The sequence below is a fragment of the Anomaloglossus baeobatrachus genome, chromosome 6 (assembly GCF_048569485.1).
Source record: "Anomaloglossus baeobatrachus isolate aAnoBae1 chromosome 6, aAnoBae1.hap1, whole genome shotgun sequence".
NCBI classification, from domain to species: Eukaryota; Metazoa; Chordata; class Amphibia; order Anura; family Aromobatidae; genus Anomaloglossus; species Anomaloglossus baeobatrachus.
The window spans coordinates 153,321,490-153,393,578 of NC_134358.1; the positions used below are offsets into that span (position 1 = coordinate 153,321,490).

At 46.7% G+C, this 72,089-nt stretch overlaps 1 protein-coding gene across 2 annotated transcripts; it reads left to right on the forward strand.

Annotated features, from left to right (window-relative positions):
* The first annotated feature begins 6,889 nt into the window (after window positions 1–6,889).
* Window positions 6,890–57,681, forward strand: LOC142317222 (desmocollin-2-like). 2 transcript variants are annotated; one of them, XM_075353327.1, is made up of 16 exons: window positions 6,890–7,377; window positions 20,686–20,770; window positions 23,741–23,946; window positions 25,829–25,945; window positions 29,710–29,865; window positions 30,186–30,330; window positions 31,922–32,088; window positions 32,928–33,062; window positions 33,220–33,405; window positions 35,253–35,512; window positions 35,816–35,958; window positions 38,270–38,500; window positions 39,077–39,310; window positions 39,565–39,686; window positions 47,231–47,494; window positions 54,302–57,681. In XM_075353327.1, exons 1-16 carry the CDS (start codon window positions 7,327–7,329, stop codon window positions 54,500–54,502), a joined length of 2,703 nt encoding a protein of 900 aa, XP_075209442.1. In that variant the 5' UTR covers window positions 6,890–7,326; the 3' UTR covers window positions 54,503–57,681. The 2 variants fall into 2 exon arrangements, with proteins under 2 accessions (XP_075209442.1, XP_075209443.1); XM_075353328.1 differs by lacking the exon at window positions 6,890–7,377 and adding an exon at window positions 20,499–20,587.
* Window positions 57,682–72,089: the final 14,408 nt, after the last annotated feature.

A 72,089-nucleotide genomic window follows, 5' to 3' on the forward strand; every position in this document is an offset into this window, starting at 1 on the left:
TCTGAAAGCCAGGGAAGGAGTCTTGCGAGGATAATTTGCATATTCCCATTACATTCTGGGATAAGTGAAGAGTCACCGCGAGCTCAAGGAGAACCGGGTTTTGGCTGTTACAGCCGGAAGGAAGACTTCTGAAAGCCAGAGAAGGAGTCTTGCGAGGATAATTTGCATATTCCCAGTACCTTCTGGGATACGTGAAGAGTCACCGCGAGCTCAAGGAGAACCGGGTTTTGGCCATTACAGCCGGAAGGAAGACTTCTGAAAGCCAGGGAAGGAGTCTTGCAAGGATGATTTGCATATTCCCAGTGCCTTCTGGGATAAGTGAAGAGTCACCGCGAGCTCAAGGAGAACCGGGTTTTGGCCGTTACAGCCGGAAGGAAGACTTCTGAAAGCCAGGGAAGGAGTCTTGCGAGGATAATTTGCATATTCCCAGTACCTTCTGGGATAAGTGAAGAGTCACCGCGAGCTCAAGGAGAACCGGGTTTTTGCCGTTACAGCCGGAAGGAAGACTTCTGAAAGCCAGGGAAGGAGTCTTGCGAGGATAATTTGCATATTCCCAGTACCTTCTGGGATAAGTGAAGAGTCACCGCGAGCTCAAGGAGAACCGGGTTTTGGCCGTTACAGCCGGAAGGAAGACTTCTGAAAGCCAGGGAAGGAGTCTTGCGAGGATAATTTGCATATTCCCAGTGCCTTCTGGGATAAGTGAAGAGTCACCGCGAGCTCAAGGAGAACCGGGTTTTGGCCGTTACAGCCAGAAGGAAGACTTCTGAAAGCCAGGGAAGGAGTCTTGCGAGGATAATTTGCATATTCCCAGTGCCTTCTGGGATAAGTGAAGAGTCACCGCGAGCTCAAGGAGAACCGGGTTTTGGCCGTTACAGCCGGAAGGAAGACTTCTGAAAGCCAGGGAAGGAGTCTTGCGAGGATAATTTGCATATTCCCAGTGCCTTCTGAGATAAGTGAAGAGTCACCGCGAGCTCAAGGAGAACCGGGTTTTTGCCGTTACAGCCGGAAGGAAGACTTCTGAAAGCCAGGGAAGGAGTCTTGCGAGGATAATTTGCATATTCCCAGTGCCTTCTGGGATAAGTGAAGAGTCACCGCAAGCTCAAGGAGAACCGGGTTTTGGCCGTTACAGCCGGAAGGAAGACTTCTGAAACCCAGGGAAGGAGTCTTGCGAGGATAATTTGCATATTCCCAGTGCCTTCTGGGATAAGTGAAGAGTCACCGCGAGCTCAAGGAGAACCGGGTTTTGGCCGTTACAGCCGGAATTTTAGCCTGTCTTCTTCATTGTGAGCGTGAGTGAGCAAAGTGTGAGCAAAAGTAAGTGTGAGTAGAATTGTTTGTATTTAGTTGTTTAATTACTTAACATTTGTTTAGTGCTATCCCCATTAGAAAATGTGCTCCACTATTGCTAATGCGATCCAGTGTACATCTTGTCTCATGTATGCAGTCCTTGAAAAGCCGTTCGAGGGTGCATACTGTTGTTCGAGATGTGAGCAAGTTGCACATTTGGAAGCCCAGATACTGGATCTAAATGAGCAGCTGGCAACTCTGAGATGCATTAGCAATATGGAAAGGAGTCTGCTGCTCACTGAGCAGCAGCTTGCTGGGTCAGATGTGGGGGAGGATCGTAGTAGGGAGCGGCAGGACGGTGAGGTAGGTAGCTGGGTGACAGTTAGAAAGGGGGGTAAAGGGAAAAGTGCTAGGAAGGCTAGTCCTGAACTGACACACCCCAATAGGTTTGCAAACTTGGCAGATGAGGGGGATGTCATTACAGGGGTAGCATTGCTGCAGCAAGGCATGACCTCTGAACGCCAGAGGAGTGTCTGCTCCAGTAAGGGGGGGAATAGGAGTGCAGGGCAGGCAAGACAGGTACTGGTAGTGGGGGACTCAATTATTAGGGGGACAGATAGGGCAATCTGTCACAAAGACAGGGATCGCCGAACAGTGTGTTGAGTTCCTGGCGCTCGAGTTCGGCACATCGCTGATCGGGTTGACATTACTGGGAGGGGCTGGGGAGGACCCAGCGGTCATTGTACACATTGGCACAAATGACAAAGTTAGAGGTAGGTGGAAGGTCCTTAAAGAAGATTTCAGGGAATTAGGTTGTAAGCTTAAAGCATGGACCTCAAAGGTGGTATTTTCGGAAATACTACCTGTGCCACGAGCCACACCAGAGAGGCAAAGAGAGATCAGGGAGGTTAACAGGTGGCTCAGGAATTGGTGTAGGAAAGCGGGTTTTGGGTTCCTGGAGAATTGGGCCGACTTTTCAGTTGGCTACAGATTCTATGCTAGGGATGGGCTGCATCTTAATGGGGAAGGTGCAGCTCTGCTGGGGCAGAAAATGGCTAGAAGGTTGGAGGAGTGTTTAAACTAGGAATGGGGGGCGAAGGTATTCACTTTATAGAAGGGGAATGTAGTGCAGATAGTGACCAGGGCACAAGTAATGAAATTGGGGGTGGTACGGGGGGAAGGGTTAGGACAGTTAATACAGTAAGCAGGAATACAGGTACAGAGTCATACGTAACGTGCATGTACACTAATGCCCGAAGCCTCACAAATAAGGTGGAGAAATTAGAATTAATATTGTTGGAAGAAAATTATGATATAGTGTGGATATCAGAGACATGGCTGGATGAGAGCTATGACTGGGCTGTTAATTTACAGGGTTATAGCCTATTCAGGAATGACCGTACAAATAAGCGAGGGGGAGGTGTGTGTCTATATGTAAAATCATCCTTAAAACCCATCCTGCGTGACAACATATGTGAGGGTACTGAGAATGTAGAGTCCCTATGGGTGGAGATAAGGGGGGGGAGAATGAATAATAAAATACTGATAGGGGTGTGTTATAAGACGCCGAATATTATGGAAGAGGTAGAGAATCTCCTCATAAAGCAAATTGATAAAGCAGCGAGTCTCGGAGAGGTAATTATTATGGGGGACTTTAACTATCCTGATATAAATTGGGGAACAGAAACTTGCAGTTCCAGCAAAGGAAATAGATTTTTGATAACAATGAAAGATAATTACCTTTCACAAATGGTACAGGACCCCACAAGAGGGGGAGCACTACTAGACCTTGTACTAACCAATAGGCCAGACCGCATATCAAATATACAAGTTGGGGGTTACTTGGGGAATAGTGATCACAAAATAATAAGTTTTCATGTATTCTTTAGTAAGATGTCTAGTAGAGGGGCTACAAGGACACTAAACTTCAGGAAAGCAAATTTTAAACGGTTGAGAGATGATCTTAGTGCAATAAACTGGGATGATGTACTAAGTAATAAAAGTACACAAAGCAAATGGGAGACTTTTATGAGCATCCTGAATAGGGCTTGTGCAGAAAATATACCCTATGGGAACAAACATGCTAGAAATAGGAGGAAACCCCTATGGCTAAATAGAGCTGTAAGGGAAGCAATAAAAGAAAAACAGAAAGCCTTAAAAGAATTAAAGAGGGTAGGTAGTGATGAGGCATTATATAATTATAGAAAATTAAATAAAATATGTAAAAAGCAAATTAAGTTAGCTAAGTTTGAGACAGAGAGACTCATTGCGAGAGAAAGTAAAAATAATCCTAAAATATTCTTTAACTACATAAACAGTAAAAACTGAAAAGCGATAGTGTTGGCCCCCTTAAAAATAGTCTTGGTGAAATGGTGGAAGGGGATGAGGGTAAAGCCAACCTGCTGAATGACTTTTTTTCTACGGTTTTTATACAAGAAAATGCCATGGCAGATGACATGACCAGTGATACCATAAATTCACCCTTGAATATTACCTGCTTAACCCAGCAGGAAGTACGCCGCTGCCTCGAAATCACTAAGGTTGACAAATCTCCGGGCCCGGATGGCATACACCCCAGAGTACTACAGGAATTGAGTTCTGTGATAGATAGACCACTATTTTTAATCTTTTCAGATTCCTTAATAACAGGGTCGGTACCGCAGGACTGGCGCATAGCAAATGTGGTGCCAATATTCAAAAAGGGGACAAAAACTGAGCCGGGAAATTATAGGCCGGTAAGTTTAACCTCTACGGTTGGTAAAATCCTTGAGGGTTTCTTGAGAGATGCTATACTGGAGTATCTCAAGAAAAATAACCTTATGACAGAGTATCAACATGGGTTTATGAGGGATCGATCCTGTCAAACTAATTTGATCAGCTTCTATGAAGAGGTAAGTTCAAGTCTGGACCAGGGAAATGCAGTGGATGTTGTGTATATGGACTTTTCAAAAGCTTTTGATACGGTGCCACACAAAAGGTTGGTACATAAAATGAGAATAATGGGGATAGGGGAAAATATGTGTAACTGGGTTAAAAACTGGCTCAGTGATAGGAAATAAGGGGGGTTATTAATGGTACGTACTCGGACTGGGTCTCAGTTCATAGTGGGGTACCACAGGGGTCAGTATTGGGCCCGCTTCTTTTCAACATATTTATAAATGACCTTGTTGGGGGCATGCGGAGTAGAATTTCAATATTTGCAGATGATACTAAACTCTGCAGGGTAATCAATACAGAGGAGGATCATTTTATATTACAGGGAGATTTATGTAAATTGGAGGATTGGGCTGAGAAGTGGCAATTGAAGTTTAATGTAGATAAATGTAAGGTCATGCACTTGGGTAGAGGAAATAACATTTATGATTATGTACTTAATTGTAGAACACTGGGTAAAACAGACACAGAAAAAGACTTGGGTGTATGGGTGGATGGTAAACTTCACTTTAGTGGACAGTGTCAGGCAGCTGCTGCCAGGGCTAATAAAATAATGGGATGTATTAAAAGAGGTATAAGTGTTCATGAAAAAAATATAGTTCTACCTCTGTACAAGTCACTAGTGCGACCGCACTTAGAATACTGTGTACAATTCTGGTCACCGATATATAAGAAGGACATAGCTGAACTGGAGAGGGTGCAGAGAAGAGCGACCAAGATTATTAGAGGAATGGGTGGGCTGCAATACCAAGACAGGTTATTAAACCTGGGGTTATTTAGTTTGGAAAAACGAAGGCTTAGGGGGGATCTAATCACAATGTATAAATATATGAGGGTACAGTACAGAGACCTTTCCAAAGATCTTTTTACACCTAGGCCTGCGACTGGAACACGGGGGCATCCGCTACGTCTTGAGGAAAGAAGGTTTAATCATAATCACAGACGAGGATTCTTTACTGTACGAGCAGTGAGACTATGGAACTCTCTGCCGCATGATGTTGTAATGAGTGATTCACTACTAACATTTAAGCAGAGCCTGGATGCCTTTCTTGAAAAATTTAATATTACCAGTTATGTATATTAGATTTTATGACAGGGTATTGATCCAGGGAACTAGTCTGATTGCCGGATGTGGAGTCAGGAAGGAAATTTTTTCCCCATTGGAACTTGTTTGCCACATTGGGGTTTTTTTGCCTTCCTCTGGATCAACATGTTAGGCTACGGGTTGACCTAGATGGACTTAAGAGTCTCCCTTCAACCTTAAAAACTATGATACTATGAGTACTGTACAGTCACATGTGGGGTATTGTCACATTCAGGATAAATTGTGTAACATATTATGGGGTCTTTTTTTTAGCTATTTCCCTAGTGAAACTTGAAATCTGGGCTAAAACATTTTAGTGGTAAAAATGTAATTTAATTTTTGTGTTCACCGTCCAATAGTATAACATTTTGTGACACACCTAAAGTGTCAATATGCTCACTGCACACCTGGATAAATTCATTGAGGGGTCCAGTTTGTAAAATGGGGTCACTTGTGGGGCAGCTTCACTGTTTAGGCACCTCAGGGGCTCTGTCAATGTGACATAGCACCCGCAAACCATTCCAACTAAATCTGCACTCTAATATGGTGCTCCTTTCCTTTGTACTGCCCCTCAAAAGTAGTTTTGGACCACATATGGGGTACTGGCGTACTCAGGAAAAATTGCACGACAAATTGTATGGAAAAACTTGGGGTTAAAGCAACATTTTTGTGGTAAAAAAATGTAATTTTTCATTTTCACAGCTCAACATTATAATATTCTGTGAAGCCCTGGGGGGGGGGGGGTTTCAATATTCTCATCAAACACAGAACCACCTGGAGGGCTCTAGTTTCCAAAATGGACTCACTTGTTAGGGGATGGGTGGGGGGGGTTCCTCTCTTTAGGCACACCAGGGGGTCTCCAAATGCGACATGGCATCCGCTAACGATTTCAACCAATTTTGTGTTAAAAAAAAAAATCAAATGGCGCTCCTTCCCTTCCGAGCCCTGCTCTGCACCCAAACAGTAGGTTTCCACCCCTTATGTGGTCAGTGTACTTAGGAGGGATAGCACAATACACTTGTAAAATTGCAAAATTTGGGCTAAAGTAACATTTTTGTGGACAAAAGTAAAAATTGGCATTTTTTCCTTCCACATTGCTTTAGTAGTTCCATTGAAGCACCTAAAGAGTTAATAAACTTCTTGAATGCTTTGAAGCACTTTGAGGGGTGCAGTGTTTAAAATGGGGGTCACTTTTGTGTATTTTCGGTCACCTAAACCTCTCAAAGTGGGGTTCGGGGGTGACAACTGGTCACAAGCCTGACCCTGGAGATACCTATGTTCAGTCTTCTGGGCGTTAGGAGAAGACTCTGTAGAAAGGCTCCAGAGCACAGACCCGGGGAGGCGGGCAGGCACAAAACGTAAACAAAACCCTGTAACCGGCCATGTATAATGCAGAGCCCGGACCGGCTGAGGAGCGGACAGGGAGGCTCTAGGGCACATTCCCCGGCGCCTCCTCACTGCAGGCTCCGTCCCCGGGAGGAATAATGGCCGCTCCGTGCACAGGACGACGCCCGCTCCGCCCTCACTGCCGCTCCCTGCACACCCGGCCGGCACTGATGCAGCTGGACGGCGCCGTGACTCACACGCCGGTGACACAAGGAGAGGACTTTGTCCTCCCAGATCCAGAATATGACTCTCCTCACAGTCACAGGTGGGAGGCAATAAAAGTTTATTTATGAAACTGGCGAGGCCCCGCCCGGCGGGGAGGTCACACCTCTATGGCCTCCACCAGGGAGGGGACAGGTGCGCAGTGTGAGCAGGGAAGAGCAGGCGGCAGCCGGAGACAGCAGGGCAGGAGCCGACTGAGGAGGACGCACAGCCAGGACTGACAGCACGGACAGAGGAAGACGCACAGCCAGGACTGACAGCACGGACAGAGGAAGACGCACAGCCAGGACTGACAGCACGGACAGAGGAAGACGCACAGCCCGGACTGACAGCACGGACAGAGGACGCCGAGTGTGACCCTGCACCACCACAGGAGCGGCTAACCCTTCACCTGCCGCGGGGACGCGCTCACCATGGGCTGCAGACGGCTGTGTCTTCTGGGCTGCTTCCTGGCGCTGCTCCTGGTGAGACCAGACACCGCGATATTGCTGATCCCAGTATTAGTGTTAACCCCTTGTATCCTGTGTGCCTCGGTGTTACCTGTGCGCGGCGCCTGCCGGCCGTGTGTGCGGAGCCTGCCGGCTTTATCCGTGACTCCTGCCGGCTATGCCCGTAGTGGGATGCCGACTTTATCCGTGACTTCTGTCTGCTGTGTCCTCGGGGTATGTGTGCTGTATATGCGGTACCTGCTGGCTGTGTCCGCGGTGTCTGGCCGGTCCCTATTGGTGATCTGTGGATATTCTGAGGAGCGGACATTATGGATGATGCTTTGGTTATATCAGTGCTATGAGCCGATCTAATCGTACAGATGTAGCAGAGCGGAGTATGCTGTCAGCGCAGCGGATCCTCTCCTGGTGGATTTTCCCACTGCTCCAGGCACAGGCTCCGCTCCGTGTGTGTCTGGCGCAGGCTCCGCTCCGCTCCGTGTGTGTCTGGCGCAGGCTCCGCTCCGCTCCGTGTGTGTCTGGCGCAGGCTCCGCTCCGCTCCGTGTGTGTCTGGCGCAGGCTCCGCTCCGCTCCGTGTGTGTCTGGCGCAGGCTCCGCTCCGCTCCGTGTGTGTCTGGCGCAGGCTCCGCTCCGCTCCGTGTGTGTCTGGCGCAGGCTCCGCTCCGCTCCGTGTGTGTCTGGCGCAGGCTCCGCTCCGTGTGTGTCTGGCGCAGGCTCCGCTCCGTGTGTGTCTGGCGCAGGCTCCGCTCCGTGTGTGTCTGGCGCACTGTGTCCCCTCCTTCCTGTGCTGGTGACAGAATATTCGGGTGCAGTTTCATTGTCTCCCAATATTGCAGCCTCTGCGGAAGTGAATGGTGGCTGCTCCTCTGGAGGGATCAGATGGGGCAGATTCTCTCTTCCCCAATTGTCAGTGCTATTTGCTGTGACTCTCTTGTATAGTGTCAGTGGGGTTTTCAGGGTGCTCCTGTGGTGTCAGCTCTCGGGGGCAGCTGGACATTTCCAGGCCTGGTGTCTTTTACCCCAAACTCCCCCAGTTTCAAGGTGACCTGTTGTCGTTGTCGTCTCCCCTCCCTATTACCATTCCTGGCATCCTGTACCCCATATTTCCAGGCCTGGCGACCTGTCGCTGTGTCCTACCCCCCCCCTCCCCATTACCAGGTCTGGCATCCTGTACCCCTCCGTACTCCCACATTTCCAGGTGCCTGGCGTCCTGTCCTCACCTGGGGGCTAGTCTTTATGGGCACCACTGTGTGTCTATTCTCTGCTGTGTATTTAGGGGATAGATCGGCCCACACAGGGACGAGTACGAGCCCCGATCACTCCCCAGTGTAATCTATGGGCAGTGACAATACTCGCACCACACTCGGATGCCATCACTGCGCTCTGGTTTGTACTGACTGATGGTTGAAGTTTGAGAAACTTTGTTTTATTTTGGGGGGGGGGGATCAGGGAAAAATTGTTAAACTGATCATAAAAACCAACCCCAACCAAACTAAAGAAAATCTCTTCCTAAACACTGAGGACGCTATTTTTGACGTCTGAGTGTCATCATACGGAGCGGATTTTGTGCAATAGAATAAATCACTATTTTAAGGTCACCGGGAATCTAAACGCCTGAAGTGACACCATCTGTGCCGGGTTTAGTCTTTGCAGACATAGTGACAGGAGGTGACATGTATTTCCTTTTAGTATACTCACTAGTTACATAGTATACTTTGGTTAATGTGTGCCCGGACTTAACCATTTGTTTGCTCGCTCTCAGCCGTGTGGAGGAGGTCAGGGTCTCTGTTGTTGTTTGCCATCAATGCTGGACGTGCAGCTTCAATATCAATATTCATATCTACTAATGGGTGCAGAGACATTGGTTGCCTCATCATTGGGTTGGCACATTTGTGGGCACTGATTGTGACACACCGGGATGATGGCAGTGGTGACGGCTTGTGATTCAGGTCTGGCTTGTTGGACGCCATTTTTTGGGCACAAATCATAAGTGGTATAATGATCTGATACACAATAGCACAACTTGTGGAGAGGGCGTCACATTGAGTAATGTGGAGACACCGCGGCCACTTATTATAAACACGTCCGCCCCATTCTACAGAATAGAAAAAGTACAGGGCATCGAGGGGGGCTCAGGGTGAAAACTGAGACAATTGAGACCCCAGGCCCTTGTGTTTTTCTGGAAGTTATAGATCCTGGTTTCCTGGTCACCTTTGTATTGATAGCTCGGATGGGTTTTCTAGGCATATTGCAAGTGATGAAGGTTATATGGACATGCTCACGCAGATTTAGTTGTCTGTGGATTTGGTTGAAAAAAAACCCCAAACTATTTTTTTTATTTTAATATTTGCCGTGGCTCACTTTTTGAATGTAACTGGCCATCTATGCACAGAGAGGGTTAAGTCTCTGCTCTTCCTAATAGACATTCATTGCACAATAAAATAATCTGTTTCATTGAACAGTGTGCTTGTGGTGGATCCAGTCTTTCATTGAGCAGTGTCCCTGTGGTGGATCCAGTCTTTCATTGAGCAGTGTCCCTGTGGTGGATCCAGTCTTTCATTGAGCAGTGTCCCTGTGGTGGATCCAGTCTTTCATTGAGCAGTGTCCCTGTGGTGGATCCAGTCTTTCATTGAGCAGTGTCCCTGTGGTGGATCCAGTTTTTCATTGAGCAGTGTCCCTGTGGTGGATCCAGTTTTTCATTGAGCAGCGTCCCTGTGGTGGATCCAGTCTTTCATTGAGCAGCGTCCCTGTGGTGGATCCAGTCTTTCATTGAGCAGTGTCCCTGTGGTGGATCCAGTCTTTCATTGAGCAGTGTCCCTGTGGTGGATCCAGTCTTTCATTGAGCAGCGTCCCTGTGGTGGATCCAGTCTTTCATTGAGCAGTGTCCCTGTGGTGGATCCAGTCTTTCATTGAGCAGTGTCCCTGTGGTGGATCCAGTCTTTCATTGAGCAGTGTCCCTGTGGTGGATCCAGTCTTTCATTGAGCAGTGTCCCTGTGGTGGATCCAGTCTTTCATTGAGCAGTGTGCTTGTGGTGGATCCAGTCTTTCATTGAGCAGCGTCCCTGTGGTGGATCCTGTGGTTCTCATAGATCTAGTACGGGAGGTTTCTCACCCAGCACAATTTCCTCCTATGTAACTAAGATGTGGAAGCTTCTTCCTTGTACATAGCCATCCTGCGTGTTAATGCTGTAATGACAGCCCGGCTTTCATAGTTATGTTCTTTAAGTTGGATCAAACAGGCAGTCTCATATACAGCAATTTCCTAATATTACCTGTGTTGCAAGAGGCCAGGCTGGTGTTGTATTTCTTTTTTTTGTTAACTCGGCCTGTAAAAGAGGGAATATTCACTGTTTTTATGTTTAAGTTGTATTTTTGCATTAGTGCATCTTAAGTTTTTGCATTTTATTTTTTTTTTTTGCTGATTTTTTTTTTCTTTGTTTTTAAAAGTTATAATAAATCCAGTACAGGCGCTTGTGCATCATAGTGGGACCAAAACCGTTCAATGCACCCTCCCATCTACTTGTTCATAAAGTTAGAGAATGGTGGATATAAAGCCAGAGATGTCAATCAAAGAAGATGAAGGGTGGAGATAGAGAAAACTATTAGATGGGAAGGAGCACTTATCTTTTTGGCCACACCTAGGGTGCACCGAGCTCCTGTACTGGGTTGAAAGGTGGCTTTACACACTGCAACATTGCGAACGACTTTTTGTGACGTAATAGTGACCTCCCCAGCGACATTGCAGTGTGTGAAACACATCAGCGACCTGGCCCCTGCTGTGAAGTTGCTGATCGCTACAAATCGTTCAGGACCATTCTTTGGTCCTTTGTTTCCCGCTGTGCAGCATGATCGCTAGAATGTTTGTGTGTAAAGGAGACTTTACAGCGACTTCGTTAGCGACTTCCCTTTCAAAAAGCTGCTTTACAACGTCCCCAATGACTAGCTAGGTCGTTCTGCAGGTCCGGATCGCTGTTGCATCGTTGGCCAGGTCTGCCTGTTTGACAGCTTACCAGCAACTCACCAGAGACTTTGTAGCGATCCCGGCCAGGTTGGGATCGCTGGTGGGATCGCTAGAAAGTCTGTGTGTAAAGGGGCCTGAACAGTCATCCTTTGCGGACAGACCCCCTTTAACCTTCGTCAGGCTGCATAATTTTACAACATTAACAGCGACCCCTTATCTCGGAAGGGGGTGGAGATATTTTATTGAAATTTATCCAATATATTCTGGACCAAAACTGCTGAGATGTCACAAAGTTTCAGCCATCTACGGCTTTTGGAAAAAAAAAATGTATTGCAATTTTAAAACAGAATACTTACAATTGTACCTATTCAGCCGGACAAAGGTTAAACAATGAAGATAACATCTATTGAGTACTATGAGAGAGGACCATTACCATCCAGGAGACCTAGAGCAAGTGTCAAAAAAAAAAAGAAAAGTGCAGCAATCAATATAATGAAAATTTAGTTTGAAAAATCTGAACTCCGATTAACAGAATTTCCCATTGGTTTTGGAGTGAAAACTTACCAATAAAAGCATTTTTCTTTTTCGCTCCTAATTGGGAGACCCAGACAATTGGGTGTATAGCTATTGCCTCCGGAGGCCACACAAAGTATTACACTTAAAAGTGTAAGGCCCCTCCCCTTCTGGCTATACACCCCCAGTGGGATCACTGGCTCACCAGTTTTGTGCTTTGTGCGAAGGAGGCAACACATCCACGCATAGCTCCACTGTTTAGTCAGCAGCAGCTGCTGACTATGTCGGATGGAAGAAAAGAGGGCCCATACAGGGCTCCCAGCATGCTCCCTTCTCACCCCACTTCATGTCGGAGGTGTTTGTTAAGGTTGAGGTACCCATTGCGGGTACGGAGGCTGGAGCCCACATGCTGCTTCCTTCCCCATCCCTTTTTACAGGGCTCTGGGTGAAGTGGGATTCTATCGGTCTCCAGGCACTGAGACCGTGCTCCATCCACAGCCCCTGGTATCTGCTGGACATGGAGCGGAGTATCTTCAGGGACATGGCCCTGCTACATGGAGGTACTCTGTGTCCCTGTGGGGACCGCGCAGACACACGGCAGCACTGCTGGGTGTGTTAGTGCGCCAGGGACAGCGGCGCTGTCCGCACTAGTGCCATCGCACACCACAGCGTTGCTGGGTGTGTTAGTGTATTGGGTGACTACTGCGCTAACCGCCGCTGCCACTTTTATTTAAGGCGCCGCTGGGATTTGTGGTGCGCCGGGGACTTCCGCGCCGGCCAGCACTGATATGCCGGCCGCGCTTATTAACTCGAGTCCCCGGCTTCTGGGCCTAGTCTCCCTTCGTTACCGCCCACAGGCCTGACAGTCAGGGTAGGGGCGTGACGCTGCATAGCACAGCAGCGCTGAGAGCTGGAGTATGTTTTGCATACTCCACCCCTCTCACTGTGTGCACTGTGAAACCGGATTCCCGCACTTTCTCAGGCACGCCCACGGCTTCCTTCTCTACAAGGACGCCGGCAGCCATTAGTGTCAGTTTCTGTACGATACAGAGACAAGTGTGGAAGACCCTGGCATTCTGATAGTCACACAATCGCTGCAACAGGCGTTAAGCAGCACCTGTGGTGCTAACCCCACTAGTGCAGAAGTGCACTTATAGATATGCTTGTACTATATACATTGCACTGTTTGGTCGCACGTTGTATATACCCTCCTGGATTGTGCGGAGGAGTTATCAGCATATTCTCTGTGTAAAACAAAGGTGCAGAACCACATGTTTTTCTATGCAGCCGGTACAGCATGTACGGCTATACGGCCGGCAGGTTACATAGACCCCCATTATGTCTAACTCAGCCGGAGTCTCTGCTAATGGCCAGAGGATGAGGACGGTGTCTGCAGTATTTACTGACAGATTTTCTGAGACTATGGCTATGATACTAGAAGCCTAGCAGTCCGGACATGTCTCTCACAACATGGGCACTGTTGAATCATTGATCCATGGCCCCCCTCAGTGTGAACAACTAACAGCTCCGGGAATGTCACACGCATCCCAGAGTCACGGCTCTGCACAGACGTCAGTCCCAGACAGCCTAAGCGGGCTCACTATGAGCGGCCCTCGGTTTCATCAGGGTCCTAGCAGAAGGACTCTCTGTGTAATGAGGCGGAAGTAGCGGCTCAGGATTCTGATCCTGAGACCGCTCTCAATCTGGATACACCTAATGGTGACGCCATAGTGAATAATCTTATAGCGTCCATCAATAGAATGTTGGTTATTTCTCACCCAGCTCCTCCAGTGGAGGAGTCAGCTTCACGTATTTTTCTGGACCACTCTGCCTTCAGAGAGGCAGTCCAGGAACACCACACTTATCCAGATATGCGCTTCTCCAAACGGCTTAGGATACACGTTATCCCTGCCCCCTGACGTGGTCAAGGACTGGACCCAGTGTCCCAAGCGGCATCCTCCAATCTCCAGGCTTGCAGCTAGATCCATAGTTGCAGTGGGAGATGGAGCTGCACTTAAAGATGCCACTGACAGACAGATGGATCTCTGGTCTAAATCCATCTATGAGACTGTCGGCGCACCGTTGGCCCCAGCATTCTCACCCTTGGGGCACTCCAAGCTATTTCAGCTTGTCTTACACAGATTGACACGGTTACACGTACATCTGTGCCGCAGGTGGCATCCTTAACCTCTCAAATGTCTGCATTTGTTTCTTACGCGATTCAGGTTGCCCTAGACTCTGCGAACCGTACGGCAGTAGCCTACGCTGCTCCGTGTTTTTAAGCAGAGCCTGGTCTGCTCGTTAAGTGAATGGAAGGCAGATTCTGCTTCCAAAAAAGGTTGCTTAACCAGTTGCCTTTTTCTGCTGACCGACTGTTTGGTGAGCGTTTGGATGTAACCATTAAACAGTCCAGGGGTAAGGATTCATCCTTTCCTCAGCCCGGACACAACAAACCCCAACAGAGCAGGAGGCAGTCGTGGTTTCGGTCTTTTCGAGGCTCGGGCAGGTCCCATTTTTCCTCGTCCAATGTGGACTCAAAAGGATCAGAGGAGCTCAGATTCTTGGCGGGCTCAGTCACGCCCAAAAAAGAGACAGTCTGAAAACCCGCTTCCAAGGCGGCTTCCTCATGACTTGCGGCCTCCTCTCTCCGCATCCTCGGTCGGTAGCAGGCTCACCCGCCTTGGCGATATTTAGCTGCCATAGGTCAATGACCGTTGGGTGTGAGACATTCTGTCTCACGGGTACAGGATAGAGCTCACTTCTCGTCCTCCAACTCGATTCTTCAGAACTTCTCCACCTCCCGGCCGAGCCGCTGCTCTTCTGCAAACAGGGTGCACTCTATAGGCAGAAAGAGTGATGACCCCCGTTCCTCTTCAGGAACAAGGTCACGGTTTTTACCCCAAATTATTTGCGGTGCCTATAAGAACGGGCCGTTCCGTCCCGTTCTGGATCTAAAACTGCTCAGCAAGCTCGTGGACACCAGGCGGTTCCGGATGGAATCCCTCCGCCATGTCATCGCCTCAATGTCCCAAGGAGATTTCCTAGCATCATTAGGCATCAAGGATGCTTATCCACACGTGCCGATTGATCCAGAGCACTAGCGTTTCTACGCTTCGTTATAGCAGACGTACACCTTCTGTTCGTAGCTCTACCTTCCGGCTAGCGACAGTCCCACTGGTCTTCGCCAAGGTCAGGGCAGCAGTAGTCACAGTCCTGCACTCTCAGGGTCACTCTGTGATCCCATATTTAGACGATCTACTTGTCAAGGCACTCTCTTAGGAAACATGCCGACACTGCCCGAACGTTGCGCTGGAGACTCTCTAGAGTTTTGGGTGGATCATCAACTTTTTGAAGTCAGATCCGACCCCGACCCTATCGCTAACATATCTAGGAACCAGTCGCACACATTGAGACGCCTCATGCACTTCCTACGTAAGATGGTAGCAATGGAGGCAGTTCCTTTCGCGCAGTTTCATCTGCGTCCACTACCATGTGACATTCTCCGCCAATGGGACGGGGAGTCGACCTCCCTCAACAGAGTCGTCTTTCTTTCTCAGGCGGCCAAGGAATCTCTACGGTGGTGGCTTCTTCCCACCTCATGGTCAAACAGAAGGTCCTTCCTATCCCCATCCTGGGCGATAGTTACGACAGACGCGAGTCTATCAGGGTGGGGAGCAGTTTTTCTCCACCACAGCGCTCAGGGTACGTGGACTCAGCAAGAGTCCACCCTTCAGATCAATGTTCTTGAACACAGAGCAGTGTATCTTGCCCTACAAACCTTCCAACAGCAGCTGGACAGCAAGCAAATCCGACTTCAGTCGGACAACTCCACAGCGGTGGCATACATCAACCACCAAGGAAGAACGCGCAACCGGCAAGCCTTCCAGGAAGTCCGGCAGGTTCTGATGTGGGTGGAAGACACGGCATCCACCATATCCACAGTTCACATCCCAGGCGTGGAAAACTAGGAAGCTGACTTCCTAAGTCGCCGGGGTGTGGCCGAAAGGGTATGGTCTCTTCACCCGGACGGGTTTCAGGAGATCTGGCGCCGCTGACAGAGGCCGGACGTCGATCTAATGGCGTCACGGCACAACAACAATGTGCCAGCTTCATGGCACGGTTTCACAATCTTCGAGCTCTGGCGGCAGACGCCTTAGTTCAGCATTGGTCGCAGTTCCAGCTACCTTATGTGCCACCTCTGGCATTGTTGCCCAGAGTGCTGCGCTAGATCAGGACCGACTGCGGCCGCGCCATCCTCGTCGCTACAGATTGGCCGAGGATGTTGTGGTTCCCGGTTCTGTGGTGCCTCACGGTAGGCTAACCGGGGGCACTACCAGACCAATCAGACTGGCTATCTCAAGGGCCATTCTTCCATTTGAATTCTACGGCCCTCAACCTGATGGTGTGGCATTGAGTCCTGGAACCTAGTGTCGTCAGGATTACCTCAGGACGTGGTTGCCACCATGAGACAGGCTAGCATACCAACGTCCGCCAAGATTGACCACAGGACGTGGAAGATATTCTTATCTCGGTGCTCGGCGCAGGGTGTTTCTCCCTGGCCGGTTGCATCGTCTATGTTTCCTTCCTTCCTGCAATCTAGGTTGGAAAAAGGGTTGTCGCTCAGTTCCCTTTAGGGACAAGTCTCAGCGCTATCTGTATTTTTTCAGAAACGACTTCCTCAGGTACGCACGTTCCTACGGGGAGTTTGTCGTCTCAGCACTCCGTACAAGCGGCCGTTGGAGCCCTGGGATCTGAACAAGGTTCTAATTGCTCTCCAGATGCCGCCTTTCGAGCTTTTGAAAGAGGTCTCCCTTCCCGCTTTTCTCGGGAAGTGGCCTTCTAGTAACGGTCTCGTCTCTTAGGAGAGTTTCCGAGCTAGCAACGCTCTCATACAAATCTCCCTTCCTGGTCCTTCACCAGGACAGGGTAGTTCTGCGTCCGATTCCGGAATTTCTCCCTAAGGTGGTATCCCACTTTCATATCAATCAGGATATCACCTCACCTTCTTTGTGTCCTCGTCCAGTCCATCAATTTCAGAAGGATTTGCATCTGTTGGTTCTGGTGAGAGCACTCAGGTTCTACTTCCCGCATGGCGCTCCTGCGCCACCCGGATGCACTCTTTGTCCTTGTCGCTGGTCGGCGTAAACAGTCGCAAGCTTCTGAATCCACCCTGGCTCGGGGGATCGAGGAACCAATTCTTGAAACCTACAGTTCTACTGGGCTTCTGGTTCTCTCAAGGCTGAAGGCCCATTCTACCAGAGCCGTGGGTGCATCCTGGGCATTACGGCACCAGGCTACGGCTCAGCAGGTGTGTCAGGCACCTACCTGATTGAGTCTGCATACTTTTACCAAGCATTTTCAGGTGCATACCTACGCTTCGGCAGACGCCAGCCTAGGTAGATAAGTCCTTCAGGCGGCGATTGTCCACCTGTAGGAAAGGGCTGTTTGACGGCCCTATCACGAGGTATTCTTTTACCCACCCAGGGACTGCTTTTGGACGTCCCAATTGTCTGGGTCTCCCAATTAGGAGCGAAAAAGAAGAAGGGAATTTTGTTTACTTACCGTAAATTCCTTTTCTTCTAGCTCCAATTGGGAGACCCAGCACCCGCCCTGTTTTCTCGGGGTTTTTCTGTTTTTTCGGGTACACATGTTGTTCATGTGGTATGGTTCAGTTCTCCGATGTTTCCTCGGATTGAATTGGTCTTTAAACCAGTTATTGGCTTTCCTCCTTCTTGCTTTGGCACTAAAACTGGTGAGCCAGTGATCCCACTGGGGGTGTATAGCCAGAAGGGGAGGGGCCTTACACTTTTAAGTGTAATACTTTGTGTGGCCTCCGGAGGCAATAGCTATACACCCAATTGTTTGGGTCTCCCAATTGGAGCTAGAAGAAAAGGAATTTACGGTAAGTAAACAAAATTCCCTTCTTTTCTCATCGCTTTGTACAAAGCCACACTGAACTGGACATCATCCAAAAAGTAAGGAGAATAGGGATTAAGGCTCTGTGCACATGTTGCAGATTTGGTTGCAGAGATTTCTGCACCAAATCTGCATCTTCTGGCAGGAAAGACGCTGCAGCAAAAACATGTGTTTTTGCCACAATTTGCTGCTTTGTTTTTTTTTTGTTTTGTTTTTTTTTTTTCAATGGTGAAGAGGCAGACAAAAATATTGAAGGAATTGACAGGCTGCAGATTTCTTCTGTAAGGAAAAAATCCTGAATGTGCACAACATTTCAGGATTCTCATTGACTTTGCTGGCATCATTATTTCCTTGCAGATCTGTGACAATCTGCACGCAAAAACGCAGTAATAAACGCAGCAAAAATGCAACGTGGGCACACAGCTGAATAGTGGACAATACACTCCGGACCTATTTCTATGTCAGGTAGAAAATGCAGGAGCCGGTTTGACTTTATCTTCATATGTTCCAGGTTTGTTGTTTTTTTTTTTTTTTAGTGCAGAATTGTCACAAAACCTGAAGGTTTCCTGAGTGAAGGCTCGTGAACCTGTTGAGAATTTTCTCCTTTCAGATTTGGTACAGATTTAAGTCATCAGCATGTCAATTCTTTCAGTGTTTTTGCTGCAGATTTCACAAATGGTAACATATGGGGAAAAATCTGCACCAAAAAGGCACATTTTTGCTGTGCATTTTTCCAGCCAAGAGATGTAGAACGGGTGCCGAAATTTCTGCATTAAATTCTGTGCGCACACGTGTTCTTATTACTTTTTTTTTTTTTATGCGTTTTTTGAGTAAAGATTTGTCACCAAACCTTTAAGAGAATCCTAATGCCAGCAAAGTCTCTGCGATTCCTGAAGTGCAGTGCACACAGTGAGTATTCTCTTTTTGCAGATCTGGTGCAGAATATAATCTACAGCATGGCAATTCTTTCAGCGTTTTGTGGCATTTTTTCACCCATTGACTTCAATTTCAAAACACATGCATAAACACCTGTTTTGCTCTGTGTTTATCCTGTCAAGAGATGCAGAAGTTTCTGCAACCAAATACTGAACGTGTGCACATACCGTTGGTGTAAATACCCTATTTCTGCATCTCTTGGCAGGAAAAACAGCTCAGAACGGGCCTTTCTAAGTGTTTTTCGAATTTGAAGTCAATTGGTGAAAAAATACTACAAAAATGCAGAAAGAATTGACATTCTGCACCAAATCTTAAAGGAGAATATACTCAAGGTGTGCACCACACTTCAGGATTCTCATTGACTTTGCTGGCAGTTTTGTGACTAATCTGCACTCATAAAAGCAATAAAAACTTATAATGGCCTTAGTAACAATAGAGACGACCTGTGAAAATTGGAACTGCAATGTTGGTGCTGTATGAATAGGCTAGTGTCACACTTACGTTGAACGGCATCCGTTGCATTGAGTTGTGTGACGGATGCAACGGATTAGTTGAAAGGATAGTACAAAACAACGGAATATGCGGGGTTTTTTTTAACAGTTTTACAGGCGGCAGACTATTGTGAACGATCAGCTGATTGCTCACAGCAGCCGGCCGCCGAGTGATCAGCTGATCGTTTGGCCGCCGAGACTGTGTGCGGAGGGGTGGAGCGGAGCAGGGCCATGGCGCTGAGGACGTCAGTGCTGGGGACTGCATGGCTGGGGACGTGTGTGTGGTGTGTGTGTGTGTGGAGCTGAGCGGGGAAGTGTCGGGCTCCCTGCACACGTAGGCAGGGTAAATATCGGGTTACTAAGCAAAGCGCTTTTCTTAGTAGCCTGATGTGTACCCTGGTTATGTGTGCAGGGAGCCAGAGAGAGCATGCGCAGCGAAATCCTACTGATTCCACTGCTCAGAAAACATTACATGCTGTGTTCCTTCCGCCCGGCGGAAGCAACGCAGCGTCGGCCAGCGGAAGCAACGCAGGTCCATTAGTTGCAATCCGTCGTTCATACAAGTCTATTGGAAGCTGCGGAATCCGTTAACAGATTCCGCTGTTTTCCAAAACGGTGGATTGCGACTGAAGGAAAACAACGCAAGTGTGAAACTAGCCTAAGAAAAGCGATTATCCTTATAGAATTTCACAGCATCAGAAGTTCAGAAAGTAAAGCTTCCTTCTCTTTTCAGATCTAAGAATATACAATTGAGTTTTAAAGATCTGCGACTACCTTCCTTACTCCATAAGTGTTGCAGACCCCAGTACTGGTGTAGGGGACACAGAGTGGTGCTGTGTGTTTGCCTATGATTAGTATTGCTGGAATTTAATCAGAATAGGGTGATTTAACGTACGTTAAATAATACCGAATTCTCTGAATAACCTTTTGAACGTTGTGAACTGCAGCTTCTTTGTTCGGGATAAGCAGTAAAGTGATCTGTTCCTCTCGGGAGGACGTGCTGATTTATTTTGTCCAGAGACTCTTGGTCTCATGACCCCTAACACAGGTTACTGACGAAAGACCAGCTCCTAGACGCAGGAATGTGGAGGGGAGGGCACTCGGGAAGACCTCTGACAAGCAGATGAATGGGTTTCTGATAAACAAAATTGCTTTTATAGCTTTCCTTTTTTTCATTTGGAGATTCTGCTGAGATTTATATAATGAGATGGTTACATTTGTCCTGACAAACATCTTGCTGGATTGTTGGTGTCCTTTTTACAAGGAGCAGGATAAATCAGCGTGTGGTGTATATAAATCTCCACTATGTTGAATGTCTTCACAAATGATAAAAGATTGTAAATGTTTCTGCTACAGAAATGGGAACCGGAGAGGATGTACGGTAGCTCCGGCTTCTCTTGCTTATAATGGGTAAACTTTCTTACTATAGTTTTGAATGACTTAGATATGTTTATTCTATAGAAATTGTTGCTATGACGAGCTCACATTACTTATTTCCATTTCTTTAGCCATGGATCGTCTCGGGAAAGTCATGCCACAAAGTGAAGCTCACGGTACCATCTGTTATCTACTCCGGATACTTGGTTGGTAAAGGTGAGTTGTTTTTGTCCTTTCTTTCTTATTCGAGGTAACAGTTGACCATCACTGTTTTTGATTAATACTTAAAAGGGTTTCCCCGGGATTTTATGACTGTCTCCCAGGCAATGCGGTACTATAGTACAATAACCCTTAGACATCTGGCTGCACTGGTGGTCCTTGTTGTGTACATATGTCTGATATAACCACTGCAAGCAGCCATTAGAATCGTTGGTGATGTAAGTGCTGCAGCCGGGCATTGGACTTGGTGGGGATGTAACCACTGCAGCCGGGCACTGGACTCAGTGGGGATGGAACCACTGCAGCCCGGCACTTGGCCCAGTGGGGATGGAACCACTGCAGCCCGGCATTGGACTCGGTGGGGATGTAACCACTGCAGCCCGGCATTGGACTCGGTGGGGATGTAACCACTGCAGCCCGGCATTGGACTCTGTGGGGATGGAACCACTGCAGCCCGGCACTGGACTCTGTGGGGATGGAACCACTGCAGCCCGGCACTGGACTCTGTGGGGATGGAACCACTGCAGCCCGGCACTGGACTCTGTGGGGATGGAACCACTGTAGCCCGGCAATGGACTCTGTGGGGATGGAACCACTGCAGCCCGGCACTGGACTCGGTGGGGATGGAACCACTGTAGCCCGGCACTGGACTCGGTGGGGATGGAACCACTGTAGCCCGGCACTGGACTCTGTGGGGATGGAACCACTGCAGCCCGGCACTGGACTCTGTGGGGATGGAACCACTGCAGCCCGGCACTGGACTCGGTGGTGATATCGGCATGTAGAGCAATTGACTGCCATGTGAGTTATGGTTACTTTAAGCCACGTGCACCCATTGAGTGTTTGCTGAGTTTTTTTTAACTCCGTATTTAAGCCTAAAAAAGATGTGGGGGAAAAAAATGTAGACGTGGTGCCCGGGATTCTATTATACGTTTCCTCTTATTGTTCCACTCCTGATTTTGGCTACAAATACTGAGGTAAAATACTGACCAGAAAGTCACCGTGAGAACATGGCCTTATATTGTTAAATGGCCTGCCGGTGAGTGAATTTCATAAAGTCCTAGAAAAGATCGCTGGATATGCTAGTACAATTGCACGACTAGGCCTGAAAACACAGGGTACGTGTGATTTTTGTGAGCAAAAATGGCTTCTAATCGCCTGAAACCTATTTTTAGGTCCTATATTAAAACCAAATATTGTCAAATTATTCAGTAGCCAAAATTTAGCTGATCCAAAACTTTAAAGAAGTTGTCCCAGCTTGAAGAAAGGGGCTCTGAAATAATTGGTAATTTATAGGGAAATGATTTATCTACATGGAAATCTCCTTCAGATGGAAAATGTGTTAGCACATGAATGTATTACCACTTGCATTACATGCGCTTCAAATTAAAGGGGTATTCCCATCTCTAATTAGGTAGGTGTAATAATATTAGCAAATCCTTCCAATTAGAAATGTAGTATAGTTCTCCTGATATAGCCATGTCTCTTACCTCATGTGCAGGGAATTTTAGCGTAGGTATCCATGGTTACGACCACAAAAAACTGTCACTATATGAGTGGACGTAACCATGAATACCTAAGCTGCAATGCCCTGCATATGAGGTTGCTATATCGGAACTATACTACATTTCTAATTAGAGGTATTTGCTAATATTACTCCTACTACATGTTGGGAAAGGCTCTGGCAGATGGAAATAACCCTTTAATGGAATGCAGCATAATCAGTCTTGCTCCAATGTATCTTTTCTGTAAGGGTACGTGCCCACCATGAGTTTTACTTGCATTTTTGACGCTGTTTATTTTCACTGTGTCAGAAACTCAATGTTGTACAGTACATGTAAAGTGATGGGATTAATAGAAATTTCAGCAATAAGTATTGTCAACACACTTGGACCAGGTGGGCAATTTGTTTTCCCAAGGGGCCACATAAGACAGTGACTTCTTTGAATGAAGAAATTGTATATATTTATATGGCTTATAAAAGGTATAATTTTTTTTAAAAGTAGTCACTCACACTGCCCCTGATATTCAGCCTTTGCACTATGTTCAATAGGTCCTCCACACACCTAATGCCCCTACCCCTAATACCAGACACAGTATGATTGTCTACACTGCCCCTCACACACTATAATCCCCCTCATCACAGTGTGATCCCCGACAGCTCCACAACACTGCATGATGTCCCTCACTTTGGGGCGCTGTATGAACCCACACACAAAATGATACCATCTATTCAGTAGTGTAGCCTACAGCTCTATATACAGAATGATGACGCTCACTTTATGATTCCCTATAAACCCCAATACATTATGACCAGCGCAACCCTCAAAAAAGTATAGTCACCTATGCAGTATGATCCCTCACAAAATGATGACTTCACCAGTATGATCACATCATCTCAACTCAGTGTGATGGGCCCCATAAATTCCTTTCACCCCCCCACTCTTCATAAGTGAATTACAAGAAACCTAACGCTACTTACCTCGCCCTCGTTCCCTGTGGTGTGCTGTTCTAGTCATTGCTCTGTGCACGGAGTCTCTATAGCAGGCGCAATCTAATAAAGTTTTGGCGCCTGCTGCGCTGAGACACTGTTGCACAGACTGGTGCATGACTGAGCTGATGGCTCCCTCCTCCATCTTGAGGACGCAAATACTGGTGAAATTGAGACGCCGTGCGTTCTTTCAGCCATCTTGCAGTCTTATCCGCAGGCCATATAGGAACAGCCAAAGGGTTGAATATGTACTAGACTTTCATGTCCTATTGACATAGTAGGAAAAAGACATCCAAATATTAATGTCACATAGCAAAATGACTATTATAAACATCATGAAATTCTGCATTGCTATGGTCTAGAACCTATAAAGTCTAATACCTTTTTGTTTTTAGTGCTGTTTTTTTTATCCTCGGATGCTCCCTGAATATTTTGTACAATACATAGAGATTCTCTATATTTTTTTTCTTCACTAGTTAACCTGAAATCATGTATGCATCCCAATGATGTTATGGATGGAACAGACGATCCTGATTTTGTTGTTGAACATGTGGATTCCGATTACGCCATATATGCTCTCAACCGTATTACGATGTCCAATCGTTCCCGGTCATTTGAAATTAGTCTGAAAAATGACGTATCGTCTAAGAAGATTACTATTAAGCTTGTAACTGAATCAAAGGTAAATCCATTAATTTAAGCAATTTAAATTTGTGTCTAGTCTGAACATCCAGTGTAAATTGTTACAGCATTTTTAATCCCTGTTCTTAAAAATATTGCGCTTCACTGGGGATCCAGATACAAAACATCGGGGAACAACCTCTCTGGTCTCTGGTCTGGTAGAAGAGTTTCCACCAGATACTTCCAAGATTTAGCATCTTGCCTCCACTTGGAATAATAAGTTTCTTTTATTATATTGGACACAAACAGATCTTTAGAAAAAAAACAAACAAATTTCTAAAGTTTGTTTATGATATGTAAATGACATTTGCAGTCCCTCAACCTATACTCCAAGTTGCTTCTGCTTTCCACAGACAGAGGACTGGCCTGTATCACAGTACACTCACTCTGAGTCCATTTTAATAGCCACAATTGATAGGTCCGTGATATAGAACTGCTTCGGCGGTGTATCCTGGTTGACATGGCTTCACACTGCCGAGTCTCTTTGTATCCCATGTGATGCAACGTAATTCTGGCCTCCGTCTCCTGATAGTTTCTCCCTGTCAGCTGTTACCAGCAGGAGGCAGGGCAGCAAAGGGAAGATGCATCTCCTCCATAACAGTAGAACTTCAGCACACCGCGCTTGTAGATAGAAGAAATGGGCAGCATGAGCCAGGGTAGTTTTGTTGCTCTGCAACTAATAATTGTATGTACTCACCCACTATATTAACTTTCTTATGTAACACAGAAAAGATATCTTCAGCTGTAGGGGTACATAGAGGATGTCGGGGCAAGGTCGGGAATGAAGAGTAAAAGCTGTCAGGAAAGATCTGATGGGTAGTATACAGGGAATCTGTTGCCTACAGAGAGTTGGGCTGGGTGGGGGGTAACTACTTGTACGGCCATTATCGGTACGGTCAGACAGCGCCTAACTACATGCCACTGAAACTTTACCCACTGCGATGGCCATACCTTATATTAAAAGAAGAAAAAATGCCAAGGTGTTGATTTTCACAGCATACAGACTTGATATAATCTAACCTGTTTGTCATCGAAGAATTTTTGGCCCATTACCATGAAATGCTGGGAGTGTAGTGCTAAAAATATATTGCAGAGCAAGCCCTGCAGAAGATCTAGATATCCCTTGTGGGTAACCTTTTTTTAGTTGACATTCTTTTCAAAAGTGCCATGCTTATTCTCACACACACACACACACACACACACACACACACACACACACACACACACACACACACACACACACACACACACACACACACTCAGTATGATGGTGTTTTCTGTGGCATATTTCACATTTATAAATGTGACTTATAGATCATTGGGTTCAGATTCCTTGTTGAAGTACATAATTTGTGATGTAAAGATTGGCACTAAAATATATGGCACAATGATGAAGGGGTTTTCCACTTTTAGAGAAGTAGACCCTCAATGACTCCGATAGTGTAAACTAGCCAAGATCGTTTTCTGCAATTCCTATTACGACATTGGCGCCCCATCACTGCTCCAGTGTCTGTGTGTATGGCTGCAGCGGTCATGTCAGCGGTCTACGTGAAGTCACCATTGCTAGTGCTAAAGTAATGGAGGCAGTTTACTATTGGCAGCTCTTATTTAATAACTTAATATTACTGGAACCATTGGGGGTCAATTTTCTAAAATTGGAAAACCCCATTGATGCTGAAATCTTTTTTTGGGGAAAGGGGAGTAGAACATTTCATATTTATATATGAAACCTCTCTAAATGGACTTGCACAACAACTTACTTTATGCTTCAGTAATTCAGGTACATAAAAAAATGGGACGTACCATGTAAAAGTCTGCAATTTCCTTTTTATTAGACTTTCCATTTGTGTTTTTAAATACAAATTTTTTTTTTTTTTGTTAAGGTTGAAAAAACAAGACATGCCAGAGAACTACTAAAGCGTACAAAAAGAAGATGGCGCCCTATGCCCTTTTCAGTCCATGAGAACTACAGAGGAAAATATCCTGCCCGCGTTGAACAGGTACCGTATAGCAGAAAGCTACTTCTATATAGACGTTGTGCACATGTAAAGCTTTGCAGGTCGGCGCTAGTGTTATAAACCCAAGTCGACACCTGCCGTGTAGGATGGATTCAAACATCCGAGTTTAGGCTCTGAGATTCTAAATCGGCCGCAGATCTTCTCACCTGTACTCCAATAACCTCTAAGGCTATATGAGGTTTTTGACCTCCGTCCGAAAATCATGGTCTGTTCTTGGATATCTGAATTCAGATGTGAAAGTGTTTGCATGGCACTCTAATGACGATGGAATGCAACTGCATGCACAAAAGTTACCTATATACATATAATACCCGAATCACAACCTTTCTATAAGCAAAAGTGGGGATGCCACACAAAATCCATGTTTTCGGGCTGCCCTATGCTGTCTGCACCTGTACAGAGAGTCAGTCGCATAATTTAGGATTGTAGAAGCCTAACCAGTGCTGATGGGGCATCTTAATTACCTATTCCTGTTCAAATTCTGGCTTATATAGGGATTGATTCCAATGCAGGGGAGAGGGAGATATTACATTTATACGTATTCATGGGATTTTGGTTTATGTAGTTACTGTTGAACGGAACCTGTCATTAGATTCATGCTGCCCGACCCGTAGCCATCATGGATCAGAGTCTGGCTGTGCGATTACGCTCGTGTTATTCTGAGACATTGTAGCATTTCAGAGATGCCTACTTTGCCATCTTGACAGTCTTCTCGTTGCCGCAGTCCAGACACCAATCAACTGAAGCTGACTGGGGACCAGGCTGAACGAGTCAAGTCTCACACTATGTTCCCTGGTCAGGATTCAGACTACGTTTACTCTGAAATGCTGCTGTGTTTCAGAGTAGAACATACCTGGATGCATTAGCGCAGCCAGACTGATTTATGCTGCCCGTATTTTGAATGTAGTGACCATTTCCATTTATACCAATGCGCGTTGTTCATTGTACATACTCTAAAGCAGGGGTCTCAAACACGCGGCCCGCGGGCCGCATGCGGCCCTTCAGGTGGCTTCTTGCGGCCCGCTGGCCCGTGGACCCGGCAAAGATGGCGACCGGTGCAGGGGCCGCAGCTGCCAGCTATCTATTTCAGTTTCCAGTTTTGCCTTTGCCGGGCACAGTAAAGTTCTCGCTGCAGAACACAATAACAGCCGCCTGCCAATCAGAGGCAAGCACCTGCTCCATATGACCTCAGATGCTTACCTGTGATTGGCCAGTGGCTGTTGTGCAGTGAGAACTGCTCTGCACGCGCCGGCAGAAAGTTCAGCAGTGACAGGCAGGAGCTGTGATCATTATCGGGTCCACATGTCTGCGTGCTGCTGAGCCGACGGAGGATAGGTGAGCAGAATGTGTGTGTGTGTGTGTGTGTGTTTCTGCTGCTGGCTGAGGCTGCACAGGGAGTGTGTGTGTGTGTGTTAGCTGAGGCTGCACAGGGGGTGTGTGTGTGTGTTTCTGCTGCTGGCTGAGGCTGCACAGGGAGTGTGTGTGTGTTTCTGCTGCTGGCTGAGGCTGCACAGGGAGTGTGTATGTGTGTTAGCTGAGGCTGCACAGGGTGTGTGTGTGTGTGTGTTTCTGCTGCTGGCTGAGGCTGCACAGGGTGTGTGTGTGTGTTTCTGCTGCTGGCTGAGGCTGCACAGGGAGTGTGTATGTGTTTCTGCTGCTGGCTGAGGCTGCACAGGGAGTGTGTGTCGGCTGAGGCTGCACAGGGAGTGTGTATGTGTGTTAGCTGAGGCTGCACAGGGTGTGTGTGTGTGTGTTTCTGCTGCTGGCTGAGGCTGCACAGGGTGTGTGTGTGTGTTTCTGCTGCTGGCTGAGGCTGCACAGGGAGTGTGTATGTGTTTCTGCTGCTGGCTGAGGCTGCACAGGGAGTGTGTGTCGGCTGAGGCTGCACAGGGTGTGTGTGTGTGTGTGTGTGTGTGTGTTTACTACAAGAAGACATGCATGGGGCACATTAATACAAGAAAGGGACCTGCATGAAGCACATTACTATAGGAAGGGGACCTGCATATGGGGCACATTACCACAAGAAGGGGACCTGCATGGGGCACATTATTATAAGAAGGGGACCTGCATGGGGCACATTGCTACAAGGGGGCAAGGATGCGCACATTTTTACAGAATGGGGAACAGGATGGGGCACATTACTACAAGATGTTGGCCAAAATTACTATGCGGTGCTTATTGTAAATAAAACTGTATTACTTACAAAAAAAATGTGTGCGTTATTTATATATATATATATATATATATATATATATATATATATATATATATATATATATATATATATATATATATATATATATATATATATATATATATATATATATATAAAATTACCACTGCCGTACCACTACCAATGTCACTTTGTCCTGAAAAGAATGTGGCCCCTCAAATTATTTTTTTTCTGTGTGCGGCCCATACACCCAGCTGAGTTTGAGACCCCTGCTCTAAAGGGTACTTTACATGCTGCGACATCGCTAGCGATCTCGTTAGCGATGTGAAATTCTAGATCGCAAGTGCGATCTTTCGAGATCGGACATGCGTAAAATGACCTATGTGCGATCTCGAATTTCACATCGCTAACGAGATCGCTAGCGATGTTGCAGCATGTAAAGTAGCCTTTAGGCTATGTGCCCACAGGAGCTTGCTTCTGCGGATTTTGCCGCTGAAAACCTGCAGATTTATCTGGATTTTCCAGATAAATCCGCAGGTTTCAGCAAGTACAGACACTCCCCATGTTACCCTATGGGACATGTGGAATGTCTGTGTCCACGCTGCGGAATGTGCGGCTGCGGAATATGTTGCGGATGTCCCGCAGCTGCACATAACTGCATGTCAATTATTCCTGCGGAATTACCTGCGGAAATCTGCCTTGGTCCCATACTTACCTGCCTTGATAGCAGACACCCGTCACTTTCTTCCGGTGCACAGGAGCGCGGTGGAGCCAGGAGCAAGGAGGAGGGCGGGGTCTGCGCTAGCTTCGGTCATGTGATAGCCAAAGCTAGTTCAGGCCCACCCACCTTCTCCTGCACACTGCAGACGCTGGAAAGTGAAGTGCTGCGTGATGGAGGTAAGTATGAACTCCCCCAATTACTCAGCACTTGTTCTGGATTGAGGATGCAGTGTTGAAGCCATGGTACTGTATCCTCAATGCAGAATGCCCGCAGCATATCCGCTGGACATTCCGCAATAAAACCGCAGCATTAAAACAGACAAAGTTGTGCTGCGGTTTTCTGGGAGCTCCTGCGGATATAACCGCAGGACACTTTCCCCGTGAGCACATAGCCTAAGGGCGCGGTCCCGCAACCATATGACTCGTCTGAGGATCTCATTGCAATGTTCAGACTGGCCGGCGGCTCTCCTGACCCTAGTGTGTCAGTGTGTATATCTAGCAGCCGTCAATCTTGGCTCAGGAGAGCCATCGGGCAGTCCGAGCATTGCGATACAGCCGTGTGGACAGCACATCTAAGGATGAACAACCTGCACCAGGTCTTACGCTGAGGTTTGACAACACTAGGTGTTGTTCCTTTATGTCCACCGCTCCCTACCTAAGTTTTCAAACACCATCACGTGTTTTTTTTTTTTTTTTTTGTTTTTAATTCTTTTATTTATTTTAAACTAGGCATGTTTTCCCAATCTATTAGACTGCCAAATATGCATCATTTGATATTTTCCTTTTCAGGACAACATGCTTATTTTGTTTAAATTTAAAAAAAAAAATTTTTTCTCTTTTTTTCCTTCTGCAGATTCAATCCGACACTCAATTAGACTACGTAATCTTCTACTCGATCACAGGACAGGGTGTAGATCAGCATCCCGTTGGATTGTTTCAGATTAATCCTACCACCGGTGAGATATACATCACTGGACCAGTTGATCGTGAAGAATTTCCTTTCTTCCAGGTATATATTTTATTTTTTTTCCCATTTTACTTAATTTGATTTGAGTGCATATCTATTTGCCTTCTGTAGCCATAAATATTAAACTGAGGAATTAAAGATAAGGCTTTCGCTCACAACAAGTACTTTATAATTTGCTTTTTTTAATTACTTTATTCTCTTACAGTAGTAAATAAGCTTTGAGCCTTAGATGCTAATTGTCTTGCTAAGGAAAATATTAAAATTTGAGTCCTCAGTGGTTGATCCTTTATACAGATCTAGGGCTTATTAGCATTTGCCTTTTTCTATATTGTTTTCAAGTATTCTTTGTATTTTGCTTGTAGCTTATGGCTTATGCAAAAACAATAGATGGCTATGCACCTGAATCTCCCCTCGACTTGCCAATCATAGTGGAAGACGACAATGATAATGCACCGATTTTTACAGAAGAGCTATTTTGTGCGGAAATTCTAGAGCATAGCAAAGCTGGTAAGTCAAAAGCAGCAATGTTATTTCCTGGCACATTGATGCATTCCCATGCTCTTGGATACGACTATTAGATGGTGGCATATATAATACTATGTAATCTTGTAATTTGAGAGATGAAATTTCTGTATGTATATGAGGCATTTGCGCACATACAGAAGAAATCCTTATCTATATCTTCAGTCCTCTGATAAGTGGCATTTACATAATATCAGCAATGTTATGTGAGGTGTTTTCCCAGAATAAAAGATCTCAAATGACATTGCTGGTAATTGTCTGTGATATACGTAAATGTCACGTGTCAGAAATAACTGACTGACAATAGATGCGGGCATTTTATATACAGGGCTGTTCACTATGGCTTTGAATCTGCATTTTGGAGATGTGAGAAGGTTTTCACCCATTAGGGTTCACTTGAGCACTTTAAGCACCATAGACATTTTGATGTAGGCTTTAGAGGGGTATTCCCATCTCCAAGATCTTATCCCAATATGTAGTAGGTGTAGTAATAATATTAACAAAGACCTCCAATTAGAAATGTAGTATAGTTATCCTAATGTCTCTTACCTCATGTGCAGGGCATTGCAGCTTAGGTATCCATAGTTATAATTACTAGCAACTAACTGTCACTGTATGAGTGGTCGTAACCATGAATACTTAAGCTGCAATGCCCTGCACATGAGGTAAGAGACATGGCTATATCAGGAGAACTATACTACATTTCTACTTGGAGGCTTTTGCCAATTTTATTATTATTATTACTACACCTACTGCATATTGAGAGAAGATATTGGCAATGATACTACCCCTTTAAGCTTATAGTCGCAAGTCTAACAGCTGTTACTTCTGACATTCTGTTATGGCATTTTTCAGGATGTGTTTTTTGGATTCGCAGACATCCTCTCTTTTGAAGGGAATGGGTCATCAGAAAATAACTAACAAATTGTATAAATCCCGTTTTTTATGTCAGAGGGAACCTGACGGTGGATATGTGCTTCCCAATCCCCAGGCAGCGTGCATCAGACACTCTGTATTTAAAAGCTGGCTGAGGACCAAGCCACACTGGTGACTAGTCAAATGGGCAGGTCCTCAGCGGCTCTCCCCCTCCCACTGCCAATGACTGACAGGTCTCCCCTATGCACTCATACAGAGACCCGTCACACAGGTGGGGTAAGACGCCGCCAGAGACCTGCCTTTTTGACTTGTCACTCATGCGGCCTGATCTCCGGCTGGCATTTAAAGAATGTTTTAGAGTCATATATATATATATATATATATATATATATATATATAATATATATATATATATATTAATATAATTCGTATGTGTATATGTAAAATGTGTGTATGTATATTGACCTTGGATTGGGTAACGTATCAATGTCAGGTTTCCTTTACCCTTTATTATACAAGAGGTCATTTTCTGATGATACACTATCTTCTGAAACAAAATTTCCTTCAAAAATAAATAGCTACAACACATGCATTGTCATTTATTCAGTATAGGACTTTTTTAGTCATTTTATGTTAAGGTTTATAGTTATTTGTTTGCTCGTGCATTTTGTATTAATGTTTCTCTTTTTTTCCTCTATAGGGAGTGTTGTGGGGAGGGTAAATGCTACAGACAAAGATCTCCAAGGCACAAGGCACACCCTCCTGAGATATGTTATAATTCAACAAATTCCTCCGTCGCCTATCATGTTCAACATACATCCAGAATACGGCATAATCACTACAGCGTCAAACAGGCTCGACCGAGAGGTATTAGTTTCTTCTGACACAGGAGTCCTTAGTTTAGACATTGGAATATACAGCGAGAGTGCGGCTGATCATATAGATTGTTAGTTACCACTGAGCTGCCAGCTACGGACTTCAGAAGTGTTGCCTTCAGAACGCCTGTCATTGTATCAACTGCGTTTTCTGGAGAATAATATTACAAGAATGCTAGGAAAAGATCCAAACTTTCACACAATGACCCTTTTCTGTCTGGATTTGCAGGGGAAATACCAAATCTTATCCGCACTCTCCAATAAAATCTGTAGTGTAAATTAACCTGCGAATTGTAAATTGGCACCAAGTCAAATCAGGCTTCAGATTTGTAGAGCTTTTCACTCTTTTCAAGGCATTGGATGAAATCTGCTTTAAAATCAACAACAAATCTGCTGGCAAATTGTGGATTTGGTCACAGATTTTGATGCAGAACTGTAGCAAAATCTACAATAGAAAGGTACTTGTGTGAACAGACTGTACCGCATGTGTCTCCCTTAGGAGTTTGTTGGGAAATATAAAGGTCTGGGTATTAAATTTCAGAATGGAGTATCCATGTAACTGTATGATTCCTAGATTAACTGTCCTTTCTGACCACTGCAGCCAATCACAGGATGCAGCGTTCGAATAGCTGGTTGAACTGTGACTTCTCCACTTCCTTCCTGTAACATTTCGCTCAATCATTTCTTTTAAATGTTTCCCAAGAAAATGAATTATTTCTTATACAAAAAAGTCAAATTAATTTAGAAATTCCTTGTTTGTAGCAGAATAATAGTTGTTAAGACACAGTGATTCCATATTTACCGTCTGTGCACTTTTTGCTTATGTTCAAGACTCAAGACCACTACACCCTTATACTTGAAGTCCGTGACATGGGAGGCGGAATCGGTTGTTTATCTTCCACTGGAACAATGTCAATAACGGTCTTGGATATCAATGATAGTCCTCCGACTTTCGTTAAGCAATCAGTAAGTGTTTCCATTTTATGCAGAATGATTATCGGGCCAGTAGAATTAAGCTACAGAATGGGATATTCCTAAGTCCTGCCAATTGTCCATACATCATCTTCTAGCTTTTTGCCCTTTATTCCACCTTTACTAATGTTCCTGTCATTCTGCCCATCAGTACCAAGTAGAAGTAAATGAAAACGAGAGTGGAATGGTCATCCTGAGAATCCCCGTGGTGGACAATGACCTGGTTAACACGTCCAACTGGAGAGCGGTGTATTCCATCACCCAAGGAAACGGCTTGGGTCATTTTAATATTAGTACTGATCCAAAAACGAATGATGGATTGCTCAGTGTTATGAAGGTAAACATAGTCAATATTTTTTAATGTACTATTGCTTCTTCTTTTACATCTTTGCTGCATACAAATAAAGGACAGTATGATAGTTTCCTCTAAGCTAAACGTAGGAAATCTCTTGGAAGTATATAGAATTTCTCCGTGCAACTCTCAGCCATTTGTTGTGGATTGTACTGATTGTAGTAGAATGAGGTGGCGCTGCAGTACCAGAGTCGGCCATTAGACTCGTGTGGAGCTGTTTCTGTGATAAAATTGTAAACTCTCACTACCACTTTAAGTTTTAGCATAAGGATGGGAAACAGTTGGGCTTCATTTATAAAAAATTAGCAGCAAAAATTAGACACGGAATGGCCAACCTAGTTTTTTATTATATAACGAGAGAGGTTGGCCATTTTGTGGTCAATTCTTTACAAACATACATTATTTTTTTTTTTCTTAAGTGATTTTCTCATGTTAAATGGGTAAAATTCCAAAATGGTTTTAGAACAAGTAATTTTCAATCTACCTTGTTAAAGGGAATCTGTCATCAGATTTTTGCTACCTCATCTGAGAGAAGCATAATGTAGACAGAGACCCTGATTCCAGCGATGTCACTTACTGAGCTGTTCGCTGTGATTTTGATTAAATCAATGTTTTCTCTGCTGCAGATCTAGCATGAATATGCTGGACTATTTTGCAGCTCGCCAAGTACACCTCTTATGATAAAATCACTGATGATCCAAGTGTAGATTATCAAAACTACGCTAAGCAGCCCAGTAAGTGACACACTGCTGAAATCAGGATCTCTGCCCCTATGTTATGCTGCTCTTAGATTAGGTGGCAAAAACTTGCTGACAGATTCCCTTTAAGAATGGAGGACGTCTTAATTCTAAAGTGTACTGCTCAGCTCATTGTGTAGGTCACCAGCCACTACTGCAGTCTATCAGAGTTGGCCATTTTCCTAAGCAAGGAGCGCTTGATGGCCAATTCTTATGAGTTTTCAATCTCTGATCTCTGGCTGCCTGCACATGGTCAGCCTACGAGCCTCATAGGCAAAGCTGCCTCTGCTTGTAGCATGGGAGAACACAAAGTTCAGGCTAGCTCTTGTATGAGCTTTTAGTCATGAGGAGCACATCTCCTTTGGCAAGCAGGTAGCTGGAAATAAGATGAGAAAACCGATCAATGCCTTTTTACCTGATTTATCTTCATATGAAGATCAAGGGTGTTGGGTACAATCCTGAGCTAAATAACATGGAGGGCAGCACAGTGGCTCAGTGGTTAGCACTGCAGCCTTACAGCATTAGGGTCCTGGGTTCAAATCCCACCAAGGACGACATCTGTAAGGAGTTTATGCTCTCCCCGTGTTTGTGTGGGTTTCCTCTGGGTTCTCCGGTTTCCTACCCAATGACCTACAGATAGGGAACTTAGTGTGTGCTCCAATGGGGACAGTGTTCCTGATGTATGTAATGTCCAGTGGAATTAAGAGCGCTGTATAAGTCAGTAAAATAAAAATACAGGGTGGTCCAAAAGTAGGTGGACAGTATGTGTAATAGGGTTATCAAACGTGGTGTAAAGGGAAACTTACTCAGTTGCCCTTATCAAACCAATCAGATCCCACCTTTCATTTTCCAAAGAGTCTGTGAAGAATGAAAAGTGGAATCTGATTGGTTGCTAAGGGCAACTGAGTCAGTTTCACTTTCCACCATGTTTAATAAAACACATACTGTCCACCTACTTTTCGACCACCCTGTATATGGAGTATGTGTGAGAAATGCATGGCAAGAGCCTGTCATCTACTTATCTCATTCTTAGTTATTGCTGAGTAGCGAATTCCAGCGTGGACAACTGTCAAATTACTTTTCTTCTGTCTTTAGGCAATAAACTATGAGGAAACCACACAATTTGTCTTACAAGTGGCAGTTGCTAATGAATTGAGTCTTGTGACACAGTCTGGGACAAAAACCAGTGGTGTAAACACTATTCCAGTTACGGTGATTGTAAAGGACGTGGACGAAGGTCCGGAGTGCACCCCTACAATTAAAGATGTCCGTGTCAAAGAAAATCAGACAGCCGGCATTGTTGTTACTGATTTCCCAGCCGTTGACCCTGAAACTAAAAGCAGTTCTGGGATACGGTGAGTGACTGTTTATTTCGTGCATTTATCCACTTCTAAAGGGACTGTGCAGTATTGGCAAATCATGGCTGCTTCCAGCACGGCACCATTCCCACAGTGGGTTGTGTGTACTATCACCTCTCTGCTCCATTGTGGGGCGTAGGGTTGTTTTGCAATATCATAGCAAAATGTGTCCATAGTTTCTGCATGAAAGCAGCCATGTTTTTTTTTAATCATAGGCGCCTCCTTCAGATCTTTTGCTTCATATACACATTTTTACATTTTTGTTTTTTTTTCTTTGTACTAATAAATATTTCACTACAGGTACAAGATTTTAACAGATCGTTTGTCCTTGGTTAATGTCGATGCAAATACGGGCCAGATAACAACAGCAAAGGTTTTGGACTACGAGTCTAAAGATATTCCAACTCATCAATACAATGTAACAATCTTGGCAACTGATCAAAGTAAGGTTTTCTCCACTTTCATGAGCAATACTTGTTTTTTTTTATGCTGTTTTATTTTTACCTGCATTTTGAGCCTAGAGATGCATAATGGCAATGCTTTGCACAAGGATGGATTTTATGTATACAAGTCATCTCAACCGGTTGCAGCTTATTTCACGTTTTTGTGATTCTTGGGTATATCACCTTCTATATAGTACCCACTGGCATGGAGAATAATGGGCGTTTCACTCAATGCAGTGCATAGTTTGTGGTTTGGTTGGGGTGGGGAAGGGATGCAGGGGTGGCACGGTGGCTCAGTGGTTAGCACTAAAGTCTGGGTTCCTGCGTTCAAAGCCCACCAAGGACAACATCTGCAAGAAGTTTGTATGTTCTTCCCGTGTTTGCGTGAGTTTTCTCCGGTTTCTTCCCTCACTCCAAAAACATACTGATATACTGATAGGGAATTTAGATTGTGAGCCCCAATGGGGACAGTGTTGCCAATGTATGTAAAGCACTAAGGAATTAATAGCGCTATATAAATGAATACATTATTAATATCATTACTAGCACTTCACAATGTCAGCAAAGACTTGCTCAATGAGTGATTAATGAAGTTAGCTTGTGTATCCAGAAATGTTATATGTTAAAGAGAACCTGACATCTGCTGCCCAATCCGTGTGTGGCATGAATCAGGAACTCCATACACGCGACTCCATTACTGCCGTTCCCACCTCTCACACCGGAGAATCCTCACAGTGCGTGTGATGCGAGAATCCATAAGTCTACACTCAGTGACAGTCACTGCAGACTTGTGGATTTAGACTGAAATTCCCCTTTAAGGCTAGGGCTATATGGCAATACTGAACCCACAATATTAAATTGTGACATAGTGATGCTTAAAGGGGACCAAACATCAGGATTTTCATGTATAAGGTGCAGCCAGTGCAGTACTGGCACTGAGGCACAGTGTGTACATACCATCAGGGGGCAGCTCGGGTGTTTAGGCTGTGAAAGCCAACTTTATAAAGTTTGAAAAATCAAGCACTTTTTGATTTGACGTGTGCACCTCTCTCCTAATGTCCGGGCGGGTTATGCACGTGTATCCCCGCCGCCTGTTCCTCCCTCCCTCTGATTGTATTCAGATTTCTCTCTTCAGAAACATGGCGCCGGAGTTGGCACCTGCGCTTATCTCTGGCGCCATGCTTCTGAAGCCCGCAGTAGCTAGTATTACCTGCAGCTACGATATCGTGCCGCCCCAGGACACCGTGCCAGCACAGCAGCCGCCTAGGACACCAGGACGCTACAGGAAAAAGCAGACCGCAGCCTGCCAGCGACATCGGGGGTCAGGTGAGGTAAGTTCACAATGGACTCACATGACCCCATGACGGCAGTGCTGCGCGACCCGGTCCCGGTGTCCTAGGCGGCTGCTGTGCTGGCACGGTGTCCTGGGGCGGCACGATGTCGTAGCTGCAGGTAATACTAGCTACTGCGGGCTTCAGAAATATGGCGCCGGAGATGAACGCTATGCGCAGGTGCCAACTCCGGCGCCATGTTTCTGAAGAGAGAAATCTGAATACAACCAGAGAGAGGGAGGAACAGGCGGCGGTGGGGCGGGGATACACGTGCATAACCCGCCCGGACATTAGGAGAGAGGTGGACATGTCAATCAAAAAATGCTTGATTTTTCAAACTTTAGTCAGTGAAATCCAACTTTATAAACACCCGAGCTGCCCACTAATGGTATGTACACACTGTGCCTGATAGTGCCAGCACTGCACTGGCTGCACCTTTTATACACGAAAATCCTGATGTTTGGTTCCCTTTAATAGGAAATCATTCCATGCAATCTTTATTCTGTTTTGGGTTTTTTTGTTCTGTCAGTGGTTGCATTCAGCTGCGTCTTGCTTGTGGATTGTCTGTAAATGGCAATCACCGCTATAATGTAGACTCTGAACATCACTTGCGACGTGTCTGAGAATTGCTGGTCGGACACGTGTAAATCCATCACTGCGCTAGGGTGTTCATTGAAATGTGTTTGATGCAACCTCAATATTCCATGATTGCATCTCTGTGACCATCACATGAGCAATAACAGGGTTTTGTCGTTTTTGATTTTTGTTTTTTTTACCTAAAGAAATACATTTTTCTATTGAGTGACAGCAAGCAGAGAGCTTAAAAACTGCTAGGAATCTTGACTAGAAAATTGTATAGCTTTTCAGTATTGAACATATTTCATTTTTACATTAGGGGCTTAAACTACTGTGGTCAATATGTCAAATAGGATTGCAACTTAATCCTACTTTCCCCCCCCCCCCCCCCCCCTTACAACTAGGTGGAAAATCTGGTACCTGCACATTAGTGATGACAATTGAAGATGTGAATGACAACTTCCCAGTAGTACCAAGAAGTGAATATACCATTTGCCAACTTGGCAGAACCTATACAATTGTTGAAGCGACTGATGATGACGACAGTGTGCACCATAGCAGTCCCTACATTTTTGCCTTGGATACCAGCAAAGATGCATCTATTGCTAACAACTGGCAAATTACTAATCTGGACGGTATGTACAATGACACTGGATGTGTATTATGCAGTTGGTGATGAGCGAGTATTTCTATGTTTGAGTGCTCGGTATTTGAAACGAGCAGGTCAGAAGCTTGGACAGGCTCAACTCGTGTACCAAGCATAAAGGAAGTCAATGGGAAACTCCTAAAATCTTCCAAAAAAATACTAGCGTTCCCCCTTGACTTCAGTTATGCTCTGTACTCAAGTCATGGCTGTCCGAGCGTCCGACCTTCTCGTTTTGAGTATCGAGCACCCAAACATGATAGCACTCGCTCATCACTATTGATTTGTGTTTATGGAGAAAACAAAAAGTTAATGTCCGATATCTAGAACCTCTTTATTATTCAGTTTTTTTCTTAATGTTTTCCAAATTCGTTTTGGTTTGCCAATTTCACAGTTGGTGTTCTATACAAATGTATCCATTCTATGCTAAGTTTATTACTGGTAACGCTGAATTATTCCACTTGGTTTGTAAGACTTTATTTTATTGAGCCAAAAGCTCCACTTCTGCCTATTCCATAAACTTCTGGTAAATTACAGTTGACCTTATTCATTTATCTCTTTTCTGTAGGAAATTCTGCACGTATTGAAGAAAAGGGCAACCTGCCACTTGGAAGTTATTTGGTTTCGGTGATAATATATGATAAGCAGGGTTATGGCGTTACGCAGGACATTATTATTCGGAAGTGCGATTGCTTTAATAGTCTCGCTTGTACCGACCGAGCAACTGATAAAAATGCTTCTCTGGGAGGTCTGGCTATTCTCATCATGGTCCTGTCTGCGCTGCTGTTTGCCTTACTTCTTTGTAAGTTCATTTTTATTTGTGTTCTTGTTTATTCAGTTGAACATTTAAGTCATTTCATAAAGTAAAAAAACAAACAACTTTTAAGCATGATTGTCGTTTTAATTTTATAAATAGTACACATGAAAATGATCCACTTTCTAATATATGTTATCAGACAACGTTTGCTTCTTTATCTTCCTGGACTGCTTTTCATCCTCAAAATTCTCAATTTCTGGGTAAAACCTGTATTGAGTCACCGTTTCTGTGTTCTACAGGTTTGTTAACGGCCTGCCTGTGCGGCTCCGGAGCAGGTATATCCAAAGCGGGCTTTCCGGATGATGGACCACAACAAAATCTACTTATTAACAATACTGAAGCCCCTGGGGCAGATGTCATGGTGAGTGCCCTCTTTATTTCTATGTCCACAAGACCTGTTTCGTGCAGGGCGAGATGTAGCTTTGAATACCATCATTCATTTTACCATATATTATGTAAGGAAAAAAAATATTTAAATATTAAAAATTCTAATTGGGGTAGAATGGTTTCATTTTTATGATGGTTATTTTGTGGTACAATTAACCTGTTAACTTTGTTTTATGGGTTAGTACGATTGTAGTGATGACAATTTTTATTTTTTTTTGTGGGTGACCTTTATCTTAAGGTCCATACAACTTTCTAGTTTCTTTACTTGTTCAATGCTTTTCTCCGAATTGACGTTCATCGAATGCGATCAATTCAGACACCTATTGCCATACCAAAACATGTTGGTGCTTTTATAAAAAAAAAATAATTCTTTAATTAGTCCCACTAATTTGAGCTTGTGATCGCTTTATATAATTGACATCCTCCTCCTATGGCATACTTGGGAGCTTTTCATGGACCTCAGACTGTCATGACCACACCACCGCACTCCACCATCACTTAGCGTGAGTGTGTGGCATTGGCGATGGAGTGAACACATTCTCTACTTTAAACTGCTTAACTGCTGCTATCAAGATTGGCAACAGCATCTAGGGGGTTTTGTGATCAGAGCTATTTCTGAATTCTGCAGTTCCTTTGGTGTCGGTTGTATGACATACCCTCACTGTATGGAGTGGTCTGCAGCAGATGTCTCCAAGAGATTAAAGAGGATCTCACTTTTCTGCCTAACAAAAATTTTAGATACTTAAATGGAACCTGTCGCCACTTTTTTGGACTATAAGCTGCGGCCACCACCACCGGGCTCTTATATACAGCATTCTAATATGCTGTATATAAGAGCCCTGGCCACTGTGACAACATAAAAAACACTTTCTTTGTCGCTCTATTGGGAGACCCAGACAATTGGGTGTATAGGCTATGCCTCCGGAGGCCGCACAAAGTATTACACTCAAAAGTGTTAAGCCCCTCCCCTTCTGCCTATACACCCCCCGTGCTCCCACGGGCTCCTCAGTTTTTTGCTTTGTGCGAAGGAGGTCAGACACGCACGCACAGCTCCACAGATTGGTCAGCAGCAGCTGCTGACCATGTCGGATGGAAGAAAAGTGGGCCCATATAGGGCCCCCAGCATGCTCCCTTCTCACCCCACTCTTGTCGGTGGTGTTGTAAGGTTGAGGTATCCATTGCGGGTACGGAGGCTGGAGCCCACATGCTGTTTTCCTTCCCCATCCCCCTCAGGGTTCTGGTGGAAGTGGGATCCTATCGGTCTCCAGGCACTGAGACCGTGCTTCATCCACAACTCCTGTGGAGCCTGCTGGATAGGAGCCGGGTATCGTTCAGGGACATGGCCCTGCTACTTGGAGGTACTCTGTATCCCGGTGGGGACCGCGCACAGCAACACTCCAGCTTTTCTGGGTGTGCTAGTGCACCGGGGACCGCGGCGCTGACCGGGTTAATATGTGCCATTACACACTCAGCGTTGCTGAGTGTGTTTATGTATAGGGACTGCCGCACTGACCGCCGCTGCCATGGAAACGCTGCGGCGCGGCTGGGACTTGTAGTGCGCCGGGGACTTCCACGCGGCCGCGCTTTTACGGCGGCCGCGTTTATTACTAGAGTCCCCGGCTTTTTGCGGCCTAGTTCCTTTCCTCCCACCCCCAGCCCTGACAGGCAGGGGAAGGGCGGGACGCTGCTCAGAACGAGCAGCACTGAGGGCTGGAGCATGCTTTGCATACTCCACTCCCCTCACTGTGCACAGTGCAGGCACCAGTTCCCTCTCTTTCTGGGTCACGCCCACGGTTCCCTCCTCTCCTCAGGACGCATTCCTGTCAGCTCCTCGGACGCTGCAGAGGGGGACAAAGTCTGGGAGACCCAGGCAAGGACTCTGGTGGCCTCACAACCGCTTTAAGCGGGTGGTAAGCAGCACCTGTGGTGCTAGCCCCATTGTGCAGTAGTGTAACATTATATGTTTATTTTACACTGTATAGTGCACAGTTGATTTCTGGCTATATACCCTATTGTGTTACTCAGGGAAGATAATAGCATGGCGCCCACGAAAGGCAGGGGTGCCAAAACACAGGCTTATTATGTTGCCTGCGCCGCATGTACGACCCCGCTACCGACAGGTTCCACTGACCCTCATTGTGTGCACTGTTCGGCCCCTGTGGCACTTGCTCAGCCAGATCCTCTGCTAGGGGGGGCCCAGGGGGAGCCACCTGCTAACACTGTTCAGGTGACAGGGACGGAGTTTGCAAAACTCTCTGAGACTATGGCTAAGATACTAGAAGCCTTGCAGTCCAGGCCGGTATCTCAGCACAGGGACTCTGTTGAATCTTTGTTCCCTGGCCCACCTCAGCTGGACCAACAATGTCCTCCCGGGGTATCTCATGGATCCCAAGCTGAGGGTTCTGACACAGACCCCAGCCCCAGACCGACTAAGCGAGCTCGCTTAGATTTTCCCTCGACATCATCATATTGTGCAGGGTCTCAGAGGGGGGAATCTCTGGTTGATGATGCGGAGACAGCTGATCAGGATTCTGATCCTGAGGCCGCTCTCAATCTTGATACTCCGGACGGGGACGCCATAGTGAACGACCTTATTGCGTCCATCAATCGTATGTTGGATATTTCTCCCTCAGCTCCTCCGGTGGAGGAGTCAGCTTCCCAGCAGGAGAAATTCCGTTTCAGGTTTCCCAAGCGTACACCGAGTATGTTTCTGGACCACTCTGATTTCAGAGAGGCAGTCCAGAATCACCATGCTTGTCCAGATAAGCGTTTTTCTAAGCGCCTTAAGGATACACGTTATCCCTTTCCCCCTGACGTGGTCAAAAGTTGGGCTCAGTGTCCCAAAGTGGATCCTCCAATCTCCAGACTGGCAGCTAGATCCATACTTGCAGTGGAAGATGGGGCTTCACTCAAAGATGCCACTGACAGGCAGATGGAGCTCTGGTTGAAATCCATCTATGAAGCTATCGGCGCTTCTTTTGCCCCAGCATTCGCAGCCGTATGGGCGCTACAAGCTATCTCAGTAGGTCAAGCGCAAATTGACGCAGCCACACGCACGTCCGCGCCACAGGTGGCGTCCATAACCACTCAGACGTCGGCATTTGCGTCTTACGCTATTAATGCTGTCCTGGACTCTGCGAGCCGTACGGCGGTTGCAGCCGCCAATTCGGTGGTACTCCGCAGGGCCTTGTGGCTACGGGAATGGAAGGCAGATTCTGTTTCCAAAAAGCGCTTAACCAGTTTGCCAATTTCTGGCGACCGATTGTTTGGCGAGCGTTTGGATGAAATCATCAAACAATCCAAGAGAAAGAATACATCCTTACCCCAGCCCAAACCGAACATACCCCAACAGAGGAAGGGGCAGTCGAGGTTTCGGTCCTTTCGGGGCGCGGGCAGGTCCCAATTCTCCTCGTCCAAAAGGCCTCAGAAAGATCAAAGGAACTCTGATGCATGGCGGTCTAAGTCACGTCCTAAAAAGACCACCGGAGGTGCCGCTACCAAAGCGGCTTCCTCATGACTTTCGGCATCCTCACTCCGCATCCTCGGTCGGTGGCAGGCTCTCCCGCTTTTGCGACACCTGGCTGCCACGGGTAAAAGACCGTTGGGTGAGAGACATTCTGTCTCACGGTTACAAGATAGAGTTCACCTCTCGTCCCCCGACTCGATTCTTCAGGTCATCCCCGCCTCCCGAGCGAGCCGAGGCTCTTCTGCAGGCGCTGGGCATTCTGAAGGCAGAAGGAGTGGTGGTCCCTGTTCCTCTTCAGCAACAGGGCCACGGTTTTTACTCCAACTTGTTTGTGGTCCCAAAGAAGGACGGGTCTTTCCGACCTGTCCTGGACCTGAAACTTCTCAACAAACACGTAAAGACCAGGCGGTTCCGGATGGAATCCCTCCGCTCCGTCATCGCCTCAATGTCCCAGGGAGATTTCCTTGCATCGATCGATATCAAAGATGCTTATCTCCACGTACCGATTCCTCCAGAGCACCAGCGCTTCTTGCGCTTCGCCATAGGAAACGAACACCTGCAGTTCGTGGCACTGCCGTTCGGCCTGGCAACAGCCCCACGGGTGTTCACCAAGGTTATGGCTACTGTAGTAGCGGTCCTCCACTCTCAGGGTCACTCGGTGATCCCGTACTTGGACGATCTGTTGATCAAGGCACCCTCTCTAGAGGCATGCCAACACAGCCTCGACGCTACCCTGGAGACTCTCCAGAGTTTCGGGTGGATCATCAATTTTCCAAAGTCAAATCTGACACCGGCCCAATCGCTGACATACCTTGGCATGGAGTTTCATACCCTCTCAGCGATAGTGAAGCTTCCGCTGATCAAGCAGCGGTCACTACAGACAGGGGTACAATCTCTCCTTCAAGGTCGGTCACACACCTTGAGGCGCCTCATGCACTTCCTGGGGAAGATGGTGGCAGTAATGGAGGCAGTTCCTTTCGCGCAGTTTCACCTGCGTCCTCTTCAATGGGACATCCTACGCAAATGGGACAGGAAGCCGACGTCCCTCGACAGGAACGTCTCCCTCTCGCAGGCGACCAAAGCTTCCCTTCGGTGGTGGCTTCTTCCCACTTCATTATCGAAAGGGAAATCCTTCCTACCCCCATCCTGGGAGGTGGTCACGACGGACGCGAGTCTGTCAGGGTGGGGAGCGTTTTTTCTCCACCACAGGGCTCAGGGTACGTGGACCCAGCAAGAGTCCTCGCTTCAGATCAATGTTCTGGAAATACGGGCAGTGTATCTTGCCCTGAAAGCGTTCCAGCAGTGGCTGGAAGGCAAGCAGATCAGAATTCAGTCGGACAATTCCACAGCGGTGGCATACATCAACCACCAAGGCGGCACACGCAGTCGGCAAGCCTTCCAGGAAGTCCGGCGGATTTTGATGTGGGTGGAAGCCACGGCCTCCACCATCTCTGCAGTTCACATTCCAGGCGTGGAAAACTGGGAAGCAGATTATCTCAGTCGCCAGGGCATGGACGCAGGGGAATGGTCCCTTCACCCGGACGTATTTCAGGAGATCTGTTGCCGCTGGGGGGTGCCGGACGTCGACCTCATGGCGTCCCGGCACAACAACAAGGTACCGGCGTTCATGGCACGGTCTCAAGATCCCAGAGCTCTGGCGGCAGACGCCTTAGTTCAGGATTGGTCGCAGTTTCAGCTCCCTTATGTGTTTCCTCCGCTGGCACTGTTGCCCAGAGTGTTACGCAAGATCAGGGCCGACTGCCGCCGCGTCATCCTCGTCGCTCCAGACTGGCCGAGGCGGTCGTGGTACCCGGATCTGTGGCATCTCACGGTCGGCCAACCGTGGGCACTACCAGACCGACCAGACTTGCTATCTCAAGGGCCGTTTTTCCATCTGAATTCTGCGGCCCTCAACCTGACTGTGTGGCCATTGAGTCCTGGATCCTAGCGTCTTCAGGGTTATCTCAAGACGTCATTGCCACTATGAGACAAGCTAGGAAACCAACGTCCGCCAAGATCTACCACAGGACGTGGAAAATTTTCCTGTCGTGGTGCTCTGCTCAGGGTATTTCTCCCTGGCCTTTTGCCTTGCCCACTTTTCTGTCCTTCCTTCAATCTGGACTGGAAAAGGGTTTGTCGCTCGGCTCCCTTAAGGGACAAGTCTCAGCGCTCTCTGTGTTTTTCCAGAAGCGCCTAGCCAGACTTCCACAGGTACGCACGTCCCTGCAGGGGGTTTGTCACATCGTCCCTCCTTACAAGCGGCCGTTAGAACCCTGGGATCTGAACAGGGTGCTGATGGTTCTTCAGAAACCACCATTCGAGCCAATGAGGGATATTTCTCTCTCACGCCTTTCGCAGAAAGTGGTTTTTCTAGTAGCAGTCACTTCACTTCGGAGAGTGTCTGAGCTAGCAGCGCTGTCATGCAAAGCCCCTTTCCTGGTGTTTCACCAGGACAAGGTGGTTCTGCGTCCGGTTCCGGAATTTCTCCCTAAGGTGGTATCCCCCTTTCATCTCAATCAGGATATCTCCTTACCTTCTTTTTGTCCTCATCCAGTTCACCAATGTGAAAAGGATTTGCACTTGTTAGATCTGGTGAGAGCACTCAGACTCTACATTTCTCGTACGGCGCCCCTGCGCCGCTCGGATGCACTCTTTGTCTTTGTCGCTGGCCAGCGTAAAGGGTCACAGGCTTCCAAATCAACCCTGGCTCGGTGGATCAAGGAGCCAATTATCGAAGCTTACCGTTCGGCTGGGCTTCCGGTTCCCTCAGGGCTGAAGGCCCATTCTACCAGAGCCGTGGGCGCGTCCTGGGCTTTGAGGCACCAGGCTACGGCTCAGCAGGTGTGTCAGGCGGCTACCTGGTCGAGCCTGCACACTTTCACGAAGCACTATCAGGTGCATACCTATGCTTCGGCGGATGCCAGCCTAGGTAGACGAGTCCTTCAGGCGGCGGTTGCCCACCTGTAGGAAGAGGCCGTTTTACGGCTCTCTTACGAGGTATTATTTTACCCACCCAGGGACTGCTTTTGGACGTCCCAATTGTCTGGGTCTCCCAATAGAGCGACAAAGAAGAAGGATATTTTGTTTACTTACCGTAAATTCCTTTTCTTCTAGCTCTAATTGGGAGACCCAGCACCCGCCCCTGTTTTTTTGTGTACACATGTTGTTCATGTTGAATGGTTTCAGTTCTCCGATATTCCTTCGGATTGAAGTTACTTTAAACCAGTTTATAATTCTTTTTCCTCCTTCTTGCTTTTGCACCAAAACTGAGGAGCCCGTGGGAGCACGGGGGGTGTATAGGCAGAAGGGGAGGGGCTTAACACTTTTGAGTGTAATACTTTGTGCGGCCTCCGGAGGCATAGCCTATACACCCAATTGTCTGGGTCTCCCAATTAGAGCTAGAAGAAAAGGAATTTACGGTAAGTAAACAAAATTCCCTTCTTTATAATACTTGCCTAACATTCGCGCTGCTGTGCATGAGGGCCTAATGGGCTGTGCATGAGGGCCTAATGGGCATCTTCGTTGTCCAGTGCCGGAGCAGCCTCTTTTGGCCATCTTTGGTCTCCTTCTTCTCTAGCCGCGGTGCATGCCGGGTCCGACGTCATCCACACTCGCCGGTATTCCGGTCCTGAGCAGACGCACTTTGATTTGCCCTGAGCAGGGCAGATCAAAGTATTGTAGTGCGCCTGCGCTGGACCCGCGAGTGTGTATGACGTAGCCGCGTCATGCACACAGGCTTCACAAAGAAGCCGAAGATGGCTGAAAGGGGAGGCGCCCGCACCGGACAACGGAGACGCCCATTAGGCCCTCATCCACCGCAGAGCGACCGTTAGCTAAGTATTATAAAGTGTTTTTTATGTTGTCACAGCGGCCTGGTTTCTTATATACAGCATGTTAGAATGCTGTATATAAGAGCCCCGGTGGTGGTGGCCGCAGCTTATAGTCCAAAAAAGTGGTGACAGGTTCCTTTTTTAAAGCTCTATTTATAATTTATTACTTTCTAAACTAGATTATACTTGCGAATTAAGTGGTTTGTTTTTTTTCTCTTACAGGAAAGCAATTTCAAAGTCCCTGTGATCATGTCAAATCCCGATACTGTCGGAAATGCTCCACCTAGTTCATATGAAGGTGGACAAAATATGACACAAACGGTACATCACTCAATGCAGAACATCAAGCATACAACAAATCTGCATTCAGACTCCACTGGTGGTAGACTGACTTACCAGTCTCTGAGAGATGGACATGGCATGATGGATGGAAGCAGACACAACTATGGAGAATGGCACAGTTTTGTGAACACTCATCTTGGAGATGTAAGTATTTCTCATACAATGCTTTCTTGATGATGGGCTTCTATTATTTTAAAGGTCTGTAGCTAATTATAATGAATTACTATAGAGCAGTGGGTATGTTTTTTGATAGGATGTTTGGCCAACTATTATATGCATAATAGCCACTCCAGCATTTTTTTTTTCTTTTGTCGCTCCATTGGGAGACCCAGACAATTGGGTGTATAGCTACTGCCTCCGGAGGCCACACAAAGTATTACACTTTAAAAAGTGTAACCCCTCCCCTCTGCCTATACACCCTCCCGTGCATCACGGGCCCATCAGTTTTTATGCTTTGTGTTGAAGGAGACTGACATTCACACAATGCTCCACATTTTAGTCAGCAGCAGCTGCTGATTATATCGGATGGAAGAAAAGAGGGCCCCTAACAGGGCCCCCGGCATGCTCCCTTCTCACCCCACTGAGTCGGCGGTGCTGTTAAGGTTGAGGTACACATTGCGGGTACACAGGCTGGAGCCACATGCCGTTTTCCTTCCCCATCCCTTAGGGGCTCTGGGTGAAGTGGGATCCTAACCGGTCATCCAGCCACTGGGACCGGGCTCCCTCCGCAGCCCCTGGGGGAATCTGCCGGACAGGAGACTGAGTATCGTCAGGGACATGGCCCTGCATCTACAGGTACTCTGTGTCCCCTTTGGGACGGTGCATGAAGCACCTTGGCCTCAGACGCTGCAGCGACTGCGGTGTGGTTTTTTTTTTTGACCGGGACTACCGCGCCGACCGTGCCTGTTTGCCGGCCGCGGTTTTTACTTTAGTCCCCGGCTTTTGCGGCCTAGTGTATTAAACTCCCGCCCCTGGGCCTGCCAGTCAGGGGGAAGGGCGGGACGGTCGGTATGACGCCGACTGTGAGGGCTGGAGCACACTTCGCTGTCCTCCTCCCCCCTCACTGTTCACTATGGGGCGCAGATTCCCGCACTTTTGTGGTTCCGCCCTCGGCTCCCTCCTCCCCTCGGAACGCCGGCAGCCATTGTAATATGGGTCTCAGTATGATTCTGCCGGTGGAGAATCTCAGAATGTGCTCTGCAGCTCTGGGAGAGGGGGTCCTAACCGGTCGCCATGCACTGGGACCGGGCTCCATCCGCAGCCCCTGGGGGATTCTGACGGCCAGGAGACTGGACATCATCAGGGACAGAGCCCTGCATCCATAAGGTACTCTGTGTCCCCTTTGGGGCCGCTGCATGCAGCACCTGGGTTACAAACGCCGCAGCGGTTGCTGTGTGGTTTGTGACACCGGGACTACCGCGCCGACCGCGCCTGTTTGCCGGCCGCGTTTTTAACTTTAGTCCCCGGCTCTTGCGGCCTAGTACCATATACTCCCGTTCCCGGGCCTGCCAGTCAGGGGTAACGACGGGACGGCCGACTGGACGTCGGCAGTGAGGGCTGGAGCATACTTGGTATCCTCCTCCCCCCTCACTGTGCACTGTGGGGCACCAGTTTCCCAATCGGGTGCTGGCCCCCCTTGGGTGCCGAAGTGTATATATATATGTATATATATATATATATGTATGTATATATATGTATGTATGTATGTATGTATGTATATATAATTTATTATATATATATTTATTATATGATTTCACTGTTCGGCAGCACTATTTGCTTTTGGCTATATACCCTCGCTGATTACTAAGAGGGGACAACAGCAGGTCGTCCGCAAACAGTAAGGGTGCCAAGGCACAGGCTTTCTTTGCAACCTGTACCTCTTGTGCGGCTATATTGCCGGCAGGTTCCACCTATCATTGCAAATGCTTGGCCCCTGGGGCACTCACTCAGCCGGAGCCTCCGGCACTGGTGGGACCCTCGGCTCAGGTGGTACCACCGGTTTCCACTGCACAGATGGCAGGGACAGAGTTTACACGTTTGACTGAGCAACTCTCTGAGTCGCTTTCACATTCCATGGCTCAGTCTATGAACAGAGGGGCTGCTAAGATACTGGAAGCTTTGCAGTCCAGACCGGTAACACAGGGCCAGGGCGCTGTGAGTTCATCGCTCCCAGGCCCCTCTGGGTCGGTACAACAAGGGGCTCCTGGGGTAACACCCAGATCCCACGGTGAGAACTCCGACACGGACCGCGGCCTCAGACAGGCTAACCGGGCTCGCTGGGAACCTTCCACGACTTCATCACGCTGTTCGGGGTCTCAGCTTGAGGACTCTCGGGAGAATGAAGCGGAGGTCGCAGCTCAGGGCTCTGAACCTGACGTTGCTCTCAATCTGGATACACCTGAAGGGGACGCCATAGTAAATGACCTTATAGCGTCCATCAACCAGGTGCTAGACCTCTCTTCCCCATCTTCTCCTATGGAGGAGTCGGCTTCACAGCGGGAGAAACACCAGTTAGGTTTCCCAAATGTACACGGAGTGCGTTTTTTCGATCACTCTAACTCCAGAGAGGCTGTCCAGAAGCACAGAACTTTCCGGACAAGCGCTTACTAAGTGCCTTAATGACACACGTTACCCTTTCCCCCCCTGACGTAGTTAAGGGTTGGGCTCCGTGTCACAAGGTGGATCCTCCAGTCTCCAGACTGGCGGCTAGATCCGTAGTATTAGTGGCAGTTGGTTCATCTCTCATGGATGCCACTGACAGGCAAATAAAGCTTATGATGAAATCCATCTATGAAGCCATAGGCGCATCTTTTGCTCCGGCCTTCGCAGCCGTGAGGGCACTCCAAGCTATCTCAGCTTCTCTGGCTGAGATTAATGCGGTCGCACGTACCTCTGCCCCGCAGGTTGTGTCCTTGGCTTCTCAAGCGTCCCAGCCCTCCTCGTCCAACAGGCCACAGGAGAGCCAGAGGAACTCTTCTCCATGGCGGTCTAAGTCACGTCTTCCAAAGACCACCGGAGGCACCGTCTCCAAGGCGGCCTCCTCATGACTTTCGGCCGCCCCAAACCGCATCCTCGGTCGGTGGCAGGCTCTCCCGCTTTTGCGACGCCTGGTGGCCACATGTCCAAGACCGATGGGTGAGAGACATTCTGTCTCACGGTTACAGGATAGAGTTCAGCTCTCGTCCTCCGACTCGTTTTTTTCAGAACATCTCCGCCCCCCGAACGGACCGTTGCGCTTTTTCAGGCGGTGGACACTCTGAAAACAGAAGGAGTGGTGATCCCCGTTCCCCTTCAGGAACGCGGTCGCGGTTTTTACTCCAATCTGTTCGTGGTGCCAAAAAAGGACGGCTCATTCCGTCCCGTTTTGGACCTCAAATTGCTCAACAAACATGTGACAACCAGGCGGTTTCGCATGGAATCCCTCCGATCTGTCATCGCTTCGATGTCCCAAGGAGACTTCCTAGCATCAATCGACATCAAAGATGCCTATCTCCATGGCAGATCGCTCAAGAGCATCAACGCTTCCTGCGTTTCGCCATCGGGGACGAACACCTTCAGTTTGTGGCACTGCCTTTCGGCCTGGCGACAGACCCACGGGTCTTCACCAAGGTCATGGCATCCGTCGTAGCGATCCTACACTCTCAGGGCCACTCGGTGATCCCTTACCCAGACGATCTCCTAGTCAAGGCACCCTCACGGGTGGCTTGTCAACACAGTCTGACCGTTGCTCTGGAGACTCTCCAGAGGTTCGGGTGGATCATCAATTTTCCAAAGTCAAAATTGTCTCCGACCCAGTCACTGACGTACCTCGGGATGGAGTTTCATACTCTCTCAGCGATGGTCAAGCTACCGCTGGACAAACAGCGGTGGCTGCAGACAGGGGTGCAAACCCTTCTTCGGGCCCAGTCGCACCCCTTGAGGCGCCTCATGCACTTCCTGGGGAAGATGGTGGCAGCAATGGAGGCAGTTCCATTTGCGCAATTTCATCTGCGTCCTCTCCAATGGGACATTCTCCGCAAATGGGACAAGAGGCCGACGTCCTTAGACAGGAACGTCTCTCTGTCTCTGGAAGCCAAGACCTCACTTCAGTGGTGGCTTCTCCCCACTTCTCTGTCAAAAGGAAAATCCTTTCTGCCCCCATCCTGGGCTGTGGTCACGACGGACGCGAGCCTGTCAGGATGGGGAGCGGTTTTTCTCCACCACAAGGCTCAGGGAACCTGGACTCCGACAGAGTCCTCCCTTCAGATCAATGTTCTGGAGATAAGGGCAGTGTATCTAGCCCTCAAGGCGTTCCATCGGTGGCTCGAAGGCAGGCAGATACGCATACAGTCGGACAACGCCACGGCGGTTGCGTACATCAACCACCAGGGCGGCACTCGCAGTCGTCAAGCCTTCCAAGAAGTCCGGCGGATTCTGCTGTGGGCGGAGGCCACAGCCTCCACCATCTCCGCGGTTCACATTCCGGGCGTAGAAAACTGGGAAGCAGACTTCCTCAGTCGCCAGGGCATGGACGCGGGGGAATGGTCTCTCCACCCGGACGTGTTTCAAGAGATCTGTTGCCGCTGGGGAACGCCGGACGTCGATCTCATGGCGTCTCGGCACAACAACAAGGTCCCGGCATTCATGGCACGGTCTCAGGACCACAGAGCTCTGGCGGCGGACGCCTTAGTTCAGGATTGGTCGCAGTTTCAACTGCCTTATGTATTCCCTCCTCTGGCAATGCTGCCCAGAGTGTTGCGCAAGATCAGGTCCGACTGCCGCCGCGCCATTCTCGTCGCTCCAGATTGGCCGAGGCGGTCGTGGTACCCGGATCTGTGGCATCTCACGGTGGGGCAACCGTGGGCGCTCCCAGACCGACCAGACTTGCTATCTCAAGGGCCATTTTTCCATCTGAATTCTGCGGCCCTCAACCTGACTGTGTGGCCATTGAGTCCTGGCTCTTAGCGTCCTCAGGGTTGTCTCAAGATGTCATTGCCACTATGAGACAGGCCAGGAAACCAACGTCAGCCAAGATCTATCACAGAACTTGGAGGATCTTCTTAGCCTGGTGCTCTGAGAGGGGGTTTACCCCCTGGCCGTTTGCCTTACCCAGGTTTCTTTCCTTCCTTCAATCGGGATTGGACAAGGGTTGTCTCTCGGCTCTCTCAAAGGTCAAGTCTCGGCGCTTTCCGTGTTTTTTTTCAAAAGCGTCTAGCCAGGCTTCCGCAGGTCCGCACGTTCCTGCAGGGAGTTTGCCACATAGTCCCACCTTACAAGCGTCCGCTGGAACCCTGGGATCTCAACATGGTTCTACGGGCTCTTCAAAAACCACCTTTTGAGCCGCTGCAGGATGTCTCTCTATCACGTCTTTCGCAGAAGGTGGCATTTCTAGTGGCGGTTACTTCACTCCGTAGAGTGTCAGAGCTTGCAGCGCTGTCATGCAAAGGCCCTTTCCTGGTATTTCACCAGGATAAGGTGGTTCTGCGTCCGGTCCCGGACTTTCTCCCTAAGGTGGTGTCCACTTTTCATCTCAATCAGGATATCTCCTTACCTTCATTTTGCCCTCATCCAATTCACCAATATGAAAAGGATTTGCATTTGTTAGATCTAGTGAGAGCACTCCGGATCTTCGTGTCTCGCACGGCGCCAATGCGCCGCTCTGATGTGCTCTTTGTCCTTGTCGCTGGCCAGCGTAAGGGGTCGCAGGCTTCCAAGTCAACCTTGGCTCGGTGGATCAAGGAACCGATTTTTGAAGCCTGCCGTTCTTCTGGGCTTCCGATTCCTTCAGGGCTGAAAGCCCATTCTACCAGAGCCGTAGGTGCGTCCTGGGCATTGCGGCACCAGGCTACGGCTCAGCAGGTGTGTCAGGCGGCTACCTGGTCGAGTCTGCACACTTTCACGAAACACTATCAGGTGCATGCCTATGCTTCGGCAGATGCCAGCCTAGGTAGGCGAGTCCTTCAGGCGGCGGTTGCCCACCTGTAAGAGGGGGCCGTTGTTTCGGCTCTTTTTATCGAGGTATTCCTTTACCCACCCAGGGACTGCTTTTGGACGTCCCAATTGTCTGGGTCTCCCAATGGAGCGACAAAGAAGAAGGGAATTTTGTTTACTTACCGTAAATTCCTTTTCTTCTAGCTCCTATTGGGAGACCCAGCACCCGCCCCTGTTCCCTTCGGGCTGTTTGTTCTTTTGTGTACACATGTTGTTCATGTTGAATTGTTCTTTTGGTTCATGGTTTCAGTTCTCCGAACATCCTTCGGATTGAATTTACCTTAGACCAATTTATAAGTTTCCTCCTTCCTGCTTTGGCACCAAAACTGATGGGCCCGTGATGCACGGGAGGGTGTATAGGCAGAGGGGAGGGGTTACACTTTTTAAAGTGTAATACTTTGTGTGGCCTCCGGAGGCAGTAGCTATACACCCAATTGTCTGGGTCTCCCAATAGGAGCTAGAAGAAAAAAAATTTACGGTAAGTAAACAAAATTCCCTTCTTTTTTTAATTTTATTTCCTGCACCCTGCTGCTCGTCTTATACTCACCTTCCGGCGGCTTGACCTTCTATCGCCGTCGGTCTCAGCGATTTGAGACCTGTTGGCAGCTCTAGTGTGTCATGAACTGCGCCAGAGGTCACAACTCAATAAGAGTCTGAGAGCCTCATCCTGGTTCTCATAGAGTTGCATTGAGAGCTTTTGACGTAACTTCTGACCAATCAGAACTTAAGGTCACAAGATGGCACCGCCGTGTCGGTAATGGAGAGTATATGGCAGGGGGCTTACATTTAAAGCAGCACTCCAACGCTAAAAACAAAAAGGCTGGAGCGGTGCTTTAAAAAGTCGCCCATTGCAAAGAACTGTTCTTTCACGCAGTGTTGAAAGTAATTGATAGGGTTACAATATTACAATCTACAAAAGCATTATCATAATTTTATCATTTGTTGCCCTTTAATTACATTTTGTTTACTCTCCATTGGCAGAAATTATACATGTGCGGACAGGATGAAGAACATCAACGTGGCGAGGATTATGTTGTGCCGTACACCTATGAAGGGAAAGGGTCTGTGGCAGGATCTGTCGGCTGCTGCAGCGAACTTCGAGGGGAAGATGACAAACTGGACTTTTTAAATCAATTAGAGCCTAAATTCCGGACATTAGCAGAAGTTTGTGCAAAGAAATAAATGATCTTTGTGTCTAAGAGTAGGAATTCTTTTAACATTTTGCCTAGGTTTAAATTCTTGCAACATTCGAAAAAGCTAAAACCAATTACACAAAGTTTGCAATTCAGCCTGCTATAAGGGAAGTCTCTTGTGCAGCAACTACGTTTTTAACACCAATTTTTTACCTTGACATATACAATTTATTCCATATTGGCTTCAACTATTGCCCTCCTTTACAAAAGTAAGGATAGATATCATTTTTGATAGCAAAATTTTGTACATTGACAGGTTTGTATTTTTAAGAGTTTTGCATATAACCTTTTGACAGTTCTCAAGGTGAATGATGTGATAAGTGTCTGTCTATTGAGTTTTCTATATTTTTTTTTCTTTAACACAAATTTATTTTTAATGTCTGTCACACACTATACACTATTTATTGGATTTGTCTAAAGCCGAATCCAATCCGGCACAAAATTAAAACACGTTTCATGTCTTTCTTGTAACTTTTTACTAACAATTGCAGCTTGTACCTTTTACCATAGAGGAGGAACATGCTTTTCTATCTCACATATCACATATCACTAATAAAAATTGGACACTTCCTTTTTAAAACACTGCACCTTATCAAATTTGTTTTATTTAACAAATTTAGAATTTCTCTATCTTTACATTAACCTGAAATTCTAATAAATTTCTAGTAAATATGCACCCTAACACATACATACACTTTTGTTATGTGTATTTATTTCTGTATAATTGAGAGCTAGTCGCTAGTCTTGTGTGTGTGTGTGTGTGTATATATATATGTGTGTGTATATATATATATATATATATATATATATATATATATATATATATATATATATATATATATATATATATATAGTTATACAATATACAAAAATTAAAAAGAAAAAATAAAACAGGCGCCCATCAATGGGCTTTAAACTATTAACAGGGTTTCAGTCAGAGATGTAACTTGAATCTCATTGACCGCAATACAAAATCCATTACCATGCCTCACAATGTATTACACATCATAAAGTGTGCTGGTTCTTTGGTATTTGGGGGAAGGAGAACCAATTGGGTTCCTTGATATTTGGGGTAAAGAGACCACTTGGGTTCCTTGGTATTTAGTGTAAGGAGACCAATTGGGCTCACTTATTGAAACACTCTTGGCAAAAATTGAATTCCCAAATCCTTTCTTAAATTTGCCGGTAATGTAGGCGGGTTTAACTACTTACAATTGTTGGTTTCCAGCATTGCTCCAGTGCTCTTCTGGATTACGTGACCTCATATCAGACTAGTTGGCACATACACAGGTTTGTGTGGACCAGAAACCACTTTCTCAATGTAATAGGCCCAATAGGTTTACAGTGGTGGAAGTAACCTAAAAGCAATCCCGGTCATCCGGCAAAGATGAGTCGGGTAATCCACAAGAGGAGTGGTGCAAGGCTGAAAACCAGTGAGGATGTTGATTACATTAGACACATTTATAAGGAATTGGGGGTTAAAGGGAATCTGTCACCAGGTTTTTTCTGCTTTAGGAGCTAATACCCTGATTTCAGAAACGTCATTTGCTACTCTGCATGCTGTGACTTTGATAAAATCCATTATTGACACAAGCACAGGCATTCTAGTAAGTGACACATCCCTGGAATCGGGCTCCCAGACCCTACATCATGCTGATTCACTTTTAAAATGCTTGTTGTGAGCACTTCTTGAAGCCACATGGCCTTTACACAACAGTAGCCTCAGTAACCTATAATTGTGCCTTTACTTTCATCAGTCTGTTGTACTCAGTGTCATATGAAGTTGTGTGACTAGAAGATACAGCAACTGAGAGCAAATCGTAAACTCATCCTGTGCTGTCCAAATATGTCAATGATCCATTGTTTGTTTCCTCTGATGTAAATTGCACTGGTATTATTTAAATTGGTAAATTGCAAAGTATATGTTAAATATACTACTTTTGTGGAATTTTAAGAATTATTGGGAAAGTGATGTCTAAACTAGATTGTACACTATGGGCCCGATTCATTAGTTTTTTTTCCGCTAGAAAACTTGTTCAAAAATTTTGAGGGTTTTTTATGCAACTTTATGAAAAGTGGGTGGAGTTCAGGTGGATGGGGTGTGGACTATTTATGCCCAATTCATTCTGCATCAAGAGTGGCAAACAAAACTGCATTTTTGATGAATCTGGCCCTTTGTGCCTTGCACTAACAAACAAGAAAAGTGTACAGTGTTCCTTTTTTTTTTTTTTACCTTTGTTTCTTGCAAAGTTTACTTTTGTAAATGCAAATGAAATGAAAATAATCACTTCCAATACAAAATGTACAGTGTTAAAATATTTTTTTGTAAGAATATGCTTTTTAATAACAATTTCTAGTCAAATATAGATCGCATCATAAAAAGAAAATACTGCATAATGTGTATGAGTTGGTTTAGTACTGAAATGTGATATGTGATTATCAAAGGTTAAAGAGGTTATCCACTACTTAGATTTCCTATCCTTAGGATAGGTCATCAATGTCTGACCAGCCGGTGTCCAACACCCAGCACTCCCACTGATCAGCTGTTCTTGGTCCCGCGGGCTGCTGTAAATGCTCAGTTCTGGAGCTACCCTTCAATTGATAGTGACCAGTTACTGCACATCCGCGTCCCATTCAATCAATATGAGACAGATGAGCAGTACTTGCCGCTGCTATCGGTCGACAAGCAGCTCTGGTAATTGAACATTTGCTTGTGCCAACACCGGGAACAGCTGATTGGGGGTGTCAGGTGTTGGACCCTGGACGATCAGACATTGATCACCTATCCACACAGTGAGTCCTGATCGTGGGCACATACCCTTATTGATAGGCTAAAGTTTTATAATTTGTAAATATAAAGAGGATTTTACCCGAAACAGAAAATTGCCTACAGTGTTGTAAATGTCACCGCAATAAAGCCCAAAAACAAAACCACTCCTGAATGGGGAAAAAAAAAGTATCAGATTTTGGATGCAACTTTTATCTTCCAGATTTTCTAATGTTTTGTATAATATATGATGCAATTTTAAATGGAATCATATTGTTTGGCGATATTGGTATTTTTTTTATGTTATATTGAAAATGTCTGAAATTTTTAATATGTTCATAAAAATCTTGACATGTCACACGGTTGTGCAGTATTTTTTTAAATAAAAGCTAAATGATAAACCTGTCTGCGTTTTCTCTTATTCTAAGTCCGATTCATCGAGCAGTTTATCTATTTTCTGGCATAAAACCCTCAAAATGTTACAAAATTGTTACACAGATTGTAGTTGAGCAAAAATTGTCCAACTTCTGGTTTTTCAACCAACGCTCCTCTAACTTTATGAAAACTGTATACAGGACAAATCTATTCCAAAAAACCTTAAACAGAGATGTACTCCAGCCCCCATCATTTTTCTTAATGTAGTGCACACCTTTCATCAAGATGTGTACAAAGCTTCAGGTTGTCGAATCCAGGCCTCAATGTAATTAATTTGCAACTGTAGAGCAAGTTCCTAAGTCGGTGTCTGTTTTTTCTTTATAATTTTCTCCAAACAAGTTTAAGACTGCATTTACTTGTCTGTTCATCACGTCTGTGTCCAATCTGTAAGTCTTCTATTCACCTTGCAATATTTTGCATCAGTATTTTTAGGCCAAAACCAGGAGAATGTTCAATACACGGAGAAGAGGCCAGTCTTAAGGCCCAGTCACACACAACGACTTACCAGCGATCCCGAAAACGATGCGACCTGATAGGGATCGCAGGTAAGTCGCTGGGAGGTCGCAGGTGAGATGTCACACAGTCAGATCTTACCAGCGATGCAGGAACAATACAGGTCGCAGTAGCGACCTGTATAACGATCTCAACAGTCACTGTGACCCTGTCACACAGTGTCAAACACAGCGATGTGTCCTGCCCAGCAGGACATCACCTTTGAAGAAAATGACCTGGACCATTTAGCAACGACTAGAGATCTCACAGCAGGGGTCTGATCGCTGGTAAGTGTCACACATAACGAGATCGCTAACGGGATCGCTACTGCGTCACCAAAACGGTGACTCACCTGCGATCTCGCTAGCGATCTCGTTATGTGTGACAGTACCTTTACTATTTGGGTACGGTGACACAAGCGCATGACTTGGACGAGTGTCATGCGAGAAATTCGCGCATTGCATTCGGACCAATGTTGTTCAATGAGGAAGACCAGATGGTCAGCTGTTTTCTCATTCATATTCTGGCTGAGCAAAAAGTTGCAGCATGCTGCGATTGTCAGCGATATACATGTCACTCGCACCCATACAAGTCCATGGGTGCGAGTGAAAAATATCAGACTGAATTCAGATAACATCAGAGTGCAGTGCAATAATTGCATCAGCTGACAATGGAGGAGATGGGGATGATTAATCCCTCACACTCCTCCGCAGCTGTGATCCGATCGCAGTTGCATGACACTCTGCTCAGGCTGGCAGCACAGCGGGATCCGAGGGTCATTAGCATATCACATCTGATGCCATACCATCCTGTGAATCCAGCTTTTATAGTACTTACAGGCCTGTTTTTTTTCCTTGTTTACTGTAAAGTAAGAGGCCTCATTCTGATTTTGTCGTATTTTATTTATTAGATTATTAAACTCTGAAAATCAATTAGACAAATGAAAAATGGAACACATCCTTTTGAAGTTCAGTTTTCTATCTGTGCATTTTCAGTTTTTTAAATTTAAGGGGTAATTTTTCTTCTAGTGTAAGGAGGTTTATAAGCCATATAATGCTCCTTTGGGAAATTAAATATGCAAATTGATTCATCAGAGAGGAAGAGGACTGAATACCCTGTCTGCAAATGGTGATTCTGGTGTGGCTTTTATCAAATGTCATATGGCAAGGCTCGTTAAGGGGTCAATATTAACTTTTAGGAGTCCTACTTCCAATAGGTGGCACTAAAATTTAAGTCCACTTGCCTTCTTAAGTGGCATTTGCAGTTGTTTAAAGGGAATCTGTCAACATTTTTTTGCATTTTAATGTCATGCAGCAAAAAAATAGGGGCAGAGAGCCTGATTGCAGGGATGTCACGTGCTCAGCAGCTTGTTTTAATTTAAGAAAAATCTGTTTTATCAGCAGATTATCACTAGAGGACTAGGCGTCACATGCAAGTCAGTCCAGCTAAGCTGTGTAACCCCACCCCACTATTGAATGGCAGTTTGGCAGCGTTCTGTGTATACTATATCAATAATCGGGTGTGGGTGGGGTTACACACAACTAAGTGTTTTGACCACTGCTACATGTACATCAGGGAAAACATCAAAATTACACCAAGCAGTTCAGTTAGTGACATATCCCTGAAATCATACCTTTTTCCCCTACATCATGCAGCTCCCAGATTCCATAGCAAAATCTGCTGATATATTCCCTCTAAACTGATAAACTTCTCCATTGGAAAAGGTCAATAGATAAATAAAAGTTCACACAGAACACACATTTTTGAGTAGAAAGGTGACCATGATGGCAACATACAGGCAAAATGTATGATCCATGAGGGCAAAATGGTCCATTTTACATGATTGTAAAAAAAAGGGAAACCCTAACTTTTTACATACAATAATGATTTCAGAGATCATGCACTGATAGTATTAAGAGTTTTCTACCCCTTTTTTTTCTTCTTCTGTAAATGGATAGGAATTTTTTTTTTTAAATAACAAAAGTGACCCTACCAAACTACTGCTGCTCTGGTGGTCTCCACTGCACTGAGCCTGATGACCTCTCGCAGAACCCTGCAGGCAGTTGATGCTCTCAGCGATCAGTTGACTGAATAGATGGGAGATAGTAATTTATGAGTTGCATTTACTACCCCGTAGATATGAGTGAACAGATCCAGAGAGGATCAAGTTTCCTGAAATCTGCGATGTCACATGTATTTCAACAATCTGCAATTGGTTTGCAATTTGCATTTCACACATGCGGCACACTCAGTGACTTGGCCAGTGGCATCACGCCCTCCCCATAACATCCTGCAGCAATCCGATCACATGTAGTACAACCAGTAATGGGGGTTATCACAGGCAATATAATAGAGACCAGCCGGCCAAAGTGCCATTTTGTAGCTGAAACTTAAGGCTGGAAACCCATTTATGCGTGTAAAATCGGTCCGAGTTGCATGAAAAAAAACTCAGCTAATTTTAGTTCACGTTAGGTCAGAGTGCAACGCAAGTGCGATGCTTTTTTTTTTTTTTTTTAATTATTTAATGACTTGCACAGCGTGTGTAATCCTTTTTTTTTTCTCTTTTTTCTCAGCAGCTGTCATCTGCCATTCAGCTCTGCTACATGCCCGCTGACAGCAGCCACAGACAGAGCGATGTAGCAGAGCTGAATGGCTGCTGACGGCAGACAGACAGCCGCACGATCAGAATGAAGTCGGATGAACATCACACCACTTCATTGTCATCCCGCGACTCTGTCTGTGTGGCATGGCCTGATTTTCGGTCACCGGTGAAGGTCTCACCGGTGACCGCAAATCCCCTGAGTGACCGCAGTGAGCCGCGCAATCAGCGGTGCCGTCACTAAGGTTACCTGCGGCCACAGCAGAAGTCATCCCGCTGAGATCTGTGTCCGCGGGTAACCTGAGTGACGTCATCGCTGATAGCGCGACACACTTTAGTCGCTGCGGGGAGCTCACAGAGCGGTCGTGGTCTGTCAGCTTCCGATGTAGCAGAGCTGACAGCGTCGATGGACCTCTGTGGATTACGTTGGACATGGAAGGGTATTTGGGGTCTTGAATAAAGTGGTGAAAGAGGTTGTTTTTTTTGTTTCAAATAAAGGATTTTTGGGTGTATGTCTTCACTTTCTTAATCTTGCAGGTTAATCACGGAAGGTATCTCAAGGAGACGCCTGCCAGGACTTAGTGGCACCTATGGGCTGCTGCCATTAACTCCTTTATGACCTTGATTGCCACCGCACCAGGGCAATTCGGGATGGCCGGGTACAATCGCATCTAATGGATGCGGCTATTCCGGGCGGCTGCTGGCTGATATTGTTAGTGTGGGGGCTCCCCATAATGTGGGGCTCTCCATCCTGAGAATACCAGCCTGCAGCCGTGTGGATTTAACCTGGCTGGTATTAAAATTGTGGGGGGGGGACCTCACGCCGTTTTTTTTTTTAATTTTTTTTTTTTACTGCATTATATAGACCTGCCCACCGGCAGTTGTGATTGGTTGCAGTGAGACAGCTGTCACTCATCATGGGGGCGTGTCTGACTGCAACCAATCATAGGCACCGGTGGGCAGGGAAAGCAGTGAGTACGAGATTGAATAATGAGCGGCCGGCTTTTTCTAAAGAGGAGAAGCCGCCGGAGCAGTATGAACGCCGTTCAGTGCTGCGCCGGGGATCGGTGATTATGAGGGGGGGGAGAGGGATAGACCGACAGAGAGAGAATAGAGACTGAGAGGGAGAGACCGACTGACAATAATCGCATGTTTCTCAAAACACTGGAAATGAGTGAGGTCTCACAATGTCGGTCAATCTCTATGATTGACCGACATTGTGAGACCTCACTCATTTCCAGTGTTTTGAGAAACATGCGATTAATGTATTAAGAAAAACGAATGTCACTAGGATGGTGTGAGTGCCGATCCGTGTGACATGTTTTTTTTGTTTTTTTTTTTTTCTTCTTTTTTTCTTCCTCTCTTCTTTCATGCTCCCATAGAGTTGCATTGGAGAGACTCGCGCGAGAAACTCTACAAATAGCAGCCTGCTGCGATTTTGTTTTCTCAGTCCGATTTGGACTGAGAAAAAAATTGCAGATGAGAGCTGATTCATTGAATAACACGTGTCCGAGTGCAATGCGAGAATTTCTCGCAAAAAACTCGCAAGTGAGAAGCCGGCCTAAACACAAGTGTTCACCTACTAAAGTGTGCGCTGTTTGAACTAATGAGCCCTCTTCATTGCTCCAGCAGTCTAATAGTGGACGCGTTCACCTTAGTATGGCAGCCAGGTGCATGTACTTGTTTGTGAAAAGTGATTTTTATCAACATTTTCTGGTCTTATCTGATTTTATAAAAACGTGACTTTATTTTTCTTCAACTTTAATATAAAAGGGTCTCTATATTCGTTTTAATGGTCCACTCTAGATACCGTACATGCCACCGGCAAACTGCTGTTTTTGTCACATAATGTTGAAACTAGAAGTTTACATACACTATCTAAAAAGACACATATGCATGTTTTTCTTACTATCTGAGATGAAATCAGCAAAAACCTTTCCCGTTTTAGGTCAATTAGTAACCAAAATTATTTATATTTTGAAAAATGCCAGAATAATGAGAGAGATAATGTCTTTTGGCATTTTTATTACTTTCTGGAAAGTCAATAGTTTACATACAATAAAGCCTGCTTTACACGTATCAATTTGCAATCGCACTCGCCCCCATCGTTTGTACGGCACGGGCAATTTGTTTCCCGTTTCGCACAAAGTTGTAAACCCCCGTCACACGTACTTACCTCCCGAACAACTTCGCTGTGGGTGGAGAACATCCTCTTCCTGAAGGGGGAGGGATGTTCGGCGTCACAGCGATGTCACACAGTGGCTGCCCAATAGAAGCGGAGGGGCAGAGATGAGCGGGACATAAACATCCCGCCCACCTCCTTCCTTCTGCATAGCCGGCAGGACGCAGGTAAGCTGTGTTCGTCGTTCCCCGGGTGTCACACGGAGCGATGTGTGCTGCCCCTAGAACAATGAACCGGCGCACAGAAGGATGTTCAATTTTTAGAAAATGAGCAACGTGTCAGCGAGCAACGATAAGATGAGTATTTTTGCTCATTCACAGTCACTTGTAGCTGTCACACGCTACGATATATCAAACGATGCCGGATGTGCATCACTTACGACGTGACCCCGACGACCTATTGTAATATATATCGTAGCGTGTAACGTGCCCTTGAGTACTATGCTTTTAAACAATATGGGACAGCCCATATGATGATGTCATGTCTTTGGAAGCTTCTGATGGGTTTATTGGCAACATCTGAGTTAATTAAAGACACACCTGTGGATGTATTTTAATGCACACCTGAAACACACTGCTTCTTCTTCTTCGAGTAGCATCATGGGAATCAGCCAAGATCTCAGGAAGACAATTGTGAACTTACACAAGTCTTGTTCATCCTTGAGTGGAATTTCCTGATACTTGAATGTGCCTTATTCATCTGTACAAACAAGATGGGAATGCCCAGCCATCATACCGCTCAGGAAGGAGACGGATTCTATGTACCAGAGATGAATGTGCTTTGGTCAGACGTGTGCATATCAATCCAAGAACAAAAGCAAAAGACCTTGCCAAGATGCTGGTGGAAGCTGGTAAGATTGTCATTATCCAGAGTGAAACAAGTACTGTATCATGTAACATAGGCTGAAAGGCCACTCTGTCAGGAAGAAGCCATTACTCCAAAAAGAAACAAAAAAAGCCAGATTAATGTTTGCAAATGCACACAGGAACACTGACCTTAATTTTTAGAAACATGTACTGTGGTCTGACGAAACTAAAATTGAACTGTTTGGCTATAATGATTACTTACAGCAAAGATGGAACTGCAGCAGTACATTGCCTAGACCAAAAACTACTACTCCAGCAGGATACAGCTAAGCCCCCACTAGGTGGGGTATCACAGATGCAGGAGGAGCAAATCACACACACGCTTCCAAAACATGGAGGGGGCGATTGCTGGATGGTAAAATTTCACACCGATGGTGCTTTTTTATATTATATACAGTTAGGTCCAGAAATATTTGGACAGTGACATAAGTTTTGTTATTTTAGCTGCTTACAAAAACATGTTCAGAAATACAATTATATATATAATATGGGCTGAAAGTGCACACTCCCAGCTGCAATATGAGAGTTTTCACATCCAAATCGGAGAAAGGGCTTAGGAATCATAGCTCTGTAATGCATAGCCTCCTCTTTTTCAAGGGACCAAAAGTAATTGGACAAGGGACTCTAAGGGCTGCAATTAACTCTGAAGGCGTCTCCCTCGTTAACCTGTAATCAATGAAGTAGTTAAAAGGTCTGGGGTTGATTACAGGTGTGTGGTTTTGCATTTGGAAGCTGTTGCTGTGACCAGACAACATGCGGTCTAAGGAACTCTCAATTGAGGTGAAGCAGAACATCCTGAGGCTGAAAAAAAAGAAAAAATCCATCAGAGAGATAGCAGACATGCTTGGAGTAGCAAAATCAACAGTCGGGTACATTCTGAGAAAAAACAAATTGACTGGTGAGCTTGGGAACTCAAAAAGGCCTGGGCGTCCACGGATGACAACAGTGGTGGATGATCGCCGCATACTTTCTTTGGTGAAGAAGAACCCGTTCACAACATCAACTGAAGTCCAGAACACTCTCAGTGAAGTAGGTGTATCTGTCTCTAAGTCAACAGTAAAGAGAAGACTCCATGAAAGTAAATACAAAGGGTTCACATCTAGATGCAAACCATTCATCAATTCCAAAAATAGACAGGCCAGAGTTAAATTTGCTGAAAAACACCTCATGAAGCCAGCTCAGTTCTGGAAAAGTATTCTATGGACAGATGAGACCAAGATCAACCTGTACCAGAATGATGGGAAGAAAAAAGTTTGGAGAAGAAAGGGAACGGCACATGATCCAAGGCACACCACATCCTCTGTAAAACATGGTGGAGGCAACGTGATGGCATGGGCATGCATGGCTTTCAATGGCACTGGGTCACTTGTGTTTATTGATGACATAACAGCAGACAAGAGTAGCCTGATGAATTCTGAAGTGTACCGGGATATACTTTCAGCCCAGATTCAGCCAAATGCCGCAAAGTTGATCGGACGGCGCTTCATAGTACAGATGGACAATGACCCCAAGCATACAGCCAAAGCTACCCAGGATTTCATGAGTGCAAAAAAGTGGAACATTCTGCAATGGCCAAGTCAATCACCAGATCTTAACCCAATTGAGCATGTATTTCACTTGCTCAAATCCAGACTTAAGACGGAAAGACCCACAAACAAGCAAGACCTGAAGGCTGCGGCTGTAAAGGCCTGGCAAAGCATTAAGAAGGAGGAAACCCAGCATTTGGTGATGTCCATGGGTTCCAGACTTAAGGCAGTGATTGCCTCCAAAGGATTCGCAACAAAATATTGAAAATAAAAATATTTTGTTTGGGTTTGGTTTATTTGTCCAATTACTTTTGACCTCCTAAAATGTGGAGTGTTTGTAAAGAAATGTGTACAATTCCTACAATTTCTATCAGATATTTTTATTCAAACCTTCAAATTAAACGTTACAATCTGCACTTGAATTCTGTTGTAGAGGTTTCATTTCAAATCCAATGTGGTGGCATGCAGAGCCCAACTCACGAAAATTGTGTCACTGTCCAAATATTTCTGGACCTAACTGTATAGTGTAGGGACCTACGAGCATGAGGTTCCCATGACAGCACGGTGGCTCAGTGATTAGCACTGCAGTCTTGCAGCGCTTGGGTCCTGGGTTCAAATCCCACCAAGGACACCTTCTGCAAGGAGTTTGTATGTTCTCCCCGTGTTTGCGTGGGTTTCCTTCGGGTTCTCTGGTTTCCTCCCACACTCCAAAGACATACAGATAGGGACTCTAGATTGTGAGCCTCAATGGGGACAGTGTTGCCAATGTATGTAAAGCGCTGTGGAATTAATAGCGCTATATAAATGAATAAAATTATTATTAATTATTATTACAAGGGTTGTAGGCTTCCGTCTTATTGCCATAACACCATCTAAAACTTCATATTTTTTTGTACAGGATACAGCCAGGCCCCTTTCTGTTAGGCCTTACATATTAGAGTTCCTGTCCCTGTATGATGCACAGTTTGAGTACGGCTTGGCAGCCCGAGTGATCTAATAGTATGGGCGTCGTCTAATAGGCTGCGGGTTTGTGACTGTGCATCTGCAAGTGTGAACAGTGCGCTATGCAAGCCATCAATGTGCAGTTTTATCATCCAGCAATCACCCCCTCCATGTTTTGGAAGTGTGTGTGTGATTTGCTCCTCCTGCACCTGTGATGCCTCCACCTAGGGGGGGCTTAGCTGTATCCTGCTGGAGTAGTAGTTTTTGGCCTAGGCGATGTACAGCTGCAGTTCCATCTTTGCTGTAAGTAATGATATTTATTCCTCTTTTTTGGTGCTTTTTTATGTAAGGCAGTAATGATCATCATTACATTTGGAGGAAAAAGGGAGAAGCTTTGAAGCCTAAGAACATCATCCTAATTGTGAAACGGGGTTGGCAGCATCATGTTGTGGGGTTGTTTTGTTGCAGGAGGGACTGGTGCACTTCACGAAATAGATGTCATCAAGAGGAAAGAAGATTACATGGCAATACTGAAGCAACATCTCAAGACATCAGACAGGAACTTAAGCTTGGACGGAAATGGGTCTTCCAAATGGACAATGACCGGAAGCATACTGCCAAACTGGTTACAAAGTGACTTAATGATAGCAAAGTCAATGTTTTGGAGTGGCCATCATAAAGTCTTGATCTCAATCCTATTGAAAATTTATGGGCAAAGCTGAAAAGGCAGGTGCGAGCGAGGCGACCTACAAACATGGCTCAGTTACACCAGTTTTGTTAGGAGGGATGAGCCCAAATTCCTACCAACTCTGATTTCATGTCAGATAGAAAAACATGCGCATGTGTGTCTATTTAGATGTATATAGATGGATAGATTTAATAGATATATATATATATATATATATATATATATATATATATATATGTTGATGAGGACAAAAGAGTATCACAAACAGCAATATATGCTGCTCTTTTTGCAGCACTACTGTGAGAAGCCTCATGTTTCTAGGCCCCTAAAGATCATATTGCGCAATATCCACAATCACAGTACTCATTACACATGGAATGTTGGGACCTTGAAATTGTTCCAGAAAAATATGTACTTCTCCTAGAAAATTATTGCACTTACACATGTTTTTTTCCTTTGTGTGTATTGGGACAACACAAAAAAAGCCAAAGAATACATATACTGTATATATAATAAATCGCCCCAACTTTTGTAAATTAAAAAATAATAATTTTAACTTTTAATCTGGATTAAAGAGAATTGGCAAATGGTGTCTGAGATCACTGCTGTGGATAATCCTGTCCCTCTACATTTCTCACTGTAAGGTCATAGTGATGACAGTATACACAGGATATTTTGGGAAAATATATATTCTAACAAGTCACTTTCCAAAAACCAAGTCACATCACATAAATGTCAAGGTGTCACTGGCAAAAAATTCTCAATGTTGTCAAATGTGTCATTGTATTTGTATTCTATTTAGATCACAGTCCAAGTATTTTATTCAGTATGAAATGACTCTTTGTGATGGTTAGTGTCAAAAGTAATTCAAGTCAATGGAAAATGCTCTAATTACACTTTATTACAGATTAATGAAAATTGTTTAAACAGAAAAATTGTCTTTGTTGTCGAAAGCAACCAACTATTGTGCAGCTTTTATTTTAAGAGCGCTCTATGAATGAGTTTTCATAAATCTTCCACCCAGTACTCTTGTGGGTTGCGTGTTACCGCAGTAATATTGCACACCACAAGATGGAGCCATAACATAACAAACTGTTCTAATGACTTGAGAAATGCATTATATATGTAGAATAAAAGGGAATTTTATAACATTATGTAAATCTACATTTTTCACCAGAGACAAAGCAATAAATAAATAACTGCTTAAAAGTTTTATAAACTTTAGTTCAAGAGTTCAACAATTTCTTAAGCCCTGTGCATCTGAAGCCGCTGTCGAAGGTTGTTTTTTTTTTAGATTTCCTTATGTGCATATATTCCTCGAATGGAAGCCTCCAAAGTATGAGACTGTGTATATGTATATATATATAGATATATGTATATCTATATATATAATTGCCTTATTCTGTCTGTCTGTCTGTCTGTCTATCTGTCTGTCTGTCTGTCTGTCTGTCTTGCTCCAAAATTGTGTCCTTACGGTGACACAAAGCTGATTGGCCGCTGGGCTCGCCATGGCCCCGCCCACCCCGCACGGATTGGCCGCTCTCCCAGGCTGCGCCCCCACACGGATTGGCCGGCCGCTCGCCCAGGCTCCGCCCCCCCACAGATTGGCCTCTCGCCCCGGCACCCTGCAGGCATTGGCAACTCGGCCACGCCCCGCCCCGCCCCCCTCATGCAATGCACGCTAGCTCTGGCCCCGCCCCCCCCACGCATTCCCCGAACCGGCACGGTCACGGAGCCACGGCTACCAGGTGAGTACTGTACCCCTGGGAGCCCACATCAGCGTACGCCACCAAACCAGCCGACACATACTCTCGCATTGCTGGGGCTGGCCGGCGTATGCTGGTGTGGGCTCCCGTGCGAGCGGGGGGACGAGATACGCTGGTAACCATGGTAGCATAGTTACCAGCGCATCAAGGTCCTGCAGCGGCGGAACATACACACACGCACACACATAACAGCACACACACACATACACACACACACACATCAGATCACACTCACTCTCACACACACCTCACACAGACATCACATCGCATCCACATACTCACAACATCCTGGGATATCGCTTGCTTCTCGGCGGCGATACTGTACTGTGAGCTTCCAGGACCTGCCGGAGGATCACATGGCCGGAAGCATGTGGTATCTCCGGATGTTGTGAGTATAAGCGCGTATGTGCAATATCGTCAATGTGTGTGTGTGTGAGTGTATGCGATCGGGTGTGTGTGAGTGTATGCGATCGGGTGTGTGAGAGTGTATGCGATCGGGTGTGTGTGAGTGTATGCGATTGGGTGTGTGTGAGTGTATGCGATCGGGTGTGTGTGAGTGTATGCGATCAGGTGTGTGTGAGTGTATGCGATCGGGTGTGTGTGAGTGTATGCGATCGGGTGTGTGAGTGTATGCGATCGGATCTGTGAGTGTCGGCAGAGGAGCACGGCGTGCTGGAGGAGGCTGGGAGGAGAGAGGCTGATCCTGGGGAAGGCTGGGATGGGGAGGCTGAGAGAAGAGAGGCTGATGCTGGGGGAGGCTGAGGCTGGGGTAGGCTGGGAGGAGAGAGGCTGATGCTGGGAGGAGAGAGGCTGATGCTGGGGTAGGCTGGGAGGAGAGAGGCTGATGCTGGGAAGAGAGAGGCTGATGCTGGGGGGAGAGAGGCTGATGCTGGGGGAGGCTGAGGCTGGGGTAGGCTGGGAGGAGAGAGGCTGATGCTGGGGACAGAAAAGGCTGATGCTGGGAGGAGAGAGGCTGATGCTGGGAGGAGAGAGGCTGATGCTGGGGGAGGCTGAGGCTGGGGTAGGCTGGGAGGAGAGAGGCTGATGCTGGGAGGAGAGAGGCTGATGCTGGGGACAGAAAAGGCTGATGCTGGGAGGAGAGAGGCTGATGCTGGGATGAGAGAGGCTGATGCTGGGATGAGAGAGGCTGATGCTGGCGACAGAGAGGCTGATGCTGGGGACAGAGAGGCTGATGCTGGGGACAGAGAGGCTGATGCTGGGGACAGAGAGGCTGATGCTGGGAGGAGAGAGGCTGATGCTGCGGGTAGAGAGGCTGATGCTGGGAGGAGAGAGGCTGATGCTGTGGCCAGAGAGGCTGATGCTGCGGGTAGAGAGGCTGATGCTGGTGCAGCATGGGGGATGGAGCATGATGGGGGGTGTGCAGCATGGGGGATGGAGCGCGTTTGGGAGTGCGCAGCATGGCGGATGGAGCACGTTTGGGAGTGTGCAGCATGGCGGATGGAGCACGTTTGGGAGTGCGCAGCATGGCGGATGGAGCACATTTGGGAGTGCGCAGCATGGCGGATGGAGCACGTTTGGGAGTGCGCAACATGGCGGATGGAGCACGTTTGGGTGTGCGCAGCATGGCGGATGGAGCACGTTTGGGAGTGCGCAGCATGGCGGATGGACCACGTTTGGGAGTGCGCAGCATGGCGGATGGAGCACGTTTGGGAGTGCGCAGCATGGCGGATGGAGCACGTTTAGGAGTGCGCAGCATGGCGGATGGAGCACGTTTGGGAGTGCGCAGCATGGCGAATGGAGCACGTTTGGGAGTGTGCAGCATGGCGGATGGAGCACGTTTGGGAGTGCGCAGCATGGGAGATGGAGCACAATGGGGAGTGCGCAGCATAGGGGATGGAGCACGATGGGGAGTGCGCTGCATGGGGGATGGAGCATGATGGGGAGTGCGGAGTATGGCGGATGGAGCACGTTTGGGAGTGCGCAGCATGGCGGATGGAGCACGATGGGGAGTGAGGAGTATGTCGGATGGACCACGTTTGGGAGTGCGCAGCATGGCGGATGGAGCACGTTTGGGAGTGCGCAGCATGGCGGATGGAGCACGTTTGGGAGTGCGCAGCATGGGAGATGGAGCACGATGGGGGGTGCGCAGCATAGGGGATGGAGCACGATGGGGAGTGCGCTGCATGGGGGATGGAGCACGATGGGGAGTGCGGAGTATGGCGGATGGAGCACGTTTGGGAGTGCGCAGCATGGCGGATGGAGCACGTTTGGGAGTGCGCAGTATGGCGGATGGAGCACGTTTGGGAGTGCGCAGCATGGCGGATGGAGCACGTTTGGGAGTGCGCATCATGGCGGATGGAGCACGTTTGGGAGTGCGCAGCATGGCGGATGGAGCACGTTTGGGAGTGCGCAGCATGGGAGATGGAGCACGATGGGGGGTGCGCAGCATAGGGGATGGAGCATGATGGGGAGTGCGCTGCATGGGGGATGGAGCACGATGGGGAGTGCGGAGTATGGCGGATGGAGCACGTTTGGGAGTGCGCAGCATGGCGGATGGAGCACGTTTGGGAGTGCGCAGCATGGCGGATGGAGCACGTTTGGGAGTGCGCAGCATGGGAGATGGAGCACGATGGGGGGTGCGCAGCATAGGGGATGGAGCACGATGGGGAGTGCGCTGCATGGGGGATGGAGCACAATGGGGAGTGCGGAGTATGGCGGATGGAGCACGTTTGGGAGTGCGCAGCATGGCGGATGGAGCACGTTTGGGAGTGCGCAGCATGGGAGATGGAGCACGATGGGGAGTGCGCAGCATAGGGGATGGAGCACGATTGGGAGTGCGCTGCATGGGGGATGGAGCACGATGGGGAGTGCGGAGTATGGCGGATGGAGCACGTTTGGGAGTGCGCAGCATGGCGGATGGAGCACGATGGGGAGTGCAGAGTATGGCGGATGGACCACGTTTGGGAGTGCGCAGCATGGCGGATGGAGCACGTTTGGGAGTGCGCAGCATGGCGGATGGAGCACGTTTGGGAGTGCGCAGCATGGCGGATGGAGCACGTTTGGGAGTGTGCAGCATGGCGGATGGAGCACGTTTGGGAGTGCGCAGCATGGGAGATGGAGCACGATGGGGGGTGCGCAGCATAGGGGATGGAGCATGATGGGGAGTGCGCTGCATGGGGGATGGAGCACGATGGGGAGTGCGGAGTATGGCGGATGGAGCACGTTTGGGAGTGGGCAGCATGGCGGATGGAGCACGTTTGGGAGTGCGCAGCATGGCGGATGGAGCACGTTTGGGAGTGCGCAGCATGGGAGATGGAGCACGATGGGGGGTGCGCAGCATAGGGGATGGAGC

What these genes read in the sequence shown, in the direction of transcription:
- LOC142317222 (XM_075353327.1), top strand. Translation starts at nt 7,327, where the DNA reads ATGGGCTGCAGACGGCTGTGTCTTCTGGGCTGCTTCCTGGCGCTGCTC. An exon ending in GCTTCCTGGCGCTGCTCCTG is followed by an intron (nt 7,378 to 20,685) that starts GTGAGACCAGAC and finishes CCATTTCTTTAG; the next exon opens with CCATGGATCGTCTCGGGAAA. An exon ending in AAAAGCAGTTCTGGGATACG is followed by an intron (nt 35,513 to 35,815) that starts GTGAGTGACTGT and finishes ATTTCACTACAG; the next exon opens with GTACAAGATTTTAACAGATC.